General features: G+C 35.8%; 1 protein-coding gene and 1 non-coding gene across 2 annotated transcripts; one reads left to right on the top strand and one right to left on the bottom strand.

Moving 5' to 3' along the window:
• Window positions 1-11707: 11707 nt before the first annotated feature.
• TRNAP-UGG (transfer RNA proline (anticodon UGG)) lies at window positions 11708-11779 on the top strand. Its single transcript has one exon. It is a non-coding gene; the product is annotated as a tRNA-Pro (tRNA).
• A 6545-nt stretch (window positions 11780-18324) lies between these two features.
• LOC150106991 (clavesin-1-like) lies at window positions 18325-59491 on the bottom strand. Its single transcript, XM_090392865.1, has 6 exons — window positions 59375-59491; window positions 24783-24990; window positions 20239-20481; window positions 19683-19879; window positions 19341-19451; window positions 18325-18772 (listed from the first exon to the last, which is right to left on the bottom strand). Exons 2-6 carry the CDS (start codon window positions 24925-24927, stop codon window positions 18593-18595), a joined length of 876 nt encoding a protein of 291 aa, XP_090248991.1. The 5' UTR covers window positions 24928-24990; window positions 59375-59491; the 3' UTR covers window positions 18325-18592.
• Window positions 59492-60948: the final 1457 nt, after the last annotated feature.

Below are 60948 nucleotides of genomic sequence, written 5' to 3' on the forward strand. Positions count from 1 at the left end.
ACGAATTTAACATTATCAGCAATACTTTTCAAAAAAACGGATACAGCCAAAACAATATTAACAAAATTCTCTATAAGACCTCAATAAAAAACAAAGACAAACCAGACTACAATAAAACTATAACCATTCCTTCCATTAAAGAGACATCAGATAAAATAAACAGAATACTACAAAAAAAAAAACTCAAATCCACCTTTAAACTCCTGCAAAATTAAAAGGCTTACTCGATTTATCCAAAAATCCACTCCCTCCAGAGACTCACCGTGGAGTATACAGTATTTATTGCACCTGTAGCATGCCGTATATATGGAAAACAGGACGCACAATTCCTATCATACCAAAAGAACATAAACGACACATTAAATATAACAATTGTGGTGAAGCTGGCCCTTCTGATCATGCCCTGAACTCCTTACATAGAATTGACTGAAAAAACACTAGTTGTCTACATCACACCAAAATATGGTATGAACGCAAATTTAAGGAAGCCTGTGAGATTATTATCAACCCCAATCTGAACAATAATGATGGTCTAAAAATCCCAAACATATCGAAGACACATATATCGACACACAAAACCTTCCTCTCTAAGAGTAACTATAAACAGGACTGTAGAAAATTCAGGATCCTAAATCAAAAATAACAATTGTAATGCTAAAATGAGAGCATCATTTTTACTGAAAGAAATCTATGTGTAAGAAAAAATGTTTATTCATGTCATCACATTTAGCTTGATGTAGTTTCTAAATAATTAATTTTTTTTCACTAGAGGTCATGCCAGTACAGTAACCTGTGATCAAATCATTGTTTCTCTAGCTTACTGTATGTAATGTAACTCAGCTTGTCTTGTATATTTGTGTATGCTCCAGATGATGATCTTAATTTGAAGATCGAAACGTCGAGGAATTAAAAGAGTTATTTATAACACGATTGTAATGTCCATAATTTCTAAAATGAATTTCTCCAAATATCTAACTTGAAAACCATTCAAATGTAACTTTCGTCCTTAAAATGCACTTCAAACATTTATAAACTGCGTACCATTCCTGCTGCACGATCTTCTCAACGACACGTTAACAATAATAACCCTTCTACGAGTAAATGCTGTCCTATCATTTCTAGAGAGCAGACTCACAATCTTTTATTCAACAACTCCGCCATATATCCAAACTATTCAGAAAAGAGTGGTAAATTCTGACAACCAACCAACCAACTCCCGATTATTTTCCATCTTCTCTCCAGTTCTGCCAAAAATAGTGAAGAATGTTCACTTTTCCAAATAGGGAAGTTGAGTTTCTCCCTTTTCAAGTTCAATTTATCAAATGGAGCCACAGTCAACTTCTCTACCACCTACAGAACCAATCGATAATCAGAGGCTACCGGTTTCGATTCTGCCAATATTGATCCACATCTGACCTCTTAGGCTATATGAAGCACCATTCGACACGTTCCATGGAAAGTAACCCAGAAACCGTATGCTCTAACACTAGATATTTCCTAAGCTCTTGATCGAGTCTGTCCTCCCGTTCTGCTAAACAAGTTTCCATCCTTGGATATGCTTGGCATCCTGTGAAACTGGTAGCTAGCTTTCTCTCTAGTCGTTCACTGCTTTTATGGTGAAACTGCTCTCTCTCTCTCTCTGTCTCTCTCTCTCTCTCTCTTCTCTCTCTCTCTCTCTCTCTCTCTCTCTCTCTCTCTCTCTCTCTCTCTCTCTCTCTCTCTTTCTCTCTCTCTATTCGAGCTTCACCTGTGAAGAAGTGTCTCAAAGCTCTTTTATATATATCCCTTAGCCTCTTCCTTTTATACATAATTCTCAATCGCCACTAATCCTATTCTGAGTTTCGTTACTGTCGATTTACTCCATTCTCCATACTCTTTCTACAAAAACCATGCACTCAGACGCCCCAAGTTTTAAAGTCATCTGAAAGTAGTGCCTTAAACAATGATTTCCATGCTATCTTTCAATGGGATAACCCCTTGTTATCTTAAATGCCACCGAAACGCAATCTTGACTTTTTTGTTTTCGAGAAAAGGATCTCAACAGACCTCGTCCTCCCTTAACGTCACTAATGTGCAAATCATTGGACAGGATCAAATCTTTCTACTAGGAGACTGATATTTATGTGCACCCTCTCCTGACCTAAACACTTTTCATCAATAGCTTCCTCAGCCTCTAAAAAACTAAGTATGCTTTTTGCTCAAGATGCTTTTACTCTACACCAGTTTAAACCCGCCCATCATTATAACTTTGTTTATATGTTGACATCCTTATATCACTGTTCCCATGTTTCGCTTCATGCACCTAAAACCTGTCTAAAAACTCTCATTGCTGTCCAGAAGAGAGCACTATTCGATTCAAAGATCCTCCCTTCCTAACAGACTCACTTTAACTTCTATCTCACAGCCGCTCCTTTTCAGCTTTGGTTCTTCTATGGTAACTGCTCCGTGAACTGGCAAACCATCACACCCCAGTTTCTGATAGGTCTTAACAGAAGATGGAAAGTGGAGGAATTCAGTACAACCTCAAACACACACCGAACCTTTCAATACAATTGAAAACACAGCGCGCTTGTTTTGTTTCTTCTATTTCTTTTTTTTTATTCAACCAACCATTGTTTTCGAGAACAGTCCTTCTTTTTGAGCGTTCCCAAACAGCTACAACCTCCATTTTTTTATGCAAAAATGTGCAGTTCTTCTTTCCCAACCTGCACTTGTCTACCACATAAAGCACTGATCTGTTATAGCTTATTCAATCCATCCTAGAGCCTGCGTAGCTCTATAAGACAAAGGAAAAAGCAAGAAACCAAGAATATAATTTCTTTGCATCTTTAATTTATCGTATAACCAAGTCAGAAATCTTTCGACATCTATCTCTAATCCTGAAATAGATTACAGAATATACCTTGGAGTCCATTATATTTCTTAAAAATATGTCATCAATATAGCCTATTGAATTGTTCTCTTCTCTCGTATTGCTATTTGTGTTTACCAGAAACCCATGTGGAAACAAATAATACAGTTTTTCTGTATTTTAAGAAATGTAAAATGTATTAAGAAATACATTCTTTCTGCATTTTAGCAAATTAAGATTTCTTATTTTTAGAAATGGATATTTTCGGTAATATTGTAAACTCTTAATCAAGTGCTTCCGTCATAATCAGGAATATGAAGATAATGAACTCGCGTGTGCTTTTCTCTTTTTCATTTTAATTGATTTTCTTTTAATTTCACGTTAACAGATTTCTTAGGCCACGAGAGATTTCCTCTTAAGGTCAAGTGGCAGGCCATGTCAACTGTGGCTGAATGGGATCTAGATTACGAATGCACCCAGATTAATGGGGTGATCGTAGTTGTCGACAGACAAGGAACGAAGTGGACTGATGTTTACAGTTCCAGTGCGATTCAATTAATATTCAAGGTATTGAAATTATCTCAGGTAAGTGTCACTATTTATGGCACCTAATCAGTGTCTATGATGGCGTGATGGTTGTACTTTTTATTCAATGTTAAATTAGTTAATATTTCTTATTTCATCAGTTTCTAAATAAAAATAGGATTACTTTTGTTGATGGATTTATTTAAAAAATATGAAAATATAAACTGAACTCAATAAAGATGAGCAACAAAAAGGTGGAACATTTGTATTGATGCTAAAGCTTAGAGAACAATGTCCTAATGAATGACATTCAAATGACTTCTGGTCTTCTTTAGGTAAAATTAAAGTTTCCCAATTTCAAAGCATTGTAAATAGTATTAAAGAAACATTGAAGGATCCAGTCGTGTGATGGAAACTATCTGCCAGATTGGAATAATAACAACTCTGCAGAAAAAACTGAACGTTTAGAGAAAACATTGGAAAGCTACGCGGTAAACCAAATAAATACGAAGAAATTGGAAAGAATACAGAAGAATATTTGTTAGCATCCTTCAAAACAGACATGGAAGAATCCATTAGAAATATAAAATGCGGAAGCTCGCTGGATATCCGTCTGAAATGCCATAACATGGCAGCAAATATTTTTGCATTGGCTACACTGGACAATACAGTGGATATGATCAGAAGGTCGGATCCGTGACGATTGAAACGGAAATCAATTTATAAAAAAAGGGTTCGTGCATCCATCTCGACACATTCTGTTAACATGCGAAGCTCAGATCGTGAAAATAGGGACATCGAACGTTGAAAGATGGTAGAAACAAACAATGAATTGAAATCAGTTGCTAGAGGCAGTATTTATCCATACATGATCGTCGCTTTGTTTGCAGGACAGGTCAGGTATGTGCGTTCCACGCTAGCGGGACGTTGGAGAAGAGATATAGATTAGATTCTCAAAGTTGAAATTAGTGGAGTTTGCAAAATGTTGAGCTATATCCCCCACAGTATGTCTGCTTCTGGTCTGGTACATTTGGATTTATATGGAAGATCCCCCTGAAAACTGGTGGGCATGTATACAGGTATGAAGAGGAAATAGATGAGGATGAAAATGAAAAGGATGAGATTCGAGGCACTGACATGAGAAGATCGTATATATTCTTGAGGTTGGAAGAAGAAACTGTTTTGAGGTTTCAGGTGATGCAATATGAAAGTTGGGTTCGCCGGGCATTCAGAAGGAATTCGGATCCCCCGAGGAGTAGCGATATTTAAAAATATATTCTTTCTTTTCAACCATTGGAAGTTTTTTCACTTGGTTGCACTATAAATTAAAGATACCAAGAAGTTATATTCTTGGTTTAATCCTTTATCCAAGTGTAAGAAGCAAACAAGTTTGCGCCGGAACTATTTTCAGGGCTTGGGCAACTCATGTAGAAGCTTTTTTGCTTCTATATACGAGTATATAAAAGCTTCACTTTTTTTATCCATCGTAGGTGTGTAATGTCGAAAGTGAATATGAATCTAAAGACATTGTGATGAGGCACTTACGGACACAAAAAGAGAGAGTCGCGCACAGAATATTCAGAATGAGCTGATAATTAAAACAAACGAAGTACGTGTTGCAAGTATAAGGACGAAGGACACAATAATAAAAAGATTTTAAAAGCACTTTAAATTACTTAAATGATACGAGTTGAATAAGTTACTACCTTCTTGATTTAAATAATGCTCAAGTAGATATGTTCGATCTCAATACAGCACACGAGGATTATTTGACGAAATTTTCTTTTCATTCATTTTGAATAATCATCCATGAACGTTTTTATTTCCAGAGGTCTGTGTAGCTCAGTGGAAGTGGTGGTTGTATTTTCTTTGTAAGTCGCTGATTCTTCGCCGACTTAGTCGATATCCACCTCGCGCAAGAGTTTTTTTTTTTTTTTCTTCTCACTGAAAATCTTATTTTCCATCCAGTAAACTCAAGGAAATCGACCTTTACAACAACATTATTTCAATCAATAAAGTACTAAGTTAGGGTTAGGGACCAAGAGATGGCAGCACTTGTTACCACACGCTTAAATGGACGCTTCGCTTAAAATTAGTGACATTGTTGGTGCAGTAGTCTCTGACTGGCGACTGAACAACACTCAGTGTCCAAAAGTTTGATTGAACTAAAACTTCCTCGCCTACTCTCCATAAGGGAATAAAAGGCGTGAGTGGATTTTTATTTTATTTTTATTTTTTTTTTATTCCATAGTTTATAGTTTCGGTTAATTGTTGGTTTTCAGCGAAGTCTATTTTGATTACCGTAGTCTCCCCCCCCCCCCCTTATCCGCGTGTTCCCTGTCCGCGGTCCGAAGATATTAAACAGAAAATTCCAGAAATCAACAATTTATAATTACATCCGAAAGTAGATATCAAATTCAACATTATTTCGAAGCCGAATGTATGTGGAAACTATGAAAGTTTCTTGAGTTGACCTAAAAGCATACGATAATACAATCATCAGCATCCCCGAGTTGCTCTACGTACTTAAGCAGTTTCACTAATAAAAAAATAGGTGTATTATTCATACAAGATATGTGTAGAACATTTTCAATCTCTCTCTCTCTCTCACACAGGAATCAATGAAATTCGTTATTTCTTTCAAGTAAGTTTCCGATTCGGAAGCTATCAAGGAGTCATTAATTGGTGAGGGTTGGTGTTCTTTTTTGCCGCCTGCTTTGTGTTAAATACTTTTGCCTTTCGTTTGTTGATTGCTTCCTTTCGTACTTTGCTCCAACCAATTGTTTTGAATTTCAATATTTTCTCGTTCACACACACACACACAATCGTTATCAAATTCCGTTCTAAACAAACTTCAATCATTAAGAAGTCGTCCGAACCGTTGCCATTCTTCGTGCTTTGTCATGAAGAAACATTTAACACACACTTATATTATTTAAATTGATTATTTGAAAATTATTATTTAAAGAAGAATTTTTTTCTTCTTCTGCTTCATACTGTTCTTTTTCACCCTCTCCCATTCTACACTGATCGCCCTGGTGTTATTTATAGAGGGCTCCCTCTTCATATTACTCCAGTAAAAGTATGCCTTGTTAGATTCATTGTAACATCATGATCGGGTTCGAACCGTCATCACTATTATACGCAGTACCCTTCCACTTTGGCAATGATTGCAGAGGGAGTGGACCAGAAATCAATTTTAAAAAAACAGACCATCTTTTTAGGGCCATCGAACTGCCGTCACCTCATTGATTAAAGAAAGAAACAAATTCTTGAGGGGTGGAGGAGAAAAGTACGAGATATGGCAACCGGAGATCAAATTTCCTAAATAGCTACATGGAACGCTTGTGAGATGTTTGCCAGGCGCAAGATATTTTGTAAAAAAAAAAAAAAAATTATTTTTAATAAAAGTTATTTATTAAAAATAATTAAATATAAACATTGACTATAAAGAATAGAATCCAACATAACAGAATAGAATATATAGAATGATATACGATTAAATATAAATATAAATATAGACATAAATACACCGCTTGGAAAGGAGTCAACGGACACCATAGTGTGAGGATAAACAGCATTTCGCCCACCTTAATAAGATGTAGGACAGCCTTTCACTGAGATGACTGCAGCAATCCTTACGGGACATATCTTCAACAAACGTACGACAGCGATCAATGATGCACTGGTATGGATCGGACGTCCTTTGACTTCACCTCAGGCTCCAGTTCATCCCACAGATGTTCAATAGGATTGAGATCAGGGCTCTGTGGAGGCCGGTCAATTGTGGTGACGTTCATGTCCACACACCACGCGGTTACAGCAGCAGAAAATTGTCTTACTGAAAGAGACAATGCACCTTGACCATGGGGGTGTCCATTGACTTCTTTCCAAGCAGTGTACATATAATATATGAATTTATATGTCTGTGAAAAAGATTATTTTTTATCACGCTATGGTTGTGTGATAAGCAGAATAACAATGAAAATTGTCTCGAAAACCGAAGCGAATAACTTCGCGATCTGCATGGGGTCTGCGAACCAGGGTTTAGCATTTTACCATTTTTTTTACCATTTTACTATTTTACCAAATTTTACCATTTGCTCTTGCAAATGGCAAAATTCCGAATTGCTTTCCTTTTATAACGACTGCTTTGTTCTTCCTATAAAAGGTCACAGGGTGTGCTACTGTTTGTAGTTGAAATAACATCTTGATATTATTTTAATTTTCTTGTAATGCATTTATGCTAATTTCATTTTTTATTTCGTTGATAATTTACACAAGTTTAACTTTATCTATTATGACACAAGGATTGAAGTCGTAAACAAACAACTGGGAGGAAGTTCACAGTAATTGAAGCTCGTAATTCACAAATGTTTGTGATTAAATAGATTCAACTGTACAACATGCTAAAACTTTAGCATGTTGTACAGTTGAATGAGTGAAAAATTCCAGATTCGGTTCCGCAGCATCAAAATTTCCTCTATCGGCAACTTTTGGTGCTAAATCTTCTTTTTTTCCGCGGAAAGCATCTCCCCATGCCTTCAAAAGTCTCAATGTAAAATTTGGTCTCATTCCGTTTATTGGTTTTAGCTACAGATGCCTCCAAAGAGGGGAAGTTATTTTATGGCCACCCTGTACATAAGATCTTTAGTAGCCAAATTATCAAGAAATCAAATTACTTGTCTCATCGTATTAAATGTCCCCAGAATTTACAAACATAAGTAAAACTCAACAAACATCTCATCAATTAAAAAATCAGAAAAAAATTATAAATATAGAGTACAGAAATAATTTCATCCAATCTGCCTCTCCAATATTGCCCAAGGAAAATCCATAAAGCTGCTCGAGCAATACTGGGTATAAATGCACCACCACTTAACCCCTGACTAAATGCGTTTCAAAATTAGTCAATCAGTCCTGTCCAATTAAAGTTATATGATTGAAATTCTTATTAAATTTTGCCAACATTCAATATTTAAGGCACTGAACACCGTATATCCCTGGCTAATTAAGCTTAGTAATTTAGAAGCGCCCACAAAATATAGCATATATTTTGTGGGCGCTTAGATATAGATAGAGTATGCAAAAAAGACATTTGCATACTCTATCTATGGATCACATTATGAAAGAAAGTGCCATTAAACCAGCGATATCAAACTTAGTTATTGCTTTATGCAGATGATGATGTACTCCTAAACACACCCAGCATAAGTCTCCCGAATTGTCTAAGTGAATTGAATAACAGCTGTAACAAATTTGGCATTAAAATTAACACGAATTAAAATGGCAAGTTAAATCTGGAAACAGACACAGCAAAGCTGGTATGGTGGGTAGCCAGCTGAATAAATTCATATGGAATAAGAAAGAAATTACTCAAAACTCCAAACTAGCAGTATACAAGACAGTGTTTAAACCAGTTTTAAGTTATGGATCTGAGAGTTGGATTAGAAATAAGGCACACGATCAAAACTAGACACCACAGGTATGAGGGTTCTGGGAAGAACTAAAGACGTGAACAAATGGCATCAATTGCAGAATCATATTAAAAACGAAGACATCAGAAAGGAGCTTGACTTATTTAGCATTCAAGGACATGTAAGCAAAGCTGATCTCAGGTGATACGGTCACTTAAATAGAATGGGTGAAGAAAGGTTAGCAAAGCAGGTGTTTGATGACAAAATGGCAGGAAAGAAATCTAGAGGAAAAACAAGTTCCAGATGGAATGATTCAGTCAGTAGGCTTCGAACATCGACATGTTAGATATATGCTAACAAGTAATAGACTAATTTGGAGAAAAATTGTTGATTGGAGATTAATAATGATCTGAACTTAATCATGTGGCTCTGTTATAGTAGTCTGCACCCGTTGAAGATACATATGAAGAAATTGATTTATGAGCACTTTTTTTTTCCCTCATTAAAACCAATCGGTCCTTTTTCCATGCTGAAATATGTTACACAGATTCCTTTGTTACTCTGGAGATAACCCTACATAATGGATTTACGATTCGTTTGAGTTAGTCTTCATTTCTGGGACACTGTGGAATTAAAAATTCCGATTTCGGACCATGTAAATCAAATGACAATAAACATAAATAAAAGCGATCATATTAGTTGGTGGCTAAATCAGTTATGTCAGAGAAAAGTGTTTCTGGAATATGGTAAACAAATATGCTCTAATGAGTAAAATGCTTTCCCACAAGATCTAAAGAATAAAAGAGAAGGGTCTGGTAATCACAGAGTTCTCTCCAGTAGAGTACTAAGGCTATTGTAGTAATGTAAGTGGCATGAATTATTATTTTTATTATATTATTTATTATTGCAAATTATTATAAATATAATAATGATATTATTATGCTATTCATATTATAATTTTATATTTTAAAATTTAAAAAAAATATTATTTACTAAGAATATAAATAAATATAAATAAAGTTTAAGGACACCTTTACTTTATATATAAGAAGATTTGTGATGATATTTCTTTAATAATAAATCTTATGTTATTTTCTTTCGCATTTCGTCCAAGTAATGTTCATGTATTTTACAAGTATGTCGTTTTCCTATTGTGGTCCTTATGGCTTTCCAAATCACCTGTAATTCTTATTTTGTGTCAAATTGCCATAGCTGCTCCTTCCTATCTGTGAAAGAAAAAAAAAGCTGTAGCAAATTCTCTCTGTGAAAAAAAACTTGAAACACTACATTTTGCGGTGCTTCAAGCGAAACCTATTCCAGCAAACTGCTGGAAGAAGTTTTACTTGAAGCTTTTTCTGCTTATGTTTACCTGAACAAAACATAAGCATACATGATATCCGCTGATGTTTGAAATCGTGTATGAGGGGTTTCAGCAAATATATCGTATTGTCGGTTACGTCCCAAATTTTCCATCCTCGCTCGTTCAACATTCAGGTACCTTCCTAATAACAGGATGAACAACAGGTTAATTTTTCAAATTATCTGGGAGATCCTTCTATGGGAGATCAATAACAAATTTGATGAGACATCGACTGGACAAGAGAGGTATCTACTCGTTTATTGTATAGTATATTGTACATACAATCTTGGACGGCAGTACACCTACTACATAAGTTAGGGAGGAGTATGTGAGGTACTTCTGAAATGAATGTATTAATTAATTATTTGTAGTGAGTGTGTCTAAATAATTAATTTATTTTGGTGTACTGACGAATTGCAATCAGTGCTTAATTTCTTAGGAGATTGTTTGCAACGCAAGTCTTTCACTTGTGTATACCTAGCGAATTTTATGTCATTCGCACAATAAAGAAACTTTTACCTTGATTGGAATGTTCTTTTGGGAGCGTGTTATTAATAACACTGTTACTAATACAATGTAGATCTTATTAATGATCTCCATCTTATTATATAAGATAATATTCTTTGTGAAACAGCGCCTGAAGTCTATTATTTATTTCAGTACTGATTATTAACACTATTTGTCAAAAATAGTTGTGGACACCATTATTTTTTTTTTCAGGTAAACAGGCTATATTATTTCATATGTAGCGTATTTACTTTTGAAACATTTTGTAGTGCAGCAATTTTTTTTTCAGTCCATGGAATTGCTATTTAACTGTACTATACATAACTCACAATCATCTGTTTTTCATCTGCCTTTCCATTTCATTTTTTTTTTCTGTTTGAATGTAAGGTATGAAAAATAAATAAATGCATGAAAGGAGATTCCAAAATGCATAGATGTCACTTCAATCGTTCTCTTTAAACAACTTTCACACAATGATAGTAGTCGTAATAAAGTTTTCTTTATTATTATTATTAATACGTAAAATTTCCTTGTAAGAAATGTAAAAGAAGTGTCGTTAAATGTTCTGAAAATATTAAACTTTTTTGTCAAGTGAAGTAAAAATTTTTAAAAATCTTTAATTAAGCTTGTCATGTTGTACCATCATTTTTTATTTTCACTTAAATCTCAGGTGGTATGGTCACTTAAACAGAATGGGCGAGGAAAGATTAGCAAAACAAGTGTTCTCTTCCAGGTTGACAGGATAAAGACCCAGAGGAATACCAAGATAAAGGTGGATTGATACGGTACACAGTGCCTTAGACGATAGAAATATAAGATCTGATAATGTTGGAGTCTTGACAAGTAACAGACTGATTTGGAGGAAAATTGTAGATAGGAAGTTAGTAATGATGTAATTTTTTCATGTAGTACTGTCATATCCTGTACACCCCTTGAGGGTACATGGCAGGAATTTGATGATTATGATGATGATGATAATTAAGCTTGTCCATTGAAAACAGACTTTTATATTCTTTTTATTGTGTTAAATCAACCCTAGTGTTAAGTGGCTCGTTGGTCTAGGGGTATGATTCTCGCTTTGGGTGCGAGAGGTCCCGGGTTCGAATCCCGGACGGGCCCGTGTTCTTTCATTTTTGACTGCGTAGTTGGACAGATGAAAGTCATTGTTCCCTTCTATTGTAAAGCATGAATTTTTATGTATTTCTTCTAGTCGTGATGTCTCAAGAGATGATTGTGTGGCATTCGTAGGAACTGTAGTAAAGTACACGTATGTAGCAGGAAAAAAAGATTCTTAATTAATTCACAGATATTTCCATTTAAGTATCTTGAAGTAAACGTTGTCAGTGTTAGGGAGTAAATAAGGTGGCATTTAAAAATAACAATAATGCAAGCGAGAGGAAAATTATATCTTTTCGCTAGGGTGAAGATTGTACTGTAGGATTTGATATAGGTGTGTGTGTGTAGTGCCATCTACTGGCGTCAATAAAAAAACAGTTATATTTATCAAGTATCCGTAGTTTGACTAATGTACACTATCCTTAACAAACTTAATGCACTTTCCGCAGTAGATCACGCGCAGCGTACTTTTGTTCTCTAATTTTGTAAGTAAATTGTTAGTTGTATCGTTGTTTTTCTAACTATACTGAAGACGCCCAAATATTAACAGTTGTATTACTGGTTAAAGCAATGGTTCTTAACCATTCTTTGCCTGGCGTCCCCTTTCAACTATTTGTAGGGCCTGGCGCCCTCTACTCAGTTTTAGACTAGGTTAATGACTCAATAAGAAAATTATAATATATTATTAGGCAAACCTAAATTATTATCAACATATTCGAACTGATAGTTAATTTAAAATTAAAGATTTTGATACAAATTAATTTTTACTCAAAAAAAAAAACGTAAAGTTACTGTATTTAATAAGCCAATCATTAATGGCTACCCTGAGCCTGATTAGATTCTGCTAATAATTCAGTATCAGGTTTTCAATGTTTAATAAACGAAGTCTCTTCTTTTACTTATTTTCAGTCTATTTCGCTGCAAAGCTGACAATTGCAACACGACGCTGAATCCTTTCTCGACCAAGTATGAAGAAAGAAAAGCAATGAGCAGTAATTTTATTACTTGCCAAAGCTAAGGATTCTTGCATTGCATGTTTGGCCAGAATTTTTGATACCCAAGCTGTTGAAATTTTACTTGAGCTTCAACATCATTTTTAAGTCAATAAATTCTTCACACAAATTTGGATGAACAGAAGTGTCATCAGAAAGAAATGAATTTATGACCCAATCAGGTATTTTAAGCTTATCGAAGTCTTTGAATCTGATCATCAAGTCTTCCTTCAACGCCAGAAGATGTGAACAATAACAATCCAAATCTGGATCTAATATTAAATCATCATCTATTATTTGTAGACTTGGGAACTGCAGAAAATCTCGTCTTGCGATGCTCCGCTTGTGGAATATTAATTTGCTGATCATCACCATCATGCGTATCAAGAATTTATGCCTAGCGTGGCCTGTTCCGGCCTTAGAAGTCATCGTTGAATTTAAGAGGACGCCCTGGTTTTCCTTTTCCTAATGGCTTGTACTTTTAAGGCTTGTTTTGGTAATCTTTCTACTAATAAGATAAAAGATTAATAAAATTAACGTTGCTTCCCTGCAATTTCATGTTAACCGCATTTAATTTGATGAAAATATCGGAAAGATATGTGATGCCAATCTTTTCCTTTTTTTAGAACATTACACGTGTTCTCATCACATGAATTAAGAAATTCCAAAACAATATCGTAGAGATCATTAAAGCGTCGCAGACAGTTTCCATTTGAGAACCATCTAACTTCAGTGTGAAGCAAAAGACGCTCAAATTCTTCTTCATTTTCATGGCAAAGTTCCTGAAAAATACTGGTATTCAATGATTTTATTTTTCACTGCTTTATTAACATCATCGAAAGTCTTATGTAGTCTACCGCTAAGATGTTTGGCAGCTAAGTGCTGTCTATGAAGAATGCAGTGAATTGTAAAGATACTTGAAACTGCTTCTTTTAAATCTGCTATAAATCCATGGTGATGACCAATCATAGCTGGTGCTCCATCATTTGCACAACCAATAACATTTGTGAGAGGAATGATTTTACAGTTTCAGATACAGTTGTCTCATCGAGATGCAAAGAAACTTCTATGGGTTCTAAATCATCACAAAGTTTTTTTTTTCAATGTCCTTTGCCATTTCGTCAGTTCTTTTTGATACTGAACTGCTGCTGAGGGGAACGGACATCATACTACTTTTACCTTGGCCAATCATCATATCTAATACTTCATTTATAGCCGGTAAGATGAATTCCGCCAATAGCATTTGACAATTAATTTTGAAAGTCTCTGTAAGATACAACAAGTCCCTTCTCTTTTTGTTTACTTCGTTTTGCAACCAACCTTTTTTTAAGTCCAGGACGATTTTCAAATGCAGTCTCTAATTAGCGAAAGTACTCCACATCCTTTTTTTTTTGCTTTATTTGGATGCTTCGTTCTTAAATGCTCAATCATTCTTGAAGGCTTCATTCCTTCGTTTGAGAATATTTTTCACATATTAAGCACATTGGTAACTGCTCATTATTTATTGACGGAATAACTTCATATTTTGAATATTCACTGGAATATTGACGACACTTTCTTTTTTCACTCATTTTAATGGGCTACAGCGCTACACAATGGCAACGAAGTGCGCCACACGATACTACGGTTAGCTTTAAACTGCAAATCAGGGTTGTCAGATAAGGGTTAGGAAGAGTAGCGCATAAAGTTTATAAAAGTAGTGGATTCTGCTAAAAATAGCCCAAATTAATTATTTTCAAAGAAACTTCAGACCAAGAAAGTATCCCAATGTAAAACTTGCAATGTAAAAATTCTAAAAAATAAGTAGCAAATACATTTGAACAGTATTTCCAGACTGTTCAATGCTTATTAAACTGTGTTTAGAAATCAAGTGAAAATGCTTCTTAGGTTTTGAAAAGATCGACAACAGATCTTAAATGCCAAAATCTAACTGGCGAGTTCTTGATTAGGAAAACGACCAGATTAATGGTTAATTAATTAATTAGCGGAAATCGCATAAAAATCCACCTGATGTCCTACTACAGTCACAAAACGAACCACATATTCTATCACATTGGTGAGTTAAACGCTAACCATTGCTACCACCTACACTTCAAGGTCCTCCCCATTCTTGAAAGTGGCAACTTACGAAGGCGTTTATTCAGAAATGAGCTTAGAGATTGTAGTGCCATACAAAAGCACTCTTTCAGAGAAGATGTTTAATCAATTTTGCGCTCTCCCTTCTTATTCTCAACAAAATCATTAATGTGTTCATCGTAGCCTATACTCACAAAATGATTCTCCTGAAAAAAGAGCAACCAAAGATTCATCTATTGAAGCGTTGTCAGGCCCTCCTTGACACCACACTTCACAGGGACATTTCATTCTGAAACATGCGATGGAACACTATCGCTACTTGCTCACATATTTTTCAAACTATCAGAAGGCATAAATACTGAAGAATCTAAATACTCATAGACTTCAATAAACAGAATTATATGCTTTCATAAGGAACATCTAAAAGAAAAAACAGCAGATTGATTCTATGACTGTACACACATAGTTAAGTGGAAGAGGACTTTGGGCAACGCAAGATGAGGCCAAAGTAGGCAGTGTCATCCACTCTATGATGCTCCGTAATCTCACTGCTAATATTTTAAGCTACCCAAACCCCATAGAATTCCTTCCGTTTAATTAGCTTTTCTAAGGTTGGTTCGCTTTCACGAACATCTTCTTTTGTATCCCCAAGACAAGTGCGGAGTACAATCTGGAGATCGAAGTTAATAATCGATTAAGGTACAGTCACGATCATATTCCTCTTGTCATCGTTGGACGACAAATGCCCTATAGCATCCTGCTTAATCCTCGAAATATTCATCGCAATGTTAAGGTAAATAATTAATGGAATGTTCCATTATTTATACGGAATTCCCATCACTGCAAAATGAAATTTTATCTCCTTGAAAGAAAATTTCAGATAATTTAATTATCGGTTGAAAATTAAACCTCCAATCTGAACTGAATTCGGAACTGAACTCTCCAATCGTAAAATAAAAAAATAAAAATTCATCAAAAATTTAGAAATTCTTCACATCGTAAATATTTTACAGCAGAATAGTTTCATGAATATAGCATTCGATTAAACAAAAACTGTTTTACTCCTTTTTTGATAAAACATCGTGGGATGTTCAGCAAGAATTCAAATAAATAACTGCTAAATTTGATTTTTGCTTCTCCATGATGTGCATTACAACATTTCGAAGGTGGTGTCAAATTCTCGTGAGTGATAGTGGAGAGGAAAGCCTAAACAGCAATGCGAATTAACTCATGAACTTTATTCAAAGGAGGAATAATTAATCTCCATCGTCTTTACATTTCAAGTAAGTAAACACAGTCAGTATACTGTGAAACTCTACGTATCAAATATTACTACGTATGTTAGTATGTAATATTATATTCGTCATGAGTGACCTTCGGTATTTCGAAGCTCCAGATAATAAAAGTGAACACATTTGACTAAGTGGCAGAGGGGTTAACGCACCCGACCCAATAGACTGTGTGTTCGAATTCTGTCTTTGGCATGGATATTTGTGCTTGTCTTTAGATAAGAGAAATGACTTTCATCAACCGGTGTGATACCACTTTCCCGCTTATTGGAGGCCCGAATTGTGTGTTAAAACTTGAAGAAGTCCAGTGTGTACTCTTCTACAGTACTTTCTGGCTTATGTGAAAATATAAAAATTAAAGTAAATAACCCTTCTTCAACTCATAGTACTAATACACTGTGTACATGTAAATGTACACAGTGTATTATCTACATTTCTATTATCTACATTACACAGTGTAATCTACATTTACAACACAGTGTGTTGTAAATGTAGATGTTGTAAATGTAGATTTACAACGTTTTGTGAATGAGAATCGCATAAAAATAAATTCCACTCGCTTGGTAACACTGTTTTGAATGTTGTAGTTCTACTCGGAGGTCATGTAGGAACTTTAAAGATCGCAGGGATCATGTTTCCAGGTGCGAACTATTGATCGACATATTAACCTTAAATTCTGAGATTCTTTCTGATCTCCGAAGAGAGCCGCACTGAAGGTTTATATTCTTATAAACTTTGAATGATTTTTCAGACCATTTCAAGTTTCTTAAAGCCAACATTATTTGTCTCATGTTAGAAGTTAAACAGACCAAAACAGCATTGGAAACTGATGAAAACCAATGTTTAATTCTTGTAATATTTCGTCTCAGTCATAGAGACATCTTCTGGGAATACAATATAAAATTGTAACACATACACACATCCACAAAGGCAAGACAAAGCAAAGTGAAATCCACTAGACATAAGTCTATAATCCGTACTAGGTGGGGCACCTTCCATGAACGCCAGTTGGAATCCAACCGAGATCGTTATTAATTAGTTACCGATGTCTCTGGACGGACTGGAAGGACACCCACCATCCACGTGGAAAAACATTAAAAACACATTTGTAATCATGACTGTGGTCAATCAGGTCTAGTGAACCAAGCCTTGGACTACATGCAGAATGAAGGGGAAAAAAACCATCGTATTCCATCGCAGGAAGTGAAACACTTTTTCTAGAATTTGCAGCTGCCCTTGGAAACTCACATAATCGAAATATATAAATATTTCGAAACTCCATGAATATGGAGTTTCCAAGGACCGCTGCAGATTCTAGAAAAAGTGTTTCACTTCCTGCGATGGAATACGATGGTTTTTTCCCACTTCATTCTGCATGTAGTCCAAGGCTTGGTTCATTAGACCTGATTGACCATAGTCATGATTACAGATGTGTTTTTAATGTTTTTCCACGTGGATGATGAGTGTCTTTCCAGTCCATCCATAATAAGCAAACTTGCAGGAACAAGGAATTCTATACACGTCACTGAGAAAGGGGGGGAAGGTGGTCCTTAAGGGGATATTAAAAAATATGTTAATATTTTCCTGGTGCCGTTTCCATTCCACTATGCCTCTAACATTAGTCCCACCCAGCACTTGAGCCTAAACATGCGATTATTTGCCTGCTTTGATAAAATACAAAATAAAATATTTTTACAGATGTATATTTTATTTTACTTACATTATTTTATTTTATATACAGATGTATATGGTTCTTCTACTTATAACGAGGCTCATGTCTGATTATAAGTATTTAGATTTAAGTTGATTTCATTGCCGTGTGTGTGGTTTATTCTTTTTTATATATTTTTCGTTATTTCGGCTACTCTCTTCTGCTTTACTGCTCTCTGAGGAAATAAAAGGGGTTGGTTACAGAATTACGAAAGATTTGTTAATTTTTGGGAGACAGGAAAAGATTGTATATGGCAAGATTCGAGATAGGGAAGAATTAAGGGTATTTAATTACCATTATTCCTGCCAAGGATTAAAAAATCCTTCCTCGCTGTTTAATTTAATTATCTATAATTCTTCAAATAGAACAAGAAACAATCGACAAACCATCAGAAAAATATACCAATAATCTTTCTCATCTAGTCTTAAATCAATGTGTGTTTGTGTACTTGAGGAAGTCAGTATATAAAAGGTGCTGAAAAGTTTGAAATTTCATATGTTTGGTGTGAATCTGAATTGAATATTGATCTATCAAAAAAATAATAATACATAACGTATTTATTAAACCACAAATTGAATTCGTATTATTCCTTTTAAGTGTTTAGCCCAGCACGTAGTAATAATTTTAAAGTGACCCAATGCCAAATGAATGCTTATTTGTGATCCGATCAGAGACAAGCGTTGGCACCGATACTGCTTCTTACGGTGTGACTTCCTTTAACTAAGAGGAATCCTTTTCAGATGAACACTCAAGAGGGTTTCTTACGATAGCCATACTGAAAGGAAGATAAGTAAGCGGATTCCCACTCTTTCAACTTGTTGAACGTTTCCATTCCTTCCAGAGGTTCGAGAAGACCTCCGTAGTCCGATGGCAAATAGGCGGGTGGAAGAACTTTGTGGAGATCCGTCAGGCTGTTGTGGAAGATTATCTGCAAAACAGAAATAACATTGTGTAAGGCATACAGATTAGTGAGAAGTCGCAACGTTACAATTACTATCACTACAATTGCATTTAAGTCAGTTAGGAATGCAGACCACAGATGCACAAGCGCCATTTTTTTATTCTAACACTGAATCAGAAATTATCTGTACCCCAAATGTCATGAAGACATAATGCAGTAGCGAATCAGAATCTAAAGATCTAAAAAGGCAGGCTTTAAAAGTGCAAACTTTTCTCATTCATTTTAATGGTGTCCTCGAAATTTCCAAATGTTTTTTAATTTTACTTGCGCAAAATATTTAATTAATGGAGTTAAGTTTACTTAATGGGTGGTAAAGGTATGTGGGCATCTTTAGTATCCATTAAGTAAATCGCTCCGTTTGATGGACATACTGTGATATGTGGTCCTTTATCCACTCATTATCAGCAACATGCAACACTCAATGTTTGAATATCAAATGAACGAATGATGATCCATCCTCTCCCCCCTCACGAAAAAAAAAAATCTCTCCTCTCTCAATATCTCTTCTACTCCTTAGTTCAATCTACGTACTTACCCTTTTCTTTAGTTTTTCTGACAGGAATGGCTGAATACAAGCATAGACCGATCTCGCTATTAAGGGCATATTAAGTACGTGGGACTGTTTGTATCGTAGCGGAAGCCCTTCCTGTAAATAAACAGAAAGGGAGAAAATGTTCAACTTTACACCTCTAATGTTGAACCTATTTTTATTAGGAGAATTAAGTTGCGATAACAACACTGATGTTGTTATGGCAACTGTTCTACCATGTGCTTTTTCATGATTTGATATTTATCTGGACAACCAATCCAATATGAAGGATGGTTGCCACTTCCTGAGTGCGATTCTGTGCGTAACACTTCAATAATCAGAACTTACCTGAATGAATCTTATAACTTGCTGGATCACAGAAATCCTGAAATATTTTCTAATGTGGTTGAGTCCCATACCGCCGAGGTCAGTAATCGTTATGGCTCCGTTGATGTGCGTTGGTTCGTAATTCAGAACCCATTCCAGAGATAACAAAACAGCCCTCGCGACGTCATTGAACTCCATTACTTTGGGATCCAGAACACCTGAAATGTGGGAAAAGTTTTCAGTTAAAAAGTACTTATTCCAAACCTGCAGTTAAATGTTGTCGTGTGAAAGGGAGGATAGTTTTAAGAGAATTAACGTTGCTTTTTTTACTGCCAGTTGCACAGAACAACTGCAAATGAAATGTGCAGTAGTTCCTGTTAGAACATCCCTCTCTCGTGAAAGAATCGCGTGTTTGATTGCTGTAGTAAGCAAAAAGTTAAAAGGCAATTTTAGACAGGCCACCACCACCTACGTGTTCAATCATGAAACGTGATTTGAGTCGCTAACCAAGATTGAATATTCACTTGATTTGACGTTCCAATTAAAATCAGAATGAAACAAGGCTGAGATTACTCACCGACCCTCGCAAGCAGGATGACCTCTCCTCCGGGTCCTCGATTAGGCAACACGTGAATGGCATTCGCTCGAAACACGTTCAGCACGTCTGTGAATTCCGAGGGTTTGAACAACTTGGAATGCATCTTCTTGATGGAGTAGTGGGTTCTGATGGAGCGAAAAGTACTTTGGACACTGTACTTCCTCACTCTGAGGAACGACAACAGAAAGTTCTCCTCGGTATTGGGAACAAATTCTTCTTGGGCTATTTTATAAAGAAAACTACGTAAATCCCTTAACAACAAGAGTGGAAGAGATTCTTATCTCTCTCTCTCTCTCTCTCACTCAGATTTTTTCTGATAATTATTAGTAGTTTCGTTTATTTTATAACTCGCGAACCTTTATTCGCGAGTTATAAAATAAATAATTAATTATATAATAATTAATTAATCCTACGGACTTCCATTGAGTGTATTTTATCAATAGAAATAAACTTTTATGGCATTTCTTAATTTTTTAAATGAATACACCTGCCGTGTATCCAATTAAACAAATTGGAAAATATAAAATTGCCATCCGTCTGTGTAAGTTTTACGTTTGAATAATAATAATATTATTATTATTATTATCATTATTATTACGTGACACCTCCAAGGAGTCCAAGGACTCACCGCGAGAGGGCACTCTACTCCACTCCACTACGCATATCTAACCGTCTCCTCTACTACACACAACTACCATCAGTGCCATCTTCGCCACCACCAACAGTATTTTTTGTCTGTAAATTGCGTGTATTCTTATCTTCTCCACCAATTTTTGTTCACATTTGGAATATGCATGAATTCATCAGCAGACAATTTGCCAAACGATTTTTTGACAATAAGCAATAGAGGTATTGAAATCTTCCAAGAAATAAAAATTGGTCTTTTACACACTTACAGTGATAACTCATAACTCTGAACTGGATCGAGCATAGTGAGTTCCGTTTGTGATGATTCAAGAAGTACATTTCGTATTTTACTTTCAGGTTTATTAAAAACAAAGGAAGGCGTCCTCGCCCGCCCTCAACACACAAAATGAGGGGCGGTGCCTGGAAGTCATCGCCTCCCCGTTTATAAAATCATTTCAGGTCTATAAATCCGCCATAAATTACATTATTCCAAGTCCAGTATAACAAGAAATGTCTAGAAATATGATATTCACACGAATATTTATATTTAGACGTGGTATTCTAATCCTGAACAGAATTTAGTCGTAGACATGTGTACTTTTTCTGATCGATTCTACAGAATGAACAACTCCACGTGGGTGTCGTAAAAATCGAGTAATTCTGGACTAGTTGAATAAAAAGGCCCAGAGGAAGTCCATCTAGTCGAAAAGAAGAAATACAGAAAGACGTATATGGAATAAGTCAAATGCTAACAAACATGAAGAAATCCTTCAGAGGAAACCATTACATTGATGGGAAGTTGTCCTCATGGGCTATGTTTGACTGTAATTACAAAAAAAAAAAAAAAAAAAAACTTTATTTAAGCGCCTCCGTGGCGCAGTGGGAAGAACGACGGTATATTGCACCCTTCTGGATGAGGGGATTCCTTATATGGGCTTTTCCAACAAATGATCGTCTGGAGGCTAAATTGCTAAAAAGATCAGAATTTTCGCTGTTTACTTGTTCCTCTGCTCTTAGTCGACATGTTTATAAGACGAAATGTGTGCAATGTTCATAAAACTGGTCATTAAACGAATTGCGTTGTAGCAACCGAAACGAACTATAAGTGCATGAAGTACATATAAATAGACTTTTCCTTTATTAATCTGCAATCACGAAATTACATCCATGAATTCCTATGATCTGAAAATATGGTTTTCAGATAATAGGAATTCATAGCAATGATAGGTCAGAGGGTCTAGGAAAGTGAGATTCGGATAAATATGGGACTCGATGCTATTTTCTGTTCACACCATTCTTTACATCAGAGAGTGTAATATTTTCATAATGTTTTTCCTGCACCATCCTGGTGCAGGAAAAACATTACTAAAAACTGGTCTCTCTCTCTCTCTCTCTCTCTCTCTCTCTCTCTCTCTCTCTCTCTCTCTCTCTCAGTGCCAATAAAATTTATACTAGACTAAATGTGCACTAACTTCAAAATCAAAGGAAAAGTTGCGTTTTATGAATATTTTCCACAAGAAAATAAATATTTACAACTTTAAGGTTTCCCTCTAATCATATTTTCTTCTCTTTCTCAAATAAATCAAATTCAACTTTACTGCTTGAGTATTTTTTTCGTGTCACCAAGCTGAACGCTCTTAGCTTATGACAGTGTATAAGATACAAAACATTTAATACAAAATCTGACTCAAAACAAAATTGACATATCGGTTTAATAAATGAATAAAAAATATACTGGGATTGAACAGAGATACAAATCCCTGCCTACGAACGTTTTGAAATTTTGTAACAATAAACCGCATGTAAATTGAAGCATTATGATTTTGATCGGAACAAAAACTAACTGAGATGCAATCTGTTTTATGTTTAATCAATCTTAAAATCACTTTTTTGAAAGCTCGGCTGTCCTCTCACTTTGAAGGTAGGTGCATGATATCACTTCCAAGTCCGCGTGGGTCGCCTAGTGGCTTTGCGCCTTGCAACCATATGCCTATGGAAGGAGTGTTCTAAGTTCGATTCCCGTCGAAGACGTGAGGAGCTTAAGGATCTTCCTCAACCATAGCCAAGTTAGCCGGTCTTGGGAGTGGACAGCAGTGTTTTTCCACCAGTTTATCTGGGGTTTTTCATCCCGCAAGCAGGCAAACCGGTCCCGTGAACACACAAGAATTACAGGAATTAGTCAGGAATACTGACCCAACCATAGGTCTCATTCGTCAGCGATGCCGGTTCCGAGCCCGGGTAAAATTTGGGGGACTAAGATGGTGCCGTACCTCCCGTAAAAGGGATTCACGGCCGCTGTATCATCATACGAAAATTAATTAATTAATCGCTTCCAAATTCTATTTTAGTTTCTTGTGTGTGTGTGTGTGTGTGTGTGTGTGTGTGTGTGTGTGTGTGTGTGTGTGTGTGTGTGTGTGTGTGTGTGTGTGTGTGTGTGTGTGTGTGTGTGTGTGTGTGTGTGTGTGTGTGTGTGTGTGTGTGTGTGTGTGGCATGTACCGTAACTAGAACAGAGCAGGAGGAACAGTAACATGTCAAAAGTTGTGCTCTTGACATACAGCTGCGCAGTATGTCAAGAGTTTATAAGGCACATTTTATAAATCACAAAATAATAATAATAAATGTTGATGTTATTGGTAAAAAAAATAGTACATTTAATTGTGTATTATAAAAGGAGGGAAAAAAAATTTTTTTTTACGAAACTCAGAAGGGGTTGCGAATTTATTGCGTAATTTAAGTGCAGGGGTTAAATTGCTCTGAGTTTGTGTGATAAAAGAAACGGGATAGCGTTATATAATTTATGAAAAAGCACCTCTCTGACTGTTTCCGTTAATTGCACTCCTAATGATACAATTTCGTCAATGCTTCACGCAATGGTTCAGATGTTGGAGGAAAAAAGTTCTTGCGTTATTGTGTTGCATCTTCGATGAGAAATGTGAGAAGAAAGACCTTAGCCATTCGTAAATCTTAATGATTTACGAATGCCTAGGATCAAGTCATTAAGCCTAACGAATACGTTGGCTTAATGACTTGACAAGTTTAATTTCAAGCACACAACGGGGATACTTCATGTGCCTAATAAGTAGTTCACAATACAACAGTGATCGTAGGTTATCATTGAAACTGCTTTTTCTCCATCAGCGTGCGTCCATCTATAATTTTCTTTGCGTTTCCTTTCATTCAGATGTGTAAACCTATCCCCTCCTGTCTTCATATTATTTTCTGGGCGGTTAACAGCGTTTTAAAAAGTACTGGTAAGCTAAATGCTACTTTAATGGCGTCTCAATATTCTGCATGTAATTTCCCCAGTTTCATAAAACTCAAAATAATTCAGACAAATATATTGTCTTAGAGTTAAAGACCACGGGATGGCCGCAGTCATCTGTCCTACTCTCCTCCCCAGATGCCCATAAAATCATTGAAAACGTTAGACCAACTGTTTCGGGAGGTTAAGGGTGGTGTTGGATATACATATTGATTATAAGTTACAGCTAAATGGCCTCGCATACTCTTTCTGGGAAAAAAAGCATTAGAGGATTTATATCATTATTTTCATAAAATTTTACATATTCATAAGTTTAATCCAGTTCAGGACAATGTTGAGACACTGCACCTGTAAAGATATCACGAAAGTAAAATGACACTGAGATCATGAGATTATTTTTGTTGTTTTATTGCATGTTTCATTTGTAACAAGATACTTATTAGCTTGATATTTAATAAGTTAAAATAAATATCGTTTAGAAGTTTATCAAGAGAACTTGTGAGAAAACAAATTACAGCACGTAATTTTTATCGTGCTGTAATTTTATTATTTTTTATTTTATTTCATTTATTTTATTATTTTTTTTGATGTGCAATAATTTTCACTATCGAAGTAAAGTAGAAAAATACTTACAACTGAGAAGACTCTTAAGTGCTGTGATTGATTTCTCTTTCACTACAGGACCCTCTTTTAACTCTCTTTGTGCCTTTTCCAGATCTTCGGGAGTAACACTGTCGTCTGGTGGTCTGTACGAAACATTAGAAGCATTTGTAGCCATGTCAAGGGGGTTCAAGTAAAAAGTAAAATTCCAAAACTACTGCTCGGAAGTCAAAGGTCTTTTCTGAAAAAAATAAAGAAATGCAAAATTAGCAATAAATTATGATTCAAAATCATAATTTTTTGCTGTTTTTTTATTATGAGATGGTGTTAATATTACTTTAAATATTTTTCTGTCCTCAGCACTACTTTCACTTTATTCATTTCTTCTTTAAAAGCACATTCTTAGTCATATTCACATGTCGGAGCATGTTGACAAGCAGTACAAAACACAATCTCTCTCTCTCTCTCTCTCTCTGTGTGTGTGTGTGTGTGTGTGTGTGTGTGTGTGTGTGTGTGTGTGTGTGTGTGTGTGTGTGTGTGTGTGTGTGTGTGTGTGTGTGTGTGTGTGTGTGTGTGTGTGTGTGTGTGTGTGTGTGTGTGTGTGTGTTGCGTTTTCCTCCCAGTAGCAACCCTACCAGGAAGTAATTTATTCCTACATGCTCCATTGCATACAATGCTTATATTACAAGTATTACAAGTAGCTTACAAGTACTGATTAACATTTGTATTTATATTTTTGTATCAGTTTTCATATTACATTTATTATAATGCACAATTATATAGTGTTAATATATATATATATATATATATATATATATATATATAATATATTAACACTATATAATTCACACAATATCAATAATTATGTTAGATTAAAAGGACTGGAAGTTGACCTCATTTGCAAATTTATTTTGCCAACGAGGTCAACTTCCAGTCTCTTTTTTGACACTGGCCAGTTGTCTCCGGAAGTGATGATGTGCTGTATTAGGGACATCCGGATGGAGTCCAACAGCTGACAGTCGTAGAGTATGTGGTCAACAGTCTGTTGAAGGTGTGGACTACAAAAGCATGATGGTCATTCCAGGATATGGCATTTGTGTAAGTAGTGTCTTAGTTTTCCATGTCCCGTTAGTAGCGTGGCTAATTCCTGGAGAAATGACATTTTTTTCAGCTGGAGTCTGCTTCTGATGATTGGTTAGAATTTTTTTGTTGTTGATCTGTTTTTTGATGTTTTCCATTCTTCTTCCCACATGTCTATTCGTTTTTCTTCTGGGAGTGTTTTTAAAGCAGATTTCGAGAATTTCTGATAACTCGTTTCTAGCCGCTTCTTTAGCCAGCTGATCCGCTCTCTCGTTACCTGCTATCCTAGTATGCACCCAGCAGAACTTCGTTTCCCATCCATCTAGAGTGAGATTCAGAACCAGCTTTCTTATCTGTTCTATTAACGCTATACGGTCGTTCTTGTTTTTTAGGCCGTGTACAGTGCTTCTACTGTCACTGTAAATCGTTGCTGTGTTTTGCTGAGAGGTTTTGACTTCTAATTCCTGGAGATATGTGAGTGAATGAACTATAGCGATTGTTCTGCTTGGTTGTTGGAACAGACAGGATGCAGTCTTTATCAGCGTTCTTGTATAATGGACTGCCTGTTATAGGCAACGAAAGAACAACCGACGTTCCTTTCGGTTTTGCTTCCGTCAGTGTATATTTGGAATTCGTCACTTCCAGAGCTTTCCTTCTTCTTAATATTTGTTTTCTTTGCTGGGTGAGGCCACTTACTGTAGTGAAGCGGGCGTTCGTAACAATTTGGATCGATGTGGTAACTTTCATTATATCTTCCGGAAGTGACGTCATATGTAAGAGATAATTCTTGTATTTTGAGGCAGATCGGCTGCAATAACGCAAGCTTCCTCGAAAGATATTGTCTTGTATCCTTTGATTATGCGTATGGCTATAAGGCGTTGAACTCTGTTTAGTTTTTGTCGGTTTATCTTTGATTTTAGTGTATGTTTCCAGGCAGGTGCAGCATAAGATATCATTGGTAGTATAGCTGCGGTATATATTGTTTTCAGTGCTCGTTGGCGTAATCCCCACTTAATTCTTGCCGACTTAGCTAGACGGTTTACTACTCGTAAGCTTTTTTCGGCAACATATGAGATGTGCTTATCGAAGGTGAATTTTTCGTCTATTGTTACTCCTAGGTATTTTAGCTCACTGGCTACCTCGAGAACTTCTCAGTGTAGGAAGGCTGTTACAGGTTGTTTTGATTTTTTTCGTGAGATGTGGAGCACTTTAGACTTGGTGCTGTTGAAAGTCACTTTCTTCTCGCGTGCCCACTCTGCAATTTTAAAGAGTTCTTCGTTAGCCATTACTTCTAACTGAAAGCCGACGCTTCCCCCAATCATTATCATTGCATCATCGGCGAAAGCTATGGCTTTTGTTTCAGTAGTGAAAGGAAGTCTTAATAGCGAGTCGTACTGGATGTTCCAGAAACCTGGCCCACAGTAGGAACTTTGCGGACAGCCTCGTTTGATTTCTTTCGTTATAGTTGGTTTTTAATGTCCTGGTTGCTCTTCTGTCTGTAAAATACTTTTTTTAAGGTTGAGTAAGTTTTTAGGGCATTTTAAATCTATTAATTGATTGATTATGGCGGGCCACCACGCAGCATCGAAGGCTCCTCGTACATCGAGTGAGATCAGTAGTACGTCTTTTTTTTTTGCTGTAGACTGTTCTTCGAACTCTTTCACTTCCATAATTGCGTCTATTGTGCTGGACTGAGGTCAGAATGCGTATTGATTGCTGCTTAATAGGTTTCCTGAGTAGGCATAGTGCATTATTCGGTTTATTAGAAGTTTTCCTAGTGCATTACCAGCAACATTTATGAGACTGATTGGTCTGTATTTGTTAATTTCGTCGGATGTTTCTTTTCCTGGTTTGATTATGGGTATAATTTTTGAGCGTTTCCATATTGAAGGAAATCGTCCTCGTTTTAGACATTCGTTGTTAACTGTTGTTTATGAATTCGGGGAATTCGAATAACGCTCTTAGAAGTATATCACTGGTTATTTTATCTTCTCAAAGAGTTTTTGTTAGATCCATTAATCTTAATACTAACTCGATTTCATTAGTTGCAAATAAGTCGGTGTCAGGAGTGTCTATGTCTGTTTCCATTCTTTGTCTGTAAGATTTGTGGATTTCTTCATCTGTTGATTCGTCGTCATCGAGAATAAACTTTTCTATCATAATAGCTGCAGTTTCCGCTAAGTTTTTAGTGTAGGTGCGTTCTGTTTTCTTGATAGTCGATAATATAGGTGTTGTCTTACTCTTGCTTGCTGCTAATTTATATATGTAGTTATTGAAACTGTACAGAATTTTTTCAATGATTCTTTTTTTCGCGTTTGTAATTTTGGACTGATAGCTGTATTTGGCTTTATAGCAGTTCTCTTCTACTCTCTCTTAAATCTTGGTTATTCTATGTTCTTCGGTATAATGGTCTGAGTGCGTTGACACGTTTTCTTAGGACTGTTAGTTCGTTGTTCCACCACGGTACTGATTTTCTTCCATCGAGGTTTAGCTTCTTGGTTGTTCTGAGTGTTTGATCGCTGGATTTTTTCAGACCTGATGAACGTGCAGAAGCAAGGAAGTCTATATCGGTTTGTGCTGTTGCCCAGATGGCTAGGTTATTGTCTAAGCTGAGCTGTTTTTCGTTGTTCGCATCAAGATGATGTTTTGAGATTAAGCTTGAAAAATCTCTTTTTAATACATTTATAAATATCTCTAGGTTGGTTTTATTGGTGAAGTACTTGATGTTAATGCGATGGTTTGCGTTGTCTGTTCCGTTTAAATTTTTGTTACTGATAATGAAACTTATTATGCGATGGTCAGAACAGCTCTTCTTCGTATCTCCATCCAGAAACCCGGGGTAAAATAGCGTTGTTTGCCATTGTTAGATCGATGAAGCTGCTTCCTCCAGTATTTTCGAATGATGGAGTGTTACAGTCGTCGTTTAGTATGTGTAGGGAATTTGATGCTATGAACCCTTCCAAAATTTTACCTCTATTGTTTGTGCTTTCGTTAAACTATAAAACCGAATTGATGGTAAAATCCAAGATGTTGCCCATTTTTTCTAAGTCGTATTTTATGTCAGCGTCATAGTTTATATATATACTTGGAGCCAAAGTTTTAATTCCTCTGTACGTAATTTCGATAAGTACCGAGTCCTCGTTGCTGTGCTGCGATATTAATATTGCCTCGACTTCAGGGTTGACCACGAGTATTGCAGCTCTCTTTCTTTCAGATCCTTTGGAAAATATTTTAAAATTACTTGGAAAGCCGCATATTTTGTTGTTGATGTTGTAGGGTTCTTGTATTAATGCTAGTCTTATACTTTTTCTATTTATAAGTTCTGTTAAGTTATTAACAGCCTTAATAGACCTTCATATAAATCTTCATATAAATGAAGATTTATATGAAGGCATGCCAGGGATGTAGGGCTGTTTCTGTTAGCTTTATTGTTGCTTTCCATACTCTATGTTTTGAATTTTGAGCTGTTTGTAGTAGTTGCATGTCGGGCAGTCTTTGCTTAATGCCATGTGTTTGCAGTCGTTTTTGGTTTTGGCTTGTTTGTTGTGATTTTGGCAATTTATGCAGTTTATTTCTTACTTGTTTCGTGGGCACTCGCTGAACATATGTTCTTTAGAGCAGAATGGACAGGTGGTTTTTCCCCTGCGATCTCTTGTATGATGGTGAAATTTATTGCAGTTAAAGTAGCTCAGAACGCTTATGTAGTCTGAACAATGGCAAATTCTCCGAAGCATTTTTACACCGGCTCTCAACAATTTGGTCCTCACCGTTGGATCGACTTCAATAATCAAGTTTCTCTTGTTCGTTTTTTTATTTGTCATGATAAATTTGTTTGTCATTTTTGTATCGCCACTGAACAGTTCGTTCTGCATGCGGATCGAGTCAATTGCGTTGTTCGTATCAATTTCACTGGGAATGTCATATATAATTAGCCTTGAAATGTGTTTCTTACTGGGATTTGCAACTAACGTGTTTTTGCATTCCTTCGTGATTTCGTTATGTAGCAAGTCTATGATGTCGATCTTTCCTTTGGATTCAATTAAGACTCCTCCTTTGTTAATACGTTTCCTTTTAGTGATTTGATTCCGATTTTGATTTTTATTGGATCTATTTTTTCTTTTATGATATTTTTGGTTTCTTCGGTGTTTATCTGTGCTATCGGTTTCACTATTAATTTATTAGCAAGAATTGTTTTCAGGTTCGTCTTTGTTTTAGTTGTTTTTAACGGCATGGGAGTATAGCTGAGTAGGCTGAGCTAAGTTAGCCTGTTCCTGGTTTTTTGTAGTAGTCTGTAGTGGTCAATTGATACTTTAGCTTCGTTTATCATTGTGTGTGTGTGTGTGTGTGTGTGTGTGTGTGTGTGTGTGTGTGTGTGTGTGTGTGTGTGTGTGTGTGTGTGTGTGTGTGTGTGTGTGTGTGTGTGTGTGTGTGTGTGTGTGTGTGTGTGTGTGTGTGTGTGTGTGTGTGTGTGTGAATGAGAGAGAGAGATACCATTTCTGTGCAGTAATTTTTTATAGATGCAAAGACAAGTTCTCCAAGAAGCCATTCTGATCCCGATCGAGTATCATCTTTTTTAAGATGTTTATAGCGAGGCACACTGATCTAATATGCGGGGAAACGACTACATCAAAGGGATTAGAATAGTGTGGTGTTACTGCACGATGATGGACTGGTAGGGTAGAGTGGCCTCACGCGATGCGTCCTGGGATTTCATGAAAGTTCAATTTTTTTTTTAACACTTTATTATGTCTTGCATACATATAATATTACATTATAATATTATAGAAATTAAGAAAAATATAAAAATTACATTTTTTTTCAGATAAATTACATACATTATATGAACACAATTATGCATAACAAATACTTTCTCGTACATAAAGTTTTTTTTTAAAATAATAATAACAATAACAATAATAATAATAATAACAACAACAACAACAACAACAATAATAATAATAATAATAATAATAATAATAATAATAATAATAATAATAACGACTAGAATAATAATAATAATAATAATAATTTTTTTTAAATTTTTTTTTGTTGTTCTTTCAAATATTTACATGTATACAATGATCGTCTATTCAGTACATTATTTTACAAGGTTCAGCACTTTGTGCTACATATAATGAGATTTAAATAGTAATGATGATAACAGTTTTTTTATATAACAATCATAATAATAATTTACAATTATATTGTTCAGAGTTACATAAGTTGTATAATATTACATGTTGTGGTTTACTATTTTTTTTTTTTTAAGTTTGAAAAGGTGTGATTATACAACAGTATTTACACTTATGCAATCTGAATATTATGTGTCCTTATTTTCTCAAACATACGGTGTAAACTCATGATTTACTTTTAAAATTTTTTTTTTTTTACATTGCATACATTTGTTACAATTATTATATACATTACATTCATTTGTTTACATATGATACATTACTTACATTTGTTTACATGTGATATTTACATTACGTACATTGGTTTACATATAATACATACATTGGTTTTCATGTGATACGTACTTTACATGCGTTTGGTTACATATGATACATCTTGGATGAGAACTAATTTTTTTCTTCCTTTCATCCTCGAAGCTTATATGTAAGCTTATCTGAGGATGACACCAGTTGGTTATTATGTATTGTTTTTTTTTGCTGTGTTTGGATGCTACGAAATTTATGATTGAAAAATTCACAAGCCCCCCCCTCCACACACACACAATAACTTGGAATGTATTGATGCGTCGCTGAACTGGAAGCCTGAGCGAATATATTGTGCTTCATTAAGTTTCTATGGTATTTTGTTTGTGCGTGTTTCTTGTTCGTAGTATCTCCTTAGAGCTCTTTTCAGGCTATTGTAGTTTGTAAGGTTTCTGTATTCAAAAGGTAATTTGTTTATCATGTCTGGGATGTAGAAGTTTCGCGTGGCCTTTCCGTAGTGATTATTGTAATTATATGTGATATAATTAGTAGTCTGATGTCTGGTCATACGGTATGTATTTCTAACTGCCCTGTAGTTGGCATCGAAATAATGTTTTAGAAAGGCTGCATAGTGACATAAATGTTTTGCTGTCAGTATTTTGTGTTCTGCCATTGCAATGTTTATAAGGTCGTGATTTTCTCTTTGTTCCCAAAAGATCAGTTTTGTCATTTGGTAATGTAGCGACATTAATCTATTTAATTTGTAGGGTTCACAGAAAGCATACGTTGTTATAGCGTATCTTAGAATATTTTGGCATAGTGCTTTGTATATTAGTGTTTTTAGGCGTATGGGAACTATGTCTTTTAAGCTGTAGAGTTTGCCACTTATTGTTCGGAGTTTGTTGTGTAGATGTTTTATATGGCTATTCCAGTTCATATCTGCATCGAGGTAAATTCCAAGGTATCGTATTGTTTCTACCTGAGTGATTGTATTGGTTTTGCTGTTCTGTGTGTTTTTTGTGTTGGAAAGTGGATGTTGGATGGTTATATATTTGTTATCAACTGGTCGAGTCAGTGGATTTCTGAATATCATTAATTTTGTCTTTTCTGAGTTTAGGTGTATGGAGTTTTTCGTGAGCCAGTCTGTGATCAGGTTTATATCATGTTGCATATTTGTTTGGGCTATGCTTGCGTTATTATGGATGGATATTATTGCTGTATCGTCTGCGTATTGGAATATCTTACCTTTGAGTGGTAGCTGATTAATATCGTGCGTGTAAATGTTGAATAGAGTTGGGGAGAGTACAGCTCCCTGTACTCTCCCCAACGGTAGCTCTGGTAGTTACTGGTAGCTCTCTGCTTCGGTTTGATCCGATACGTGTGATATGCTTTCTATTTTGAAGGTAGTTTGTAAACCACCTGTGAAGAGGCCCGTCTATTCCAACATGCCTCAGCTTTTCTAACAAGGTTTGATGTGTAAGTGTATCGAATGCTTTGGATAGATCTATAAAGACTACCATGGAAATTTTGTTTTTCTCTAAGGCGGTATTAATTACGTCTGTAAAGTCTTGCAAGAGAGATGTTGTTCTCTTATTTTTCTGAAATCCATATTGTGTTTTCGGGATAATATGAAAGATCTCAGTGTATGCTGTGAGTTTCTTCAGTATGATCCGCTCCATAATTTGATTGATAATTGGAATGTTGCTATGGGTCTGTAATTGCTGATTAAATTTCTTTTTCCATGTTTGTATATGGGTGTAATTATGGCAGACTTTAGCATACTTGGTATCTGTCCTGTTTTAAATATTTTATTTATTAGTTTTAGTAGGATAGGACTTAAACTAGTTGCATGTTGCTTTATATCTTTAGGTCTGATACGATCTATTCCTGGGCCTTTGTTTGGTTTGACTTGATGTATTGCTGAGAGAAGTTCTGCTTCTTTTATGGTTGGGAACGATAATGTCTGTTTTGATCGCGGTCCAAGTGGAGGGTCTCGTTTTGTGATTGGGGGAATATTTCTGTGAAGTTCTTGGATGGAGTCTGCAAAGTATTGGAAGTCATTTGCTAGTTGTTGGATAGGTTTTGCGTCTTTCATGAAGCTGTGTTTTATGGTTTCGGAGGCAGTGGTGTTGGGAACAGAATCTAGCATCTCATTAATCAGATACCAGGTTTGTTTCATGTTGTTTTGTGCGGAGGTTAGTTTGTCTCTGTAGTAGCTTCTTTTTGCATTTCTGATTTGTGTTGTAAGGCGATTCCTTGTTATCTTATATTCAGTTTTTAAAGTTGTGTTATTTGGATATCGCTTTAATTCTTTCCGTAAAGCGTCCTTTCTGTGTATTTCTAGGATTACGTTTTGTGTTATCCAAGGATTTTGTGTTGTTTTTGATCTAATTCGGACTTTCTTTGTAGCTTTCTAATATATTTCCTCCAGTGTGAGTTTAATATTGTTGTATAAGATATCTGCTAAATCTGATGCCAGGTGTTCCCAGTCTGTTTTTCTTATTTCGTGGTTGACTATTTCTTCGTCTATTATTGTTTTCTGTCGTTTTTCTTCTGTGGGACATTGCATGGGTATTGTCTTGGTGTGCAGGTTTAGAGCGGTGAAGTAATGGTCTGCTACTTTGCACTTTATGACTGAAGCAGTGTAATTATTTGGTGATGCTCGGACGTTTATATGGTCTAGACAGGAGGCAGTGATAGTATTTCCGAATATTTCTTCTCTAGTACATGATGTTATTGTTGGTATTAGATTGTACATGGATAGTGTGTCTAGGTATTGTACAGTGTTGTTCTGGTTTTCATTTGCAATGTTTATGTTTATGTCCCAATTATCAATTAGTGTTCGGTTGAGCATATTTCTTGGCTTGAAAGACAGCAATTGAGTTCGTGTAAGAATTTTATCATGTTTAGGTTTGGTGGCCTGTAAATAGCATTTAGTATTATGGAATGCTGTGTATTCGTGCTATTAATGATTTCGAGGCAGAGGGTTTCAGCATGCTCAAACTGATAGGCCATTTCTTTTGCTATTAATTTTTGTTTCATAAATATTAATATTCCACCCCCTCTTCTTGTTTGGCGGCATGATCTATTTTGTTGGAAGCCTGGAATTTGGAAAACAGTCGCTTTGTCATTATTTATGGATACTTCTGTAAGAATTAATATATCAATAACATCAGTGTAATTCCTCAGATAAACCTGCAATAATAACCAATGTTTTCGGATGCTTCTGATGTTAATATGCAAGATTGAGAGACCTCTCGCTTGTACTGTGTTTTGTTTCCATGCATCAAGAGATTCGAAAGTGCAATTGCTGATGATTTCGAGGTGTAATTACATCTATCTGATGGTTCACATTCATTTTTGTTGTGTTGAGATCTTCTTATTGAACTAAGTTGGAGTCTTTTGTTTCACTCTGGCAACCTGTCTATATCTTCCGAGCTTTTTATTTGTATAGACTTTGAAGTCTGTGACTTTCTCAAGAATATTTTGCCGTCTTTGATCCATAAAAATTGATACTTTTTTTCTGTTTTTTCCTTTCTCGCTTTGTACAAAAGATTCTGATTGAAAGGTGTTAAATATTCAGATAGAAAGATTGGCGTATTGTCTTGCGATGCATTTAAATCCTTGACTACTGGTTTTTTCAGTCTGCTGGCTTTTATGAGATTGTCTCTTGTAGCCTTGCTTGTCAGACTAACTATGACTGGCCGGTCGTGGCGAACCTTGTTTTCTGTTCTTCCTGGGAAACCGATTTATGGTCTGAATATCATTATGTTGTAAGGGGATGTCAATTGCATGGCCTAACTTTATAACTACGTCTCTGAGATTTTCTGTGGATTCGGTTTCTGGAAGACCGTTTATGACAAGGTCTTCTTTATGTTGTTGTTGGTTTAAAACTTCGTATTGTTGTTTCAGGGAATTAAATTCTTGACGGAGTTCCGATGTGTCTTTTATCAATTTGTGCTGCTTCTCAGGAACTGCCAAAACAGAATATAAACATCGAAGAACATTGGCGCAAATTAAAGGAAATAATATTAAAATCATCAGAAAATACAATAGGTTACACAGAAAGAGAAAGTAAAAAGGATCGGATCTCGAATGAAGTAAAAAGGTTAAGCGATCAAAGGTAATATCAAAAATAGCGATAAAAAAAAAAATAAAATAATAATAATAATAATAATAATAATAATAATAATAATAATAATAATAATAATAATAATAATAATAATAATAATAATAATAATAATAATAGTAGCGTTTGTGAGTTACATCTTAAGGGTTTCTAATATGGGACAAGAATGATATTATTCAATGTCTAAACGATGATACTAACAACTTTGAGAAATGTTTCAAATTCAAGTATAAATATTGTTAAACAAAATTATTCGAAACGTATATGGGTTTTTAATTTCAGAAGCCAAATACAAATATATTCAGAAAATATCATCAGTTCGTATATTAAAAGTTACGGAAACGATTGTGTAGAAAATGAAAGAACACTTATTGATTTAATGATTTGGAATCCTTAACAGTGCACGTGGAACAACTACAGATGAAGTAAACGGTTTCTTCCAAGAAACTTAAGTTTTTTGCTTCAGCAAACAGCCAAACCAGCCGTTGGACACACACAATTAACCGATAAAACGCGAAACTCATTTGCCTCTCATAATACTAAACGAATTGCCATCTCTGGAATAAATGACGTCGTCCACTTATTTATCCCATATAAACTTGAATCGAGTTATTAGTCTCTCTCTCTCTCTCTCTCTCTCTCTCTCTCTCTCTCTCTCTCTCTCTCTCTCTCTCTCTCTCTCTCTCTGTTTCTCTCTCTAAGCAGTATACAGCGGCAGTTAATTTTCCTTGTCTGTCCCTTCTAATCTTTCTCCTTGGCGAAGTCTCGGTTATGCAAGTAATAATTGTTTTACTACGTCTTTTATTGGTGGCTTGTTCGTTTTATTCCTTATAATTTTAATGTCTTTCCTGGTTGCGATGAGTCTGTGTTTCACAAGTCTGAAATATTACGCAACATTCTTACAATGCTAGGTGAAAACTTGATAACTTTGTAATGCCTTCAAAAAATAAAATGAAACACTTCGATCAAGCTCGGAACGGAAGGTAAGAAAATAAAATTCTGCATCTTGGTTTTATTCTAAAATAGCAGTTTCGTTTAAGAATATATAATTTGCCAACACATTACGGAGATTCGCTCCCTCAGTTCCTGATTCATTTTATTTACTCTTTGTTCGACAACAGACTGGCATGGAAAATAGGTTTTGATTCGTGTTTAAAGGGAAAACCACCAAAAAAAAAAAAAAAAAAAGATTCTCACTTCGTAATTCCAGCCTAATTTACGGATTCTTTAAAATAATAGTTTACGAATAGTTTGTAAATAATACTATTATTAATATGCATGTCATTTTTCGATTGATTATCTCAATTAAAACGCTTCTGTTCATTTAATTAACCGCAGGTGAACGCAGATCACGTGATATTCAGATCGCATGCCATGCGTCACAGAACCGGGAAAGAAAGATAAAAAAACGTCAAGAAACTTCTGCGTAAGTAAAGAGGAGCGATTGACGCTAACGACTTTCTGATGTCAATCTGTTATCACAGAACACCAAGCAATATTTTTTCATGAGAAAGAAAAATTATTCAGAATTAATTTAAAAATAAAATAATAAAAAAACACTTCATATCGTTTTTCATTCTTTCGCATGTCAAAGGGCTTTTAATCACGGAAACAGAAATTGTAAAACTGTACAACCAAACTGCTTAAACGTATTGTACTATTAGTATATCTACTTTTTTTTAGGAAAACACTCTAGAATTTTTCAGCAATAGATAACACACACCTTAATATAGAAATAGAATTAGTAACGCTTATTTAAATTATTATTCCGTGTAGTTTAATTTAAATAAACGAAATTACTCTATAACTGCTTGCATCATTTATTTCCTGTCTACACATAAACTCATCAAAATGACTTTTATTTCTTTCTTCTGAGATTAAAGTACCAAATGCGTCAATCTCAGGAGCATAAACAGACTACAGCGGTGGCCTTCTTCTGTATAAGACCAAATAAATATCAAATGAACGCATCATTCTCTATTGATCTGTGTTTAATTAAACGTTTGCTGATATAAAAGTAATTACTCTTATTTCAAATTTCAAATTTTATTTCAAATCTTGATTTCAATTCTACAATGCATTGAAAAATAAAAACCGCTGGTGCATCTTCCCAAATATAAACAGGCTTTTTTTGGGGCGGGAAGGATTTATAATTTATAAATAATTATTTATTCAGCATAATTGCTTATTTCTGAGCAATAATAATGATAATGAATTCTTTGCCAACTTCCAGATCAACAACAGATGCTATCTTTGAGTTACAGCAGATGATGGAAAGGTTTCGAGAGAAACAACAGGAGCTACATCTGGCATTTATTGATCTAGAGAAAGCATACGATAGAGTGCCAAGGCAAGAAGTCTGGCGGTGTCTGAGGGAGAAGAAGGTCCCAGAGAAATATGTCAGGTTAGTGCGGGAGATGTACAGAAATGTGAAGACAAGTGTTCGGACCTGTCTAGGACAGATAGAAAGTTTTCAAGTAACAGTTGGCTTGCATCAAGGGACAGCATTAAGTCCGTTTTTGTTTAACATTGTGATGGAGGTGGTGACGGAGGAGGTGACAGAAGATGCGCCTTGGACAATGTTGTATGCAGATGACATCTTGCTGTGTGCAGATTCAAGAGAAGAAGCGGGAACTAAACTGGAAAGAGGGAGAAAAGTACTGGAAGAGAGAGGTATGAGACTGAGCAGAAGTAAGACAGAGTATATGTGTTGCACAGTGAGCGGTGGCCAGGAGACGGATCTGAAGCTGGAAGGAAGTGTCATCAGGAAGGTGAGGGACTTTAGATATTTAGGTTCAACAGTGGAAGAAGATGGAGAAGCTGAGAAGGAAGTGGGATGCAGGATACAAGCGGGTTGGAGGAACTGGAGGGAGATGGCTGGAGTGTTATGCGATAAGAGGGTGCCGATCAATCTGAAAGGCAAAATCTATAGGACAGTAGTGAGGCCAGCTATGACGTATGCTATAGAAACTATGGCCCTGAGGCCATAGTTTCTATAGCATTCCATCCTGCTGATGTTATTTTTTAACATCAGCAGGATGGAAGTAGCAGAGATAAGAATGCTTAGGTGGATGTGCGGTGTGACCAGAAAGGATCGTCTGAGAAATGACTATGTCAGGGGAACAGTGAAAGTTACGAACTTAGGAGCGAAGATACAGGAGGCAAAGTTGACATGGTTTGGTCATGTGATGAGGAGGGAGGACGAATATGTGGGAAGGAGGGTCATGCAGATGGATGTGCAAGGAAGGAGGAAGCGTGGGCAGCCAAAGAGATGGAGGGAGCTGGTAGAAGAGGACTTGAAGATGAAGAACTTGGATGTGGTGACAGCCTAAGACAGGAGGATGTGGAGGAGACTCATCATCAACAGTGACCCCACTTAAGTGGGAGAAGCTGCAGAAGAAGATTTGCCAAACAGATGTGTTGAAAAAACGTGAATCATAAACTATTTGACTGCAAGACGACAAATCGATAATATTTAAAAACACACTTGAAATGAAGCACTTTCAAACTAAATAATGATACATTTTATTTATTTCCTTGAATTATTATTTTCATGAATAACCATAAAACATAATAAAAATATTACAGTTTCAAGCAATTGATTTTTTCCATTTCTTATTTTAAATGATGCATTTGAAAAATCTTTTCTCGATGGTATTAAATTATAAACGCACGTAATGTTGCAGGACTGTCAATAACTTTAATCACCGTTAAAATTAAGATTTTTTCCGCTTATATTTTGAAGACGTTCTCCACTTATACTCGCTATTAAATTACATTGTACTTAATATATAGTTAGTATATTAATTCCAAATGCCAATAACTAATACGAAATCATTAATTTGATTCTCGTGAAGAACAACAAAACCCTTTTACTGATGTGTGTAACGACTTGGGATTATCAGAGTTTAGCTGACAGCTGGAGGAGAGAGAATACGATAGAAACTAGAGGGATTCTATAAGATTGACACAGAAGAAAAATTTTAACAGATAGGGAGGAGGAGGAAAAACAAGGGGGGGAGGACACACTTGGAAGCTGTCTAAGAGTGTGGTTAGTAAGTGGATTAAGTTTTTTGCTTGGATAGTGGTGATTGAGTGGAATGGATTGCCTGAGATAGCTGTGAGCGCCCCAACAGTGAATAGGTTTAAGGAGATGTATGATAGGAATCGTGTTGATGAATACAGTGAGTCTACCGCGATGACTCTTTGGACTCCATGGAGTACCCATATAAATAATAATTTATTCTACGTATCTGTTGGTGCGTATTTAAATGCATGGAAGCAATCTAATATCCATCTTATTCCTAAAAAGAAGTCTACCATCAAACTACAGCCCAACTGCCATCACCTCAGTCCTCTCTCCAAAATAATGGAGAAAATCATCAATAGCCAACTCCTCCACTGCTTAGAGGCCCACCAATTAATCACCGACCACCAGTACGAATTCTGCCATTCATGACCCACAGTTACATCACGCAACATTGGACACGACCCACGGAAAGTTTGGCAGAAACTTGTGCGGTCGCCCTTCACATTTCCAGAGCCTACGACCGTGTGTCGCAATCGTAGCCTGCTTAACAATTGCCATCCTTTGGTCTGCCTGCCGCCCTCTGTAATTGGGTAGCCAGCTTTCTCTTTGGTCGTTCTATGCATGTCTTGATAAGTGGCTCTCTCTCTCTCTCTCTCACACACACACACACGCACACCTACCCTCTTTCTCTTGTTCATAAATGACCTACTCGCAGTCACTACTAATCCTGTCCACATCTTTGCTGACGATAGTAATGTCCACTCATCCTTACTCATCGATAAACCATGAAGTACTTGGACATCCCAGGTCACAAGATCATCTACAACCAGTGCCTTAAACAGTGATCTTCATACTATCCTTCAACGGGACGAGGACAATCTTGTCATGTTCAATGCCACCAAAACAGAGCCTTGCCTTTTCTCTCGCAAAAGCTCACCTACCTTCAGTAACACACAAACCACCAGAGTAGATTCAATCTCTCTCTCTGCTTAGACTAACGTTTACTTCCAGTCTGTCCTGGCATAAACACGTGATATCAATAGCATTCAAGAAACTCGGCATTCTCTTTCGTTTAAAAAGCTATTTTACATCCAACGAACCAACTCCTAAATCCCAAATTCGTCAATGCTTAGAATACCTCAAAACGTCCCTTAAAACTTAAGAATACCTAAAACTTCCCTTAAAATCCTTGATGCCGTCCAGCAAGCAATCAGGATCATTGCTGCTGCGCTTAAAGATTCAATTCAACCTCTATCTTGCAAGTGCAGTGTTTCAGCACTGTGTCTATCCTGCAGGTACTTCCATGGCCACTTCTCCAGTGAATTGGCAGCTGTCATTCTTTCAGTTGCACCTGTTAATACAAGACTAGCAGCTACCAAGCATCCCTTTACTGTGCAACTGCAAAACCAACCGAACCGGCTTCTCCTCTTCCTCTTTTACACTTCCACTCTGTCCTCTGGAACAGACTTCCTCATGAACTATTCCTAAACAACTACACCCTGCAACTCTTCAAAAAAGAAACAAAATCAATTAACTTCTATCTCAGTGCTCATTTCATCCCACACATTTAACTAAATTATAATACCGGAATTAATTCACGTAAAATATTATTTATTAGTATAATTTTTCGCATGAGTATCAAAGGTCTCTTGAGTACAAAGCCAATAGAAAAATAACTGACAATTCAAAAAGACTCCACCTAAGTAGTTAATGTAAGATAACTAAAAAAGGTCATTGAATTACCTAACTTATTAAAAAAACTTACACAAAATAAAAAATAATTAATTAATTGTATATATATATATATATATATATATATATATATATATATATATATATATATATATACAATAAAAAAGTTAGAAAAGATTTTCTGATTTACAAAGCACTATCTCCAACAAAGGGGATAGACGTAAAACATCATATCTATTTAAGTTAGGAGAGTGAAGTAAAGTTTCTTTACTTCACATGTTTCTTTACAAGCCGTTCCATGAGGAACCAAAGTTTGTGAAGAACTCTTGTCTTGTTCCAATGAACTCTATATCTAGTGTTGACGGCATGCTCTGCAAGTCCAGACTCTTCAGGTTCAAGGTATTGAATATAAGACTTGTGTTTTTCTATCCGAATAAAAGCAGATCTTCCTGTTTGTCAGAAATAAGATAATCCACAAGAGCGAGTAATCTGGTAGACACCTGGATAATACAGATGTAGAAGCTTGTCCTTTGGAGAAGTGAGAAAGGTGGAGATTTTTCTGATGGGGCGAAAGGCAACAAAAATATTTAGTGGTTTTAAAACTTTCACTAGGCATTCGGTAATACCTTGCACATAACGGATAGGAATACGAGTTATTTCTTATGTATTTGAAGAGGCAGAGATACCAAAACTGCTCATAGCTCTTTTGGTGAAAGAATTCTTATTACCATTAGAAAAAAAGTTGAAAGAATCTATTGCAATTCTTTCTATAATACCTCATTTGAAGAACATTAGGAGTGAACTCAATGAACCAGTGTTTTAATAGTCCTTGCCTTTTGACTGGGATGGTGATAAGATTCAGCATGGATATAATTGTCTGTATGAGTTGTCTTTCTAAAAACTGAGAAATGTAGGTTATCATCTAGTTAGCGAAGAATTAAAAGATCTAAAAAGGCTAACTGCTTGTTTACTTCTTCCTCTAGAGTGAACTGGATCCTTGTATGAAGTGCATTTAATTTAGAGAGAAACTGTTGTAATCCATAAGAAGAGCCATTCCAGATAGCAAAATTGTCATCTACATATCTGACCCAATGAGTAGGTCTAGGGGAAATGTTGTCAAAAATAGGTTGTTCAAAATGCTTCATAAAGAAGTTGGCGATAGCAGGAGAAATAGGATTGTCCGTTGCTGTTCCTTCGATTTGCTGATATAACTTGTTTTTAAAGGGAAAATAACTAGAATGAATTACAAAATAAAATATTTTAACAATGTCTGAAGGAAATTTCTGTTGCAGTAATTCAATGCTGTCAGATAAAGGAACATTAGCAAATAATGAAACAACATCTAAACTAATCATAATATTCGAAGCGTTCAAATGAAGAACCGAAATTTTATTTTTGAAATACAAAGTACATTTTATATAAGTTGCAGTTATATAAAAAACACTGATGTGCTTATAGGTCTCTTAACCTCTCGTGTATGGGATCAATAAAAATAAAATAATAATAAAAATAAAACTCCAAAGGCTGTACTTACTAATCAGGACCTTCAAATATTCACATGAGAAATCATAAACCGCTGTTTAAGAAGAATAGAATTTCTTTTTTAAGGAATGCTTAAACTGTTGTGTTTACATAAGGGAAGACAGCAGTCTAAGATAACGCAATCCTTTGTGACTGCTTGAAATAGCTCTCTGATTGAGGAAACTGTTGTGCTTGACGTCATTGTAAAAAAGTATCTAGGACTGCCACATTGGCAATTCAAGGTTTTGTGCGTATATTTTTAGCCGACGTTTAATATAAAGAAAATTTAGAAGTGCAGATATCCATGTCTTTCCTTACTATACACGTTCAGTCCATTGATAACTTAAGTGGTTGCTGTTGTTTTTAAAAGATCTAAATTATTATTATTATTAGGGGTGGAAGGGGTGGTGAAGGCAATACATAGCCTCTCCCACTCAAATGTCAACCTCACCTTCCCGTGTTCCATCTTGTAGTAAAAGTATAAACGAGGCACTGGCGACCGCGTATGGACGGTATAACCCAAACAGAGTAAATGCTGTTAGATCTGCCTGTCCAGAGGCGTTAGGTAGCAGCCCTATCACTGGACTAACCCAGCGACAAGTTAGTAACCTGCCCTAGGGAAATTCAAAATACTTTCAAGTCTCATCCAAAGAAAAGCCGGACGGACTACCAGGGAAAAGATCACAATTCAGGAAACGGTAAACGAAATTGGAAAAAGAAACACATAATGAAGATTGCAACATGGAATGTGAGAAGCATTGCACACAAAGAAGAAGAACTTGATAAACAACTAAACCAAGCTAATATAAAGATATTTATAGTAAGAGAAACAAAGCAAAAACAAAAAGGTACAAAAAAAAACAACTATATACAAATCTACAGTGAGGTAAAAAAAGAAGAAAGAGTAAAAGCAGGTATAATGATTATGGTACATAAATCCCTAAAGAACAATATTGTATATTACGACTGTTTGAATGAAAGACTAATAGAAATTAGACTCAAGACATTAAGAGGCCACATAACAATAATTGGTGCATATGCACCAGAAGAGGGAAAAGAAGAAGACTGTAATATATTTTATAAAGAATTACAGAATGCCATAGATAAAACAAACAAAACTGACTATTTACTGCTAGCAGGAGGTTTAAATGCCAGAATAGGAAATAAAAAATACAAAACAAACATAGGTAAATTTGGCGAAGATACATGTAATCAAAATGGTCGCAGATTGCGTGATTTTGTCATTTATAATAATATGAGAATAATGAATTCAGTGTTTAAGCACAACTGAAATACATAAATATGCTTGGTCAGCCAGAGGATACAAATCGGTAGTTGACTACGTTATCGCAAATTTTAAATTATTATTCCAATTATTATAATTGCTCTTCTGTTTAATTCATTGCTATCAAATCTCGGTAGCACACTCATGATCTTTTCACTATCGCTCTTTGCATTCATTGCTATCATTAAATCCTTCAAATTCTATCTCACAGAAAATCTTTCGCTACCTAGATTATTCGTCCTGCAATAATCTCACTCGCTCTATCTTTCTGCAATTTCACAGCCTCAGTTATATCCTTAATCTTTGACTCCAGATAACTCGCTTTAATTACTCTACCATCCTTCACACCCTTAATTATTGAATCTCCACACAGCACAATATCGTTTTTGCTCCTTTTTAACTTAACATCCTTTACCCCCACTGATGCTTGTTTTTGTTCCTGGCCTTCTCTCATATTCTTTTGTATATCGCTCAGCAATTTCTGTGCATATATTTCTGCACTATTTATTCTATGCACACACTCACTTAATCCGTTACTAAATAATCTGTCATTCTCATTCCTTGTCATTCTTAATCCCCCATACTTTCTATTCCATAAAAAACATTAGAACATATTGGAATGCTGCAAGATAGGCTATACAATTTGGTCAGATATCGAAATTATAAAATGTATTATTACAGTCATTTAAAAATGGCAGTTCCTTTGTCTCAGGAGAACTTGCAAAACACAGTTTACTCCACATGCTTTTATCAGTTACATTGGGATTTGGCTGTATAAAAATGAAATGTTTCCTATGAGGCTGATGGCACCTAACTGTGAAGTCTTGACGATTACTTAAACTTGGGACATTAGAAAAACCAGATGTATCATCATATATTACACTAAAACTTCGGTGTTTTTACGAGTCAGTTAATACAGGCAAAACAGTTGATACATTAGAAGATGTGAAATGGACTGCATCAACTTTCGTTCCTACCTTGACATCAGATTCAAGAGGTGATACCATAGATACACAAGATGATAAATATGTTAAGTAATCTGGATTGACATCCCTAGTAACTCCAGAAAAAGTGGTTGATTCTGATGACATATCAAAACTAGAAAATAAAGGATTGTTGTCATCACTACTCAAGATTTTGATTGGCAGGTGAGAATTAACTGTAGCATCAGAAACTGAAAGGGACAATACACTGGTATGTACACATTCACTTGACAGTTGGCCTTCAGCAATCAGTTCAAGGAAAATTGAAAATTGACAGTCCACTAGAAAATTGATTTAGATGACCATACTCATTTGGCAAGTCTGTCTCCTTATCCTTTAATGATACCAAGTCATCTAGAACAGCGTTTCCCAAACTGTGGGCATTGAAATAATAAAAATCTTAAATCTTAAAAATCTTAAAATCTTAATCTTAAAAGAAACGTATTTAATTTTTATTATTTCTTTTTTGTTATTTTTTATATTTTAATGGAAAAAAGTTGATTCACAAATTTTGCTTCCTGCGTATTTCGGCGCTTAATGAATATTAGTAAATATATGCTTATTCATATAAGTTTAATTTCAAAAGATATTGATAAGAAGCACAAAAAGCTTACAAACGCAAAACCTGGAATATAAATTGTATTGAATATAAATACAATAAATATTATAATAATATATGTCTGTATTACGATGTTTTTTTCTATGGGGGCTGTGAAATATTTTAATTTTTCCAAAGAGGGCCTTTACATCCAGAAGTTTGGGAAGCACTGATCTATAACACTGTCGCTTCAGTTGTCAAATGTTGTTTTCAAATATTCACCAGAGTGTAATTTTACTAAGTGGGGAAAAAACTAGCGTTTCAAGATGCTTCACCTCTGACAGCGACTGCCTTACATTACCCATATCATACTTTTTGGCCATTTGACTCTTTGTGACGTTCAGATCTAAGTCCATTTTGACGATTCCCCTTGTTGACTCTTACTTATCTGTGTTTCCTTCTTTGAATGCCGTTTTCTTTGGACAATATGAATATGCATGTTCGGTTTCCCTGACGATCATTACCTGAAGCTCCTTGCTGTGTGTCTTCCACAGAATCATAGCACTTAATAGCAACCTTCCGAAAAATCTTTAATTTTTAGCAACTCCGCAGCTTTTAACAATGATGGAAGCGTATCTCATGAAATATTAATTTCTCCATGGTACATACACTATATTGAACCATCAACCTTAAGTCATTAAACTTCATATCACTTAATGTCACAACAGGATGATTACTCGAGTTCTCTAAAATTAAGCTGTACAGAAGAGAGCTGCTTGCAGAAAGATCTACTTTGTTAACCTTAGGGGTCATTCCCTCACACGATAATGTTACATCCACCAAACTTTCACTAGCAAGTAATTTATCAAAAGCAGTTAATATATTCGATTTGTGATTGTGCCCTGTCAAGCATATTTTCTGTGATCTTGTTATCATATTGTGTGCTGAACTAGCATTAAAATAATAAATTCATATTAAGATTCTTTAACCAGAGAATTTGGATTCTTTAAAGTACCATTCCCCTAACTACTTAAAAAACTGCAGTAATTTCCAAAATACTTCATCAAACACAGACAACACTAAACAATAAAAAATACCAAACAAAATTTACATACGTTGCTTCAAATAACTCAGTGTATATCTCGGTATTATACACTTATAATCAATAGTTTTCAATTTAACGCCCAGTACGCTTGCTTTGAGAATGGCAAGGTTAGGCTTAGCAACAACAACACGATCACAATAGCAAGATTAGGCTTAACAACGTCACTACCACAATAGTAAGATTAGGCTTAACGGCAACAATTCTATATTCCTATAATCTGATATCAAATACAAACTAATTCCAAATAAAAAATACCCCACACAAAAATATAAGCACATACTTCAAAGAAACATCTAAGTGGGAATCTGCAAATATTGAAGCCTAAATTTAGCTGGTAAAGTTCTGACCAATAGAACTCAACCAAACATTTAGTTTTCAGAATAACATAGTTTAAATTAAGAATAAATTAATAAAAATAAAATTTAAAAAATAAATAAAAATTAATTAAAAATAATAATAAATTAAGCAAATCATTACACATTTTTCTTTTCGAGCAATGGATCTTAAAACCAATTTTACAAAAGTATTACTTTTTAAATATCTCCCACTCACAAAGGTATTTTGCAAACCTATAATATATTCTTACCGAGGGGGATAAGGATTTTTTTTTCGATTTTTTTCTATTAATTTTATAAACATTTCGTATTTTTATTTATTTTTACTTGTTCCAAACATGGAGCTTTTCAAGCCACTTCAGGTCTCCAATAATTTCGTTTTAATTTGCCAAATGATCGCAACCAATACTACTCAGTATAGTGATTTGAATAATAGAAAACTATGTCATGGTCATCAAAACAGTCATCCAGAAAACAATGAGATAAATGGAAAAAAACTGAACTCGGAATAATTTCATAGTTGAATTTTATTTCGCTTTTTCAGGGCATGAATATGACAAGCACAACATTAGGATTAACTGGTTAATATAATCCTCTTAGAAGAACCAGTTAATCCTGCCAAGCAGTAAACCACACTTGTGTTCAACAGTGTTTAATATAATATCTACTTCGTACAATTTCGTTCTTGCTGAATATATAATTTCAAGTAATAATAAGTTTATTTATACATGAAGCCTTTAATCAGGAAAATAACCATTTCGGTAGATGGCGTTGTGTGTTGATGGTAGTTGTGTGGTGAATAATGAATCCTTTGAGGTATCACGTAATAATTATTATTATTATTATTATGTGACACCTTCAGGGAGTCCAAGGACTCATCGAGGGAGAGGGTGCCAACAGCATCGAACGGACAACCCCTTCCAACTACTAACCGCGCTCAAACTTGCTTAACGTTTTGCGAGCTAGCCATTAGTAGCAGAGGCTCTATCAATTGACCAACCTTTGCTGGCTAATAATAATAGTAAAATATTAAGCAAAACAAAATAGTGTACAGTAACTATCTTCAAAACGATTCTAGGTGAGTGAGTCGTAGTAGTAATAGACTTATTATCACCGTACAAGAATACTGTTGTTAGATCTGTTTGGATAATTTTCTTTACTTGTTAAAAAAAGTTGCAAATAAAGAGCAAAAAAAATTATGGGTGGGGAGAATACAAATAAAAAATAGAAAAATCAAGAAGTTCAAAAAACACTGACAACCGATGCTCGTGCTCAAATTATATTTCCATAAATCCTTCTCCTTATCTGCAGTAATGGATTACAAAAAGTGTAGCTGGGGAATGAAATGCGGATGGCTATCACTTGAACTTTCTTAAGTTGTCAAAGTGGTCAGATAATCAAAAAATAAAAATAAAATAAAAATAAAAAACATTACAGCAATCCTGAAACCTCCGTAACTCAATATGTGAGCTTGAATATTGTTTGGGACGCAAATAACCTTCATCGGAGCTTTTCAATCAAAGGTAAGTTAGTCGGTCTGAGAGAAAGATGTTTTTTATCCCGCAAGACAGTCAAATCAGTGAGGGATACACCTAATTGATAGTGAGATTGCACTATGCAGATCGGGTTAACCTTCCTAACATTAATTGGGTTTTAAAGGGGCAAAGTACTTGGTTGTAATGGGCCATTGAGACCAACACGCAATGGAAGAGTGAGATGGGATAACAATCCAGCTTGCATAAGCCTACCTCGGTTGTTAAAAGCTACTGCTTGGGTCCTACAGCTACTGGGATCGTAAGCCTGTTTTGCAGGAACTTGTATAGCTCCCTGAATGTATAAGATATTTATACTATGTATATCCATTGGCAAAATTCTGCCTTCCAATATTTTGCTAACTCATTGAATTACTAATTTCGGATTTTACACTTTTGTGAATAATCAAAAGATATTCTTATCTAACTAGGATTTTTTTTAATTAACACTTTGCAGGAATTGTATGATTATGATGCTATTGCACAAGATATCGAAGGATGTCTTTCAGGCTCCGGATTCTGAGTCACACGTGTGACTTAGCGGAGTGTTCTGCAAATATCCAAAATCATAAAAACGAAGTTGAGTTTCTTTCTGACCCAATTCCCTCTTTTCAACATCCATCATGGGCGTTATATTTATTACTGAGGACTTAAATCAGTAAAACAACTTACTTTTGATGAGCTCTTTACAAATATTTGAATTCTCTTCTCCCTTTCGCAGTTAAAAAAGAAGAAGCTGAGAGCCGCATCCACCTCACTCACTCCAACCCTCACAGTCAAACAGCGGGACCACCTGGAGGAAAATCAGTTATACGTCCACGACGGTAGTTATAACCTTGGCTGTTGTTTTGTTTTTCATGCTTTATAATAGGAAAAAGTGGTCACTAAAGCCGTCATTGCAACGAGGAAAACATTACCTACCTGCAGATAATTAACAAATAAAAAAAAACTCCGTCTAATAAACGCTTCGCCGTGGATTCTAGTAAAGTCATAATCTAGAATCTTTTGTATCCTTTTATATAAACATGTATTATGAAATAACTGGGGAAGAATTCTATTGATGTTGAAATAATCAATAAAACACAGATCAGATTCTAACACATCGCCAAGCTTTCTTTATTATTTCTTCTTCAGCAAAATGCTGGATGTTACGGAACCATTAATGATGATAATAATGATTAATGATGATAATCGCTTAATGATGGTAATAATTCGGCCTGTCTAAAGGCGTTGTAATTACGAAAGCATCAGTAAATACAAATAGAAATTGTAGAGAAATAATTTGCATGTGACGAAGCAGGGAGCTCTGTACAGGATTCACTGCAATAACTAGACAGCTGCAACAAACACTAAACAACTGAAATAAACCAAACATTGTATGCATTGATTTCGGAACATTTTTGGCTTGAATAGTTTGACTTAATGAAAATACTTCATGCAGAAACTGAGCACATCTTTGGTGAACTATATACAAGTCGGTCTGAATATGTGTGCGCGTGTGTGAATTTTTATCATATATATTTGATCTAACATGGTTCAGTAGTCAATAAATACATTAGTCACGAGTGCCAATCCTGGATTACGCCGAGTCTTGATAATATCTACGAAAAGAGAAGTAAGAAAGCAGATCTGACTTGAGTTTGAGAAAGAATTGGAAGGTGATACAACTGAAACTGAATGTCTCAGTTGTATAACCCTCCAATTCTCTCCAACCCTCCAACCTTTACCTTTCTCGAAGAATGTAAGAGAGTGGCACTCTCTATCCGGATATTTGGTCTTCACCTGCGTTAATCGCCTGAAGATTCGTAATCCATTTGAGACACGTATAGAAAAAGCGTACAATAATACGGAAGGAAACTGTCATCATGTGTTCCTAATCCTAACTGATATTACTTTGTGTGCGTTATGTGTATTGAAACGAGTAGGGTGGATGTTATAATCGATTATTATTCTAAGTTGTTGGGCCAAGTACTCGATGTCTAGAGGAAAAGTCTACTAACCTGCGCCAAATATCAATGGTCGATTAACTCTGGAATCCGCTGACAAAAGCCCTAGACAGAGTTCTCTAGTTGGTTACCAGAAAAAACGAACTCAAGATTTCTTTATTCTGTCGACTTAAAACATTTCTAGAAAATAAGACCAAATTCTCCTTTGATAGTCGACAACATAATTATCCTACTATATTTAAATAACAGCAAATCAAGTGGCTATTTACTCAATCAGCTGTTTCTTTTCCTCTATTTTTTGTTTGTTTTTTGTTAGACCCGAATGCAAAGGAAGTACATATGTAAATGAAGCGAGACCATCACTAATAACATGAATTTCACATTAGTGTTTATATCCATATTTTAACCCCCCCCCAAATATACATACACAGAAGAGGTTGCATTGATGGCACATTAGTGCTATGTGTGTGGGCAGAGGTTAGAAGAACAAGGAATTCGTTGACATTCAATCTGAATAGCTTTTAATTCCTCAAGTATCCCTTAAGGAATACTTGAGGAATCCTTCCATAAAGACAGAGGTAGATAGAATGAATGAAAAGAACAGAAGGAAAACTACTGCGGTGAGACTACAATTGGATTGGCAATGGATGGCGAATTGCTGACCTGGTTGGTCGAATGGTAAGCGTATCCTCTCTCCGATCAACATGGCGTGTAGTCAAATCACTTTGAGTGCATGGATGTTTGATTGTCTTTAGCAGAAAGTCAATTTCTTCTGCAGGCGTGAGATCACCACTTAGTTCATTTAAAGCCTCAGGTGGCTTGAAAACGTTCCATGTTTGGAACGTTTTCAAGCCACCTTATAGTCCAATTGGAGTATAATTTTCCGATTAATTGTCTAATACTTAGAGACTTTGTCTAATCGACGGTGCTCGTATGTTTTGTATGAGAGGTTTGCAACTTTCTGTGGGTGGATAAAAGTAGAGGTTGAAAAGATAGAGGTTCAAGTGAAAGAGACTTGAGGATGAAAGAGCGTGAAGTAGGCAGACGTTTATGAGTTATCCAAATTGCTCAGTGGCACAACATCAGAGATATTATGAAGGTCTTCATGCACAATTGCAAGTGTGAGAATAGTGTTCTGAGATAGGTGATAGGTGAGGCTTCATTTTGTATAGAATTGGCAGGTGAGCAAATGATGAGTAACGTCTTTTGCAGAAATAGACACCATTCCGAAGAATTTTGGTCACTGAAGAATTAATAGTGTGTGTGTGTGTGTGTGTGTGTGTGTGTGTGTGTGTGTGTGTGTGTGTGTGTGTGTGTGTGTGTGTGTGTGTGTGTGTGTGTGTGTGTGTGTGTGTGTGTGTGTGTGTGTGTGTGTGTGTCAGGAAGGTCTCCAGCGGTAAATGCCGGTTAAGTATAAGGAGAGAGAGAGAGAGAGAGAGAGAGAGAGAGAGAAGAGAGAAATTCGGACTTTTCTAGCGATCTAGAGTATTACTGAAAATAAGGAAAGAATAATCGAAGAAAAGAAAAAATACCTTTCTTCATTTTCTTACAAGAAACACGACTGGACCGTATTTTGATAGAATTGAAGTTAAGTATGTTATCCTAGCTACACTAAAGAATGAAATGTTACAGATGAGTTAAAGAATATTGGATTTAAAGACTGCGACCTAATAGCTTATTCATGATCGTAATTGTATTTGGCTTTTATGCAGTTTTTTAGACTGTCATCTATATGATATAATTTGTCTCTTTCAAATTAACTTCCCTATTGCCCCATCCAAAGGAATCTTGTTAAGCCAAATCTATGGGGAGAGATTTTATTAAAGATTCCGAACACCAAAATTCATTGTATCCATCCAGCGAATGAGGAATGTTGTCAAATATTAATTAACCGAATAGACGGTACGCATTTTGAAAACGCACCCGATAAATTTCAAGTGTGAAACTTAAAAAAAAATTAATAATACAAACTCTTGGTGTATTGTTTAGATAGCAGTTCTCTAATGTCAAATGTCTGAGGGTTAGGTTAACTTTCTTTGAGTCTAGCAAGCAAGTCTAGGAGTGAATTAGTAGAAAATATCAGATATTAATGGCGATGTACATTTCCTCCTTAGACTTCCCCCTCTACCTTTGACATTCGAATTCATGCACGTGTATTGTTTGCTATTTCACATTCGTTTTGCCGATAATTTATCACGTGACACTATCGCCATTATGATGATGCATGTACAGTTGCGAAGTACCAGTCGTTACTATATAGCTGCAAGGTCTTCCTTACCTGCAACTATTCTCCGCGTGGATTTAAAACCACTGCACCCAGCTCTAATGATCCCCGACCCTGTTGCTTCTAAAAGGAAATGTCCTTCATATATCAGTTTACAGGGAAGAAAAGCAATGACGTTAGTTTTTTAAAGAGAAAGCAAGCTATTCAGACAGCCATCAAGGACATGATGGCTGTCTGAACATTGCTGCCGCTGTGGCGAACCGCATGGGTTCAACCTTGCCATCAAATTAAAAAGTAATTATTCTGTTTTAAATCGGCGAAGCAGGATGAAGGAAAAGAGAGAAAAATTTACAAGAGTTTATCAGATAACATCTTCCTGGTCAAAATAAAAAGAAAGGGTTGTCACGGGTTTTGGTGTAACAAAGAAATTCATTTCTATTCAGAATGTGTGTTAAATGTGAGCAAATTTCTTATAGAAATAATCAAATTATTAATACTGAGTTAACATTATTAAAATCATTATCATAAATTAATAACAGTCATTACTTTTCAAATGAATATGTCGCTACTTATTTGAATTCTGTTCTGTACGTTGTTTCGATCACAATAAAAATGGGCCATGTTGGGGACTTGAGAAACATTTCTCGTTAGATAATCGACGTCGTAACCCTTAGCTCAAACAAATTACTGATGTACTGGTGACTCACACAAAGAGTGACGTTCGCTTACGCATATTAGAAGAATGTGAGCCAAGGGTTAAATCCGTTGTTAGCCATGGGCTTCGAATTCTGCCTTGGGCATTGACGTTTGCGAATGCCTTTAGGTGGATGGCGAATTTTATTGTCTCGTGTGAGAGCTCCGCCCTACTTATCGTGGCGTAAAGTGTCTTCGCCAAGTTCAATATTTAGAAGTTTGTTGTCTAAGACAGGATTCCAGAACTGCCTAACCCTCCTTACGGTACTGATACAAATGCACTATTGGCTAAAAGCCTTTCGTAGGTAATACGAGTAATGTTCCCATTAAAAAAAAAAATTATTATCCGGAATCTGCTCCGGAGACTAAACATGGTCATTTTTCAAGCCATTTTATGCTTCAAGTGAATTTGGTCTCACACCAGATGAAGAAAATCATCTCGCGCTAAGCGATAAATTCGCGATAAATATGATATTACCAAGAACAGATTTATAACCCGAGAATCATGCGCCCCACACCACCATCGATACATTGTCACACATACCGCTGCATTACCAACAAAAAATACCTGCAAATATCCCGAAATCTTCCGGATATTTGCAATCTATGTAATATTCGGGATATTTGCAATCTAAATATCCCGAAATCTTCGGGATATTTGCAATCTTGGCCTGTAAATACCTTGGCCTGTACATACCTTGCCTTAAATTCACAAAACATATAGAATACCTACATACCAAACTCCGGATCATCGCAGCAAAACTCTTTCAAGTTAAAGACATTATTCCATCCAACATAAAAAAAAATTCTTATATTATGGTATCTGCGAATCCCTACTCAGATACGGTCCATGCAAGGACATCAAACAGCCACCAAACAAAATTAGAAATATTACATAGGAAAGTTGTGTCAACAGTAATTTGAAAAATATACCAACAAAGTTAACATATCATTAACACCAATATACACACAGCAAAACACCAGCATCCAATGCCTACATTCCATGCACAAACAACAACAGAAATAGTGAAGTTATGTAACAAAACAGTCATTCAGGAGTATAACAATAAAGAAGATACTGATATTAAAAAAATGTGTATATGTAAATAGTATGTATAATAATAATCTATGATATTGATACTGAAAAAAATTATGTAATTTATATTTTGAAAAAAAAATCATTATACTCTACATTTTGTACTGAACAGAAAATGTAATAGTGTGTTGCACTACTAAATGGGTTAGGTGTTGCACTATCCAGGTATTTGCTTACGCTTGGACTCGCCGAACTTTATACAGTTTCTATATTCGGCATGAAACTCTTTGAGTTTCTTATTCGACTATGAAACAATATGGGATGTAATATCCCTTAACTTAAATAATTTCACGTCGCCGAATTGAAGCCTTTGGCTCTTCATATATTTAGTAATAGTATGCATTATTGTATATATGTAAATACCGTGAACGATGATAAATAAAATGTGATTAGAGTTATTACCAAAAAAAAATTATTATTAAAAAAATCTATATTTTAGGTAATATAATAAATATAGTACAGGTAATATCATAATATTGCTTTCTGTATTCTATAAAAATAACAAAGACGGGTGATTTATTTTATTAAAGAAGTAAAAATTTTTTAAATACTTATTTTTAGAAACAGACTGTATGTGCAAACAGGATTATGAATTAGGGGAGATTCCTGTAGTTTCTTCAGTAAGAAACGAGGGATGCATTCTGACACCCTTAGAACACTTCCCGGGAAAATTGCCTTGCACTGGGTAGGTAGTCGTAGTGGTTGTTAAAAGCACTTCGAATACATGATAATTCAGTAGTACTTGAATTATTCTGTTTCTTATTTGTTTGACGGCACGAAGCACTGAAATAAGCATTCAAGTGCCAAACAGTGCTTTTAAAAAATCAACCCATGTTTGCTTTTAAATAGACGGCAAACCACTTCATTGCAGAATGAAGAGAATAGTTTAGGTTCTTTTAGGTTTAGTCGCATCAAGTCAAAGTCAGTTCAAAAATAGATCATCATCATCATCATCATCATGCTTTTCAAGGATTTAGGCCTAGAGTGGCCTGTTCTTCCTGATTTGGAAGTTATCGTTGAATCTCTTAAGAAGACGTCCTGGTTTTCTTTTCATAGTGGTTTATAATTCAAGACTTGTTTAGGTAATCTTTCTGTTTTCATTCTTTGAACGTGTTCCATCCATTTGTGTTTATATTGCTTAATTTTCTATTACTGATTCTGATTTAATTCTTTCTGATTTAATTCTTTCATAATTTCTTCGTTTCTTTTGTGATCAAATAGGGTATACTTTGCAGTTTTTCTCATAAACTTCATTTCTGCTGTTGTTAATCTTTGTTTGTCTTTTTGTTTTATTTTCTCCAGATTTCGCTTCCATACATTAAGACTGGTAGGGCTAATGTATTGTATACTTTTAGCTTGGTTTGTTTTTGAACTAGGTTTGGTTTAAATATAGAGTTAATTACACCTGTTACTTTTAAGTATTTTGCAATTTTTACGTTTATGTATTTTTCATTTTCATATGTGATCATACATCCTAGGTAGTTAAATGAATTCACTTGTTCTAAGATCTTGTTATCAATTACTATTTTAGTTCTTGCTGGATCTTGTCCTTTATAGGCCATCGTGTTTGGTTTTCTGTTGATATTATCATTTCACACTCTCTGGTCCCATTTCAATGTAAAATATCTTTCTGTCGGTTATCTTCAGAATTTGTAATTATTGTTTGGTCGTCGGCAAAAAGGAGAGTGTTTAAGTTCACAGTAGGAGAAAGTTTAATACCGTGCTGGAAATTTTATTCCATTTTCTTATTTCATCTAGATAAATGTTAAAAAGAGTCGCTCAAAGACATTTATCAAAATTGATGTCCGCGCGGTTAGCCTAGTGGCTTTGCGCTTTGCAACCATATGACTGGGGAAGGAGTGTCCCAGGTTCGATTCCCGTCGAAGACGTGAGGAATTTGAGGATCTTCCTTAGCCAAGTTAGCCGGTCTTGGGCGCAGGCAGTAGGGTTTTTTTCCCCCAGGTTATCTGACGGTTTTCATCCCGCAAGCAAGCAAACCGGCCACATGAACACACACGGATCAACAACCATAAATAACTAACCCCCCAATGAGGGGGCTCAACTCACCCCACTGGGGACGGGGGAGAAAAAGGGAGGAAACTCCATAAGAATAAATAAATAATGTGTGTGTGTCAGGAAATTATTTTTATTATTTATTTTTAATGGGGAACCCATTTACGAGAGTTGGTCACCTGTAGTACCATAGATGGGCAAGTAGGAACGTTTTCACGTTTCTTTGAAAAGCTGTCGATTGTGTTCAATGGGAAAACACATAAGATGATAGACTGTTCCAGAGTGCAGTAGTAGAATGGATAGAGGAGGAGGAGGAAAAGAAATTTGTTCTGAGTTTGGAAATACAGTGCAAGGGAGTGTTTTGTTAGATACGAAACGCGTTTGAACCGATTTGGCAGAGTGTGAGAGGAATTATTGATGCTAATTCTGATGAACAGCGAACGTAGAAGTATTTGTCGAAGATACAGGCAGTTGAAACTCAGTGCCTGTGTTAAAGCGAATGAAGCGTATCAGTGATAAGGGGATCATTGATCAGTCTGACTCTGTCTTCAGGGAGCTCTAGGGAACACCACCCCAGATAGGGGGAGTAATATTCGATGATCGGACGTATTTGTGCTCGTGTAAAGTTAGGAGTTGTTCGGAGTTAAGGTAACGCTTCAAGCGAAAAAAACAAAACCTAATTTATTGGAAGCAGAGAAAGGAATATTTGTAATGTTTGTATCAAGAGGGATTTGAGGTTGGTGTTACCGGCAAAGAGATAGATCTCATCCTGCATGGGGATTTGAGTGTACGTAAGGCTTCTCCCCTAAGTGCAGAAGTCAAGGGGGTAGAACAAATAATGGAAGTTTGTTTAACAGGCCTTTGTGCCAGACCCGGTTAAAAGCCTTGACGATATCAAAAGGTCAATCAAGTGAGACTCGCCAAACTTTTCCATGGTATTTGTCAAGATGTGAGTGACATGAGTGAGCAGATCACCTACTGACCGACACGGGCAAGAAAGAACTTCTTCACGCTTACCTTGAAAAGGTGTGGATTGTATTCCTTGGGAAACACATAACATGGTAGACTGTTCCAGAAGGCAGTGGTGGAAGATATGCAACTAATTGACTACCCATATTGGTGGTCATTTATTAGCTGAGAGTCTTCGAGACAGCACCAGTTTCCATTACTTTGGAGAGAACTGGGGAAAGAGAAATTGAGCATTTAAAAATTGGCAAATTGTTTCCCTTTTAGGTTGAATGTGAGCTAATTTCAATACTGCGGGGTAGATACCAGTGGAACAAGAGAGATTTAAAAGACCACACAGAATGGCAGTAAACTCTGTAGCACAGACATTCATTACAATTGCTGGAATGCCACTGGGGCTAGGAGGCATTCTGTTATCCAGTTTGGGCGAAATTTTCCTGATCTCGTTTTGGCAAAAGGACACACTGGACATTGAGTGTAGAGTGCGTCGAATGGTTGTTAGACATTTACCAAAATCAGAAGTACAAGAATTGCAGAAGTAGGAAGTTAGGAGATTGACTTTTTCCTTGGATGGTGGTGATAATGATGATGCTACAGAGCCATCAGGATGCTACGTTTTGAGACTACTTTCCGCACTGCTGAGTTGCATCGCACTTGATGGTCACCACCGACAAGGAGAGTTCCTTGACTCACAACCTAAATGCAAGTGGGGGGGGGAGATGTTTCCATACACTTAGCAATACACAAATAACATACTATTGGAAGCAGAACAAAATGCTTCAGAGAAAATCCTCAGCATAATAAAAATACGACTTACGAAGAGTGTCGCTGGTGTATTCCGAAATTAAATGCAAGAAATGTTGTAATTACAATTACGTGGATCACGTGGATCAATTATATGTAATTACTATCACATATTTTTATGAAAATCTAGATTTTAGCGGTTTTTCATGTTTTCTGATGCCACATTTTACAAAAAAAAAATCTAATCGAATAGCAGCTGCGTATTCACAATCCATGAATTTATCAACTTAGCATAAAAGAAATAAAAAAATGAATTATGAAATAGCGAGTGAGACAAGAAAAGGCTGAATCCAACATAGTCATTTGATTAAATATTAATATTTACAATTATTACGATTACTCAGCTCCCCTTGTAACTTGTCTCGCCCGCTTTTTTTTTTTTTTTGTTTATATATATCACTGCTGGTGCCCTACACTGACTGGAACTGTGACTTTCTGTTGGCAGGGCAGATATACTCAGTCACGTGTCACCACGAGGGTACACAAGGTTGCCTTACGGCAGAATCAAACTAGAAAAAAGGATCAATGACAATCCATTAGAAAAGTGGATCAGCAAGTGAATGCATTACGTGAAATGAAGTCAACACAAAATGTCATTTCCCATTTTTCTGTCTTCGTTTTGCTTTCTTACCGTCAAAGAATCCAATTATCCACGTCAACGGCATTGAGAAATAGAATGCTTATATGAATCCCAACACCCGTCCTCTGCCATGGGTGAAAAAGAGTATTTAACTGAATGAAACTTCATTTTAACGTAACTTCTTTTCATATAGATAAACAAATGCATTGATTCGATAACAATAAAGGACGTGAAATGCAGGAAACTGACTTCAACATCTAACACGGAAGTAGTGAAAATCCTTACATGATACGCCTCTGACCGACTAGTGAGATCATAATGCTGAGCATGTACATAAGTCACGATAATTATTCTGACTTATCTGACTGTCCTTTTTATAAAATAAGCTTACACAGTAAAGAAACTTGATCACAGTAAGTAAAGGATATCACTTGTTACATAAGTAACAGAAATACGCCGATGGCTTTCATTTATTCATGAATCATTTGCTCATATAGGACTGAATCATCTCCATCATTCTGTGGTTTCATCCCACGTATGCTTTCTTTAACGTAGATGCTTATAATTAATTTTACAAATAAGAAAATTTCCTTGTAATTATTGTACTTATTTTGTGAAATTATCCTCATCTTGCTCACCTTTGCTAATCAGGCCAATTTATCTTCAAACCAGTGGATGGCCGTATGAGGAAAGCGTCCACTACACTGCCGTATTTTTTCGCGAGCCACACACAAAAGCTGGAACAAACGAAGCTTTCTTCCAAACGGTACTGAGATACTCGTTCAGTGTGCCTGAGACTGCTTTTCTTCTTATTGTTATTACTGTTATTATCTGAAAGCCTCAAGTGATTTTCCAAGGTCAGTACTGCTGCACTGCTCGCTCAAATAACACGTTTGTATTGACGTCATTGATTACCTTGTGTTTCATATGAAAATCGCATTAGCCTTCCTAGAGGACTTCAACATTATACGATCAGGTCCATGAAGTTCCTGGAATACTCTGATTCCTTTGTTTCCTTTGAGATTCATCCCCCCCCGAAATATAATTTATTTACTATGACTGAGTTAATAACTGTTTACCAAAATATCCAGTTTTTATGGGAAATCAGTAATATCAAAGCAAGAAAGATATCAAAGAGTTTCGCGTCAAGGGAATGACAAGGAACCAGCCTGTCAAATACAATTTTTTTCTCTCTCTCTCTCTCTCTCTCTCCTTCTCGTCCGTCCTAGGACGGGTTGAGTCTCCTCCTAATGAGGGGTTACTGGCGTATTAATGGAGCCGGTTCGCCACTCCTCTGCTGCATCCCCTAAGGCGATATTCGTGACTGTATGCGTGTGTGTTCAGCGGGCCGGTTTGCCTGCTTGCGGGATGAAAACCCCAGATAAACTGAGGAGAAAACCCTGTTGCCCAAGACCGACTAACTTGGCTATGGCTGAGGAAGATCCTTGAGCTCCTCACGTCTTCGACGGGAATCGAACCTGGGACACTCCTTCCCCAGTCATATGGTTGCGAAGCGCAAAGCCACCAGGCTAACCGCGAAGTCCAAATACAATTAAGAGATTGAAATTCTTCAATAAGCTGTGTTATTGACTCGGAATTATTTTGGATCTTCTCTGTTACAAATCAGGGAGCGTCAGATCCCCCCCCACACACAAATATTACGTCAGAAATAATTAAATTAATTCAAATATAAAGACGGTGGTTTGAGTTTAAAAATTTACGAATAAATTTCTATTTTTTAACTTCAACAGCTTTATGAAATCAAATGTATTATGTGGCCAATTGGCCTGAAAAAATCTCGAGTTTCCTGGAGGAAAAAAACTCCACTTCTGTGGTATGGGAACAGCCAACCTCCCCTTCAGCTAAATGACAGTTATACTAACAGTTCGTTGGTCCTAAAATGGAACTGGGGACCATTTCACCCAAATGACACATCAATATTGACTGTGCTACGATAAATTAAATCACTAATTCGATTCGCTCTGAGTTTAATTGTTTTCTTTTTTTTTAATCTTTTTTCTCGGTTGACTGTTAAGGATTTTAAAACATATAAACGAGATTACAATCATATTTCTCTCCACAAATACTCAGTTTTCCAATTAAATGTTTCTGCTTGTGAAGTAATATCACTTTAAATAGAACTTCGCAAACACTCTCGTATCCTGAGGGGTCACATGCTCCCAAACCTTTTCCCTTTGGAAATGTGGCATCA

The sequence above is a fragment of the Typopeltis vanoorti genome, chromosome 5 (genome assembly GCF_054136105.1).
Source record: "Typopeltis vanoorti isolate ZY-2024b chromosome 5, IOZ_Tvanoo_1.0, whole genome shotgun sequence".
Classification (NCBI taxonomy): domain Eukaryota; kingdom Metazoa; phylum Arthropoda; class Arachnida; order Uropygi; family Thelyphonidae; genus Typopeltis; species Typopeltis vanoorti.

Excerpts from the sequence above, each read along its gene's own strand:
- LOC150106991 (XM_090392865.1), bottom strand. The coding sequence starts at position 24,927 with ATGGCTACAAATGCTTCTAATGTTTCGTACAGACCACCAGACGACAGT. Across the intron at positions 19,452-19,682 it reads AAGTTATAAGATTCATTCAG|GAAGGGCTTCCGCTACGATA; the intron begins GTAAGTTCTGAT and ends GTTTATTTACAG. Across the intron at positions 18,773-19,340 it reads CAGAAAAACTAAAGAAAAGG|ATAATCTTCCACAACAGCCT; the intron begins GTAAGTACGTAG and ends TCTGTTTTGCAG.